Source organism: Phoenix dactylifera, chromosome 2 (genome assembly GCF_051530095.1).
Source record: "Phoenix dactylifera cultivar Ajwa chromosome 2, Ajwa_hap1_PhDact_Kaust_v1.1, whole genome shotgun sequence".
Classification (NCBI taxonomy): Eukaryota; Viridiplantae; Streptophyta; class Magnoliopsida; order Arecales; family Arecaceae; genus Phoenix; species Phoenix dactylifera.
The window spans coordinates 56083956-56154953 of NC_143191.1; the positions used below are offsets into that span (position 1 = coordinate 56083956).

At 38.2% G+C, this 70998-nt stretch overlaps 5 protein-coding genes and 1 long non-coding RNA gene across 9 annotated transcripts in view; 4 read left to right on the forward strand and 2 right to left on the reverse strand.

Moving 5' to 3' along the window:
• The first annotated feature begins 246 nt into the window (after positions 1-246).
• On the forward strand, positions 247-8003 carry LOC103722663 (YTH domain-containing protein ECT4-like). The gene is made up of 7 exons (XM_008813300.6): positions 247-490; positions 3493-3643; positions 3778-3851; positions 3940-4440; positions 4682-5242; positions 5336-5548; positions 6420-8003. Exons 2-7 carry the CDS (start codon positions 3556-3558, stop codon positions 7608-7610), a joined length of 2628 nt encoding a protein of 875 aa, XP_008811522.4. The 5' UTR covers positions 247-490; positions 3493-3555; the 3' UTR covers positions 7611-8003.
• A 3967-nt stretch (positions 8004-11970) lies between these two features.
• Positions 11971-15372, forward strand: LOC103722664 (GDSL esterase/lipase LIP-4-like). Its single transcript, XM_008813301.6, has 5 exons — positions 11971-12523; positions 13021-13209; positions 13383-13543; positions 14473-14743; positions 14839-15372. The coding sequence occupies exons 1-5, from the start codon at positions 12283-12285 to the stop codon at positions 15069-15071; spliced, it is 1095 nt and encodes a 364-aa protein (XP_008811523.4). The 5' UTR covers positions 11971-12282; the 3' UTR covers positions 15072-15372.
• A 3192-nt stretch (positions 15373-18564) lies between these two features.
• On the forward strand, positions 18565-21207 carry LOC103722665 (GDSL esterase/lipase LIP-4-like). Its single transcript, XM_039124045.3, has 5 exons — positions 18565-19046; positions 19456-19641; positions 19854-20014; positions 20322-20592; positions 20813-21207. The coding sequence occupies exons 1-5, from the start codon at positions 18779-18781 to the stop codon at positions 21043-21045; spliced, it is 1119 nt and encodes a 372-aa protein (XP_038979973.3). The 5' UTR covers positions 18565-18778; the 3' UTR covers positions 21046-21207.
• Positions 21208-31097: 9890 nt separating this feature from the next.
• On the reverse strand, positions 31098-37220 carry LOC120110102 (uncharacterized). 2 transcript variants are annotated; one of them, XR_016399618.1, is made up of 3 exons: positions 36285-37160; positions 35887-36117; positions 31098-35798 (listed from the first exon to the last, which is right to left on the reverse strand). It is a non-coding gene; the product is annotated as an uncharacterized LOC120110102 (long non-coding RNA). The 2 variants fall into 2 exon arrangements; XR_016399617.1 differs by having other exon boundaries at positions 31098-36117; positions 36285-37220.
• A 16432-nt stretch (positions 37221-53652) lies between these two features.
• On the forward strand, positions 53653-59173 carry LOC103722668 (putative boron transporter 2). 2 transcript variants are annotated; one of them, XM_008813304.5, is made up of 12 exons: positions 53653-54806; positions 54965-55047; positions 55257-55449; positions 55554-55692; positions 56131-56296; positions 56626-56792; positions 57051-57224; positions 57376-57471; positions 57565-57702; positions 57790-58109; positions 58205-58472; positions 58556-59173. In XM_008813304.5, the coding sequence occupies exons 1-12, from the start codon at positions 54703-54705 to the stop codon at positions 58865-58867; spliced, it is 2160 nt and encodes a 719-aa protein (XP_008811526.2). In that variant the 5' UTR covers positions 53653-54702; the 3' UTR covers positions 58868-59173. The 2 variants fall into 2 exon arrangements, with proteins under 2 accessions (XP_008811526.2, XP_008811525.2); XM_008813303.6 differs by having other exon boundaries at positions 53824-54806; positions 58553-59173.
• A 3935-nt stretch (positions 59174-63108) lies between these two features.
• Positions 63109-70998, reverse strand: part of EMB2786 (COMPLEX 1 LYR-like protein) — a 12005-nt gene continuing 4115 nt past the window's right edge. For both annotated transcript variants that reach the window (XM_039118088.3, XM_039118087.2), the window contains exons 4-5: positions 63490-63587; positions 63109-63410 (exon numbers count right to left, since the gene is read on the reverse strand). In XM_039118088.3, the coding sequence (XP_038974016.1) occupies positions 63332-63410; positions 63490-63587 (177 nt within the window). In that variant the 3' untranslated portion in view covers positions 63109-63331. The remainder of the gene's footprint in view (positions 63411-63489; positions 63588-70998) is intronic.

Consider the following 70998-nt stretch of genomic DNA (forward strand, 5'->3'; position numbering starts at 1 on the left):
TTGGTAATTAAGTTTATACCCGAAAGTCTTTCTATTTTTGAATTCATTGCCCTTTATTCCTAATTGACTAATTTACCCTTCGGTTAAACCTTTTTACTAATCCTAATCCCCGCAAGTCTGACTCTAGATGTACATATGGTAAACAATCGAAGTTTTATGAAGCTTGCGATTAGGTAATTTTAAATTTGGCGGTCTCCAACGGTTGCTTCGGTATTTCAGAGATAAAGGTAAGGGCAATTTTGGCATTTAATTATAAAATAAATTACAAAACGTCCCAAAACGCCCCATATTCCTCGTCTCTCTCCATTTTTTTTCCCCTTAAATTTGTTTGTGTTAGGGTTTTGGATGCGATTTAGCACGAAAATTAAGGGTGACCGAGGTGCCGGAAATCGCTGCCGGAGTTGAAGAATTCCATCTCTCTTTCTCTCTTCCCTTTGCGGAGGCTCTCCATTTTGTCTGTGATCGAAGTCAGGGCTTTTTCTCCTTTTTGGTATAATCTCTCTTCCGAATCGATTAACTTTTCCTTTTAGCGTGTTCGAAAAATCGTATTTCCCCCCTACAACGATGAATTTCAGCATGGATTGGGGTTTTTTTTTGGATGGTTTTATGAGATTCTAGGGTTTCCTCTTAACTTTCCCTTGCCGGTATTGATCGATGGCGCCAGGTCATGTTTTCTAAATATTTTGCGCAAATAACTTGATTATTGGTATTGGTTCTATCTGTAGATATTCGATTTCATTTTGGGGTTTAAAGTTTTTGTGGTCGGTGGACAGATTTGAATGTTATTATTCTTTCCCGTCTATTTTACTGTGATTCTTTGGGAAATTTTATTATTTTACTTGGATTTTCTTGCAGCTTCGCGGGGCTTTTTTCTATTATAAAAGTATTGATAGTTGCTTTTTGTTTGCGCATATATTTATTTGTTATGTTGTTATATGTCGTGGCTGCCCAGCTTGATGGCACTAAATTTGTACCTTGGAGAGGAAAATTTTCAGGAACATGATTATTTTTTTAATGCTTCAAGCATTGACATATCTCTTTTCATTTTGTTTGTTGTCAATTTTTTAATGTGTGACCAGTATTGTTGCCTATAATGTTATGAATGGGTCAGTAATGTGTTTCTTCAGCTAGTAGAAAGGTCATGCGCTGGTAGATATGTCCAATAATGTGAGGGAACATTCCTTGGTTTGATAATGTTTTAATAGTGAATCTATCAATAATTTGTGACATTAAAATTTATGGTCGTGAACCATTAGACCTAGGTTTCAAATTTCTTCTTAAATCTTAACAGGCATGCGTGCGTAAAAATGTAGATCACAAATGGAATAACATGGTGACAGGGTGCTCCCTTTACTGTTGCACATTTACGAAACATCTGTTTGGATGTTTATGTTAGGGAAGCTATGATCTGAAAAATGTCACAGACAAGTCTATGATGTGCTTGCTTACCTATCATTGCAGCATGTTTTTCTTGTAGAACTTACCTCCACATGCCCGTATTCAGAATGTGTGGGTTGCATGCTTTCTAGGGATACCTTTATATAGAAAAGTATGAAACATGATGGGGATTGGAGATCTCATTTCATTTTTTCTAGGTTAGAAAAGCGGATCGTGATAATTATTCTCTCGTACAATTGATGGAAATATATATAAAAAGGAATAAGGATTTATATAGTTTCTTCCTGACCTTGATAAAGCATATGATATGCTCCCATGAGAGTTGTATGCATCAAGGAAGAATTCTGTACATGTTTTTTTTATAAAAAAATTGTTAATAATTTGTTTTGAATTTTTTATTCAAAGAGCAAGATTTACTCATAGTTAGCCTGAATTAAGGTTTGGTTAAGGGCTACCAGGACTATGTCCATTCTGATGATGGAGTACGTTATTTACACATCATATAGTTTAATAATCACTAATATGAAAAGATGGTTACTTGCCAGATTGGGATCATGAAATAATGCTGGTGTTGATGAGGCTATCAACATAATTCTACTCAAATTAAGTATATGTAGTGCTGTGATTGTTAAGACACTTAAACAAATACAAAATGAGGCATTAGTCAAAACTGATGGTCGATAATTATTCGCGTGTAGTCATTTTTCCTTGATTCCCGAAACTAAGGAATAAAGAGGTAGTCTCATATATATATATTATATAATTAAAGCAAGCTTGATGATTTAGCGGTACTTCTTGTTTTTATAACATTATAATTAAGATAAAAATAACTAGATAACAAACTGGAACTGACAATGTTTTGTCGATTAGATTGTTTAGCAATGAGGAGGAGTCTACACGCATTAGATGACTTTGAAGAGATAAGCATCTCAAAGTGAAAATGCAATAACTCTATGAATACAATATAAGTTGAAGTTGCAGTAGGATTGAAGTGCTATAGAACTGATTGACAAGGCATATCTGTTGGTCATGAAGATCCGAGTAGGCTTGGGTAAGGAGAACAAGCTGGATCTGCATCAAAAGGGTTAAGAAAAAATGAGTGAAGATTTAAAACCTCGCTTGGAATTGTCAGGAATTCAGAAGGCTGTCACTGATAGAGAGTGTAGCCATTGATAAGAATGAACAGGATAAGGGCTCTTGCTATTTTATTGTTATATGAATCTTCATTTTGTATGCTTTGCAATGTGGATTATACCGTCATATTTCCATCATAAAACTGTTTTTTTTTTTTTTAAAGTTGTGCAATGTAATTTTATCTATATCACCAGTGGAATGATTGTGTTGCTTCAAGTCACAAAATTACAATCTATTGGGATTTCTTGTAACTATATACTTTATTTTGATGTTTGTTGATGTTCATCTACAAATTTATACAGTATTGTTCTTACAAGCCTTACTTGAGCAGTGGTAACTAATATCAAAACCCTCTGTGCCCAGCACTCGCCCCTCTTCCTCTCCCAACAACTTACACCGTTCGTTTTTCTACTTGAGCACATTCTTTTATCCTTCCCTTCTTTCTGTGCTCATGGTTGCTGGCTGAGCAACACTTTCCTTGTGTGATTTTCTGGATTTTTATTTGATCAATGTTTTCTTGAAACACATAGAGGTTTCTTATTAATAAATGCTTGCTTTCTCATGCCCTTCCTTATCCATTATGGTATTGGAAGTGATGTAGAGAGATGTACTTGTAATATTGGTAGAAAGGATGCAATTTTTAACTTTATACAAAGCAATTAGTTGGGACATAGCTTTACAATTGGGTGAACTTTAGAGTTATTGAAAATGATATATGCCTATATTAGCCATACTTGGATGTATGTTTTGAAATAAATTTTGAAGACTAATTGCATGCTTTCTAGGAAGTTTAATTGTGGTACATTTATTTGCATCATATCTAAGTTTAGTTGGTACTCCTATGCCATATGGCTGGTATTGTGGCTTGAATTAGTTTGCGTGTGTCATTCTGATGCCTTCTGGTAGTGACTTTTCTGTTCTTTTTTTTTTTTCCAAATAATTATTGTCCTTGTTTTGCAGTTATCTGCTTCTTTGTCATACCCCCATCCGACATCTGGACTATCTGCCAAGGAGATTGTTCTTATGGCTAGCAAAGCGACACCAGACTTCATATTTGACCAGGGCGTATACTATCCTCCTGCTGCCAACTACTATGGGTATTACTCTACAGGTAAGCTTATAAATTCTGAACAAATCTATATTAGTGTTTTTTGTTTGGAGTATTATCCTGTCCAGCGAAAAAGAAAGAGTATTGTTTTGGGGGAAATTGCCGTCTAATATTTTTTTTTCAATTTATATGATCAGGAATTGAATCACCTGGCGAATGGGGTGACCACAATAGGTTTTTTGTTTTAGATGGTCAAGATCACCATTACTCGGTAATTTTAAATGTTCTACCCTTGGGTTGGCTTATGCATTATATCTGCATCAACCAAACTATAAACTGCTTTTTGATTTTTTCTGCAGGGTGTGCAGGCTGAAAGTTTGCCATATGTATATTTTACACCTAGTTATGGATACGCACAATCTGATTACAACCCTTACAATCCTTTTATACCTGGTGCTGTCATAGGAGCTGACAGCCCATTTATAGGAACACAACAGTACTTCACCAGCCCCACTTATCAGCAACCTGTTTCTTCAAGTCCTTATGTTCCAATCATTCTTCAGTCTAGTTCTGATATTGTCCCAAAGGATACTTCAGAGCCTCTATTAGTCAGTCCTGTTGCAACAGTTGCTAGCAAGTGTTATATTGAAGGTGCAAAATGTGCACTTCCACAAGCACCTGCAGGAAAAGCTGTCACTTCTCAAAGGGTTGCTTTAGGGAATTCATTGTCGGAAACTTCATCCCAACAGTTTCATGCCCCAGGTAACTTATCAGAAGGGCAAGTAGATAACATGCCACCAAGTAAGCAGTCTGCATCACATGGAAGCATGTTGCCGAGTAATCTTCCTCACGTAACCCAGGTATCACTTTGAGTTTTCTAACATGGTATACTCCATGCCTTCTTTTTTATGAGAAAATTGTTGTTGGCAAATAGACTTTATAATTGCGTACAAATCCTCCTTTATAAAAGCCATAATGCTGTCACTATTCTGGGGCAGTTTAAAGCCTTTTAGTCATATCTTTTCTTCCTGTAGCAGTTGTACATGCCATTAAGCACTTCCTGCCTTTCATACTAAACTTTCTATGTTGACTGCATCTCAGTCTCAGGGTAGAAATTCTTCTGGTTCAGTTCAAGCAACAGATAACTTCTCATGTGAGAGAGTTTCTCCTGTTCAAAATTCATTAATAGGTGACATGTCAGCTAGCAATGCCCTCAACAAATTTGGGTCCAATGTTTGTAAGTGGGCCACTGTTGATAAGTTCAGGCCATATTTTCAGTCAAATGGGTTCTTATATAATGGCAGGGGAAGCTCATCTATGTTGAATGAGCAAGATCAGGGCCCCAGAACGGACAAGGGAAGAGGTCAATGGACTTCCATCACTGTCAAATCCTACACAACAAAAGTGGCTGTTAGTGATTCGCAGGGAAACATCGTCATTAATGTTGATCAATATAACAGGGATGACTTTCCAGTGGAATATCCAGATGCCAAATTCTTTGTCATTAAATCTTACAGCGAGGATGACGTGCATAAGAGCATTAAATATAATGTATGGTCAAGCACTCCCAATGGAAACAGGAGGCTGGATAGTGCATATGAAGATGCTCAGAAATTATCTGTGGGGAAGCCGAAACAGTGCCCTGTATTTCTGTTCTTCTCTGTAAGTAAATCATTTGCGGTTTGGATAATTATTCAGCCTCTTTTTTTGTTGTACTATTTGTCAAATTTATTCTGAAAAAAATTATCTCTATAGGTTAATGCAAGTGGGCAGTTTTGTGGTGTCGCTGAGATGACAGGCCCTGTTGATTTTCACAAGGACATGGATTTCTGGCAGCAAGATAAATGGACTGGTAGCTTCCCTGTCAGATGGCACATAATAAAGGATGTACCAAACTCTAGTTTCCGGCACATCATATTAGAGAACAATGAAAACAAACCTGTAACTCATAGCAGAGATACACAAGAGGTAAAATACATATTTTGTCATTGTTTTTAATGCTAAGTTGAAATTTCATTCATCAGTTTTGTACCAAAAATGCTTGCATATGAAATTGTTGCCTACTGTGAATACAAATTCCTATTAATGCACATCTTAAACCAACTTTAAACTTCTATATGTTATACTAGTGCTACTATAAAAATCTTCTTTTCAGAACAACATGTTTCAGATATCAGTAATAGGATTTTCTGATCCACATTGTGGTTCTATTCCATGTTTTAACTTTTATCTTTCAATTCAGGACCTACAGATTAAATGATGACATGCCTGCTCTCTTTTAGCTGTTTTTGAAAGAGCTTGTTGTATTTTTTATTGGCTAGTTGCTGTTGGCTTCTTTTTTGAGCTTTCACCAGCGAGTGCTTCCTTTGTTTTTCTGGTTTGGCTCATTGCGCACAAGTAATGATGTGCATTTTTGTATTTTAGTTTGAGTACCTTTCTTCTTTCTTTTTCCAAGCTCTTATTGCCTGCCTTCTTGTTCTGCATGGACCTTTAGAGGCACAAATTCAAGTGTGTATATTTGTAGGAGAAGTAGGTTATATATTGATGTCATCTTTTAGTTGCCCCTCTTAGTGTTCACCTATCCCACTGGGATCTCCCTTTTCTGTTTTCTCTTCTCATCGTGGACAATAGTATTTTGATTTACAGATGATACTTCTAGCTATTCTGTTTTAAGTTCCTAGCTACTGTCATTTTGTAGCTTTCTGCTTGTTTTGAAAGGATGTTTATTGTCAACAGAACGAATCTTACATCAATATGCTTAATTTGGTGAATATTGTTCATGAATATCATGTTACTAAGTAACTTATTCATCCTGGTAAGTTGGGTTGTTTGTGTGCAGATAACTTATATTCCAGGCATGAATATGCTCAAAATATTTAAAAGTGGTCCCCTGAAGGGATCGATACTCGATGACTTTATTCACTATGAAGAGCGGGAACAGGTTACACGGGAAGAAAAATCCAGACTTCTCAGAAGAAAATACAACTCTTCTCTCTTTGTACCTGCATTTGTCCCTAAAAACATATTTAATGGTTCTGTCAATCAGCCACCAGCAGCAGATGACATCCAACGAGATGAAATTGTCACCCAATTTGTGAAAGTGGACGAAAAACCAGTTGACAATGAGATTCCAAAGAATGATGAAATACAAATGAATCGTAAGGTCAGTCAGCCTCTCAATGTGGATAGTGAACAGCCAGTTGGTACAGTGAAGCAGCATATGACAGCAGATGGAAAAGAAGACAAACAACCAAGTAGTATAGTTGATCAGCCCAGAATATTGGAAGGAAAGCAACAAAATGTTACAGCCAATAAGCTTCCTAAACTCAATGCAAAACAATTACCTGATTTAGCCATTCAGCCCTTTAAAGCAGTTGACAAGCAACAGAGTAGTACAGTTGATTCTCCAAAAACAGATGCAAGACAAGTAAACTGTACAGTCAGTCAATCTTTAAAAGCTGATCGCAAACAACCAAATGTTACAAATGATCAGCATTCAAATTGGGATAGGAGACAACTAAGTTATTCTGTTCATCCTCCTAAGGCAGATGAAAAGAGATTGAATGGTACACATGTTAAGTTTCCACAAGCAGATGGAAAGCAATCATATAGTACAGTCAGTCAGCCTCTAAAAGCAGCTGGCAAGCGACTTAATGGTATAGTTCATCATTCTGGAACCACAGTAGGAAGTCCAAGCAAGCCTGATGATTTGAAGATAGCAGGCAATATGGCGCTCAATAATGAGCAGGTTTTCCCAAAACTTGGTGCTTCCAGACAATTGGATAAAAAGGATGCTAAGCCTAAACCAATAGTAAATCCTAGTGGTGCAAGTCCTATAATGAAGACTAGTTCTCTTTCTATTATTTCCAAGACAAATGAAGCTGACTGCTCAAATGCTGTAGCTGATGTTGTCACTATTGGTTCAGTGCACATCAAGGTTAAAGATTTAGGTGAATCTTCCTCTGGTTTTTTAACTTTTGGAACTGTTCCTGTTGATCAGCAAGGACCAAAGCTGAACAAGAAAGCTTAGAAGTGGAAAAGATACAGCCAACACCTTGGAATGAAGTTGAGGTGTTGCATGCACTAGAGTCTAGACAGGACTTTCTCTTAATAATTTTCCCGGCATGGTGTTACCATTACTCGTCATGTTCTCTTCATCAAATCAGGCTATTCCTTCTCTCTTATCCTGCACAAGATTATAGAAATTGTTTTCTGTTTACCTAGATGTTAGAATATGTTCTGTCCTGCAACAACATGGCATATCAAGTTGCTAGCCACATCCAAAATAGTTTTGTGGTTAGATTTTTGGGTAGTAGTTCTATGTTTTTGCTGATGCTGAAACTTATCCTGACGGTTTTCAATTTGTATACTTCATAACCTTTCATGAAATTAATCAAATACAGATGCCAACTTTCAACTGTCATTGAACTGGTGGTATACCTTGTTTGAGCTTGTTAATCCCTTTCAATGACTTGTACATTTTAAATGACTCTGCACCGGTATTAAATGATAGCCGGTGACAATCTGCTGGCAGAATGCTATTTCTCTGGCTGCTTGATGGCCACTGGGTTTGTTAGAAAAGGTAACCAAGCAGTGGAGATGGTAGAAATATTGTTTTTTCAGAAGTCATAACAACATCACCAAACCGCATATTTCTGCAGATGATGGTTTCATAATCAGTGGGTCTCTAGTGAGGAGGCAGCTCTCTCGAACCTTTGGCCATACATCCAATTATCATGAGGATGGCCATAGCTTGTGGCTTTAAACTCTTTTAGACACATCATAGTGGACAGAGGACTTGACGAGGTCTGATGTCTTGTGTTATTGTTGGAGTTCCAACTTTCATAAACTGGAATGAGGTTTAAGCAAATCAATGAGTCATGTATTTAGCACGCTCTTACTTTTTTATGTTTTATGCAACCCATATTTTCTGTATGAGTCTGTTAATTTATATGTTCAGATTGCGAGTATGCATGCAGCTTGGGCTTGTTATTTGTATTTGTTCAGGCTTGTCAAGAATTGTAAGCATTTCATGTTGGTTGCGGCACTGTAGGAGCTTAGGTTTTCTCTTGGGCTTCGACATAGTTTAAATACCTAGAACCTTTGATCTTCATTCTCGCGCCCCTCCCCCGACTCAATTTCTTGATAAGTCTCCTGGTTTATTGATTATTATGCAAGTGTTTGTGTGGGCAAAGGTATTCCATTAATGTATTGCCAAAATTCAAGGCATTGTGTAATTGAGAAGTAAAATCATATGGATACTATGGGGATCTCTGTTTTCACCCCAAACTTCCAACACTGAGAATTATTTTTTTTTCATGGGCACACAATAGTATTCTGTGTTCTTATTAGAGGTGGTGCATTCTTATATATGTGATCCATTATTTTACCTGTTTTCCATGCAGTGGTTCAAAATGCAAAGCAATGGTTGGTGGTTGAAGTAGGATCACTGGCCATTCATATACCTCAAAACTGTTCATCTGAAAAAAAAACAAAACTTAAATACCTAGATTGAATTTTTCAAAAAAACTTATCTTGTGAACGTTGACTTAAACATGATACATCACTATTTTACCATGATTAACCATTATTTCTCATTATAACAACTAATATATACTATCGTACAATAGGTTAGGAGGGAATCTATTATTCTTTTGAGCAATATCTAGAATTTAAACCAACTCTCATTGGAGAGATGCTGCTAGCAGCTGTTGGCAATGCTGTTATTAGTTTGACATTGAGTTTAGTATCACAAGTTCATTTGTTTATATAGCTGGTTTTTGTGGCTATGATTTATCATCTGGTTATTCAATACTATTGCTTTACTAATCACAAAATTAAATAACAAAATTCTGCCTTGCTATATATTTTCGTTAGATGGTTTACCATTTTTCGTTAGCCAGAAATTTTCATCAATTTTGAAGACTCCATGTCAAACCAAGACACCGTTTAGAAATTTTTTTTTTGGGCTTTGTTGATTATTGGAGCATATGGAGTTACCCATGCAGATGCATAGTTATTAATTTTGACAACCGGAGTGCTATTCCGATTGCTCACAACGATATCTATCACAAGCGTGCTAAATATAGAAATGATTGTTATTTTGTATGCCAGCATATTGTTCGAAATATCATTCATCTTCTTTCTATTATCTTAGTTGATTAGATAATTGGTATCTTTACCAAGGCGGATCCACTTGGATATTTTAGAGATCTGATTTTCAAACTCAAGTTGTCTTCTGTTCTACCACATTTAGTTTGAGGGGGAATATTAGCGTACATGGCTAGGTTTCAATTAACCTTAAATCTCTCTATAAAAGAGCTGTGTACAAGGAATACTAGAGAATTGAGGTTTGCCGAACCTACGCATATACACTAACAAGGAATATTACAAGAGAGAATTGAAGTTCTATACCCTAGAAGTGAAGATGGTTCATTCTGATACAGGTGATCCTCCATCCACTTATTTTTCTTGCCATCAGATAAATTGACTCAATTCAAAGGCAGGTGGCAGTGGCGACACGAGTACAAATCAAACAACTAGACGATAATACGCAACTTTTGGCTATTTAGATGCTAGTTTCCAACTATCAACAATCCTCCACCCTTAAGCAACTATTCGCTGTTCAACTACTAGACTCCAAGCAAATATTGGCAATCTTGATGTTAAACTTCCAAGCATCAACCAACATTTGGTTGAAAAATAGTTTGAGAAGGCGAACAATTTATTTATATACAAAATTCCTTTTCATCGCCCTATAAACCAAGATTACCAACATATGTTCGTGAGAGTTTTCATCATTAGAGTGAAAGCAAGATAGAACTTTTGGATTGCAATAGAGCTATTGCGCGGTGGATTCTATGATCATTTAACACCGCAATAGCCTCCCATCGCATTCTCACCACACATTTGAGACGCTTGAAATAGACATCCATACACTTAAATGCATCCAATAACACAATATGCTTCTCACGCCTTCAAAGTTGAGTGCAACATCTAGAAACTCGAAGTCTTCGCAACTTCATTTTGGTCCATCTCTTGTCAAGATCAAGAAGCACTTCATCCACAAAAGTTAGAACTCAATCTTTGCAACTGTAGTTGTTTCTTCCACTCAACCAAACCAGTCAAATTGACGTCTTCTTTCAAAATCTAAACACATGACTCTAAATTTGTGCCTAGAGTGAGACGCAATCCAAAATGCGATGCAATGCTCAAAAAGGAAAGAATAAGATCCGGCTAAACAGTGGTCCACTGGGCACACCCATTTAGGTGGCTTCTTGTTCTCTGGATCATAGTGGCGGACGCTGGAATCCATTGATGGAAACACCACGCCGAGCCGCGCTGTTCCCCACTCGCAAGTCACGGGTTCCCTTTGTCCATTCCTCGCCGTATTGCTAGTGTTGGAGTAAATGCTGCGTGGCTCATTATCACTATTAAAAAAAGGAAAAAAATATTGTACTACTTGCATGACTTTGTGGTATAAAAAAGATTGGTGTGATTCACTTGTCAGTGTATTACACAGTAAATTGGTGGACTCATGTGATGCGCCAATATTGGTGCAGAGTTTTTTTTTTTTTTTTTTTGTCCTGGTGGGCGAAGTGCAGAGGTTTCTTTGATTTCAAGATTGGCTGTTTGCGGCTATTATTTGTAACCATTGTCATTATAGGACACAAGCTGCTTGTATGCATGGTAGCTCTCTACTTACTTTCGACGCATTTAAGCGCCATAATATACTAATGCTACTCACTCGCATAGATAAAATTTGGCGTGGTGGCTAAATTAGCAACGCTTTTTAATAGCGTCGGCTGATTACTGTCAAAAAACTTTCTTTTTTTAAAGTAATTTGTTAATTTATTTTTCAAAAATTTATCTATATAACATAATATTTTTAATTTTTAATTTTAATATATTAAGCATGGCTTGTCCTAGTGATCGTATTTCTATGTTTAGCAATCGCGGCTTTAATTTTTAAGCCCTTCCAGACATTTTTTTTAACCATGGGAAAGCTTTGGAGAGCCACAAAGCTTTCTTGCCCTCTAAGGCAAGACACTTATTAAGAAGGGTTATTTGTGTGTGTGTGTGTGTGTGTGTGTTTCTTTTGGGCCCGGCCCTTGTACAGTCTCTCTTCCGCTTGTAAATATTTCTTTTTATTAATAAATTCTGGGGGAAGCACTCGGCGCTTCCTCCATTTACCTTCAAAAAAAACAATCATAGATTTTGTAAATACTTCTCATATTATTCTAAATTTTAATATTTATCATTTTATATATATATATATATATATATATATATATAATGTTTTTAAAAAAATTTTAGTCTAAGCTAATTTTAGGAGATGATGAGCATTATTTGTATTCTTCTGAAGCGGATATATATTGCTTTCTTCTTACTGTAAGGACTAGGGTAGCTGAATCGCATGCAGTTGTCAGAGATCACAACATTGAACCGCGCAAATAAATGGATATCCGCGTTACTTGAACTACGAAGCAATTACTCCACGACTCTCCAAAATTACCAGGGTTGATTGAGTTGGACCTCGAGAAAGAGAGTGGCGAGAAACCGCGCTTTGCTTTGGCGGCTCCCTCTGTCTTCATTTGGATTCCTCCGCACGTACATATAAAGAACAAGACCACCACAGCTAGCCCAAGGCAAGGAGGAAGAGGCAGGAGCAAAGGATAGAGGAGAGAGTGAGAGAGAGAGAGATGGGAAGCAATGGAGGTGTTGGACTTGTAGTAGTGGCTTTGTTATTGGTGTTTCTGACTGCATTGGTGGAGTCCAAGTGTGAGAGCAATCCAGTGTTGTTCAACTTCGGCGACTCCAACTCCGACACCGGAGGCTCGGCGGCCGGGTTTGGAAATGTATTCCCGTTGCCTCACGGCCGTGTTTTCTTCAACCGCTCCACCGGACGCCTCTGCGACGGCCGACTCATCGTCGACTTTCTCTGTAAGTAGTCTTCTTAGCGTCTTTTTCTTTGCTTTTGAGTCTGCACTGGAGGCTATAAGTTGGTAAGCAGTAAAAACTCACACTTGGAGACGAACGAAGTTCAAACCACTTGGAGAAACAGTGGAAGACATGCTTCCTTGATTTGTTTGGTAGGATGGAAACGGGAAACAAGTACTAGTGAAATCTCCAGGGCATGTTTTCTTATTGTTTTTTTAATTGAACACATTCATATCATCATGTGAACCGCGGTTCCCAGGAATTTTTTATTGGTTATCTTGATACTGTGGGTACTATTTCCTTGTGTTACAACAAGAAAAAGAATAAATGAGTTTTTTCTTTCTTTCTTCTGCTGAATTATTACAATGATATTACTCGAATAACAGTGTTATAGTTCACGTGTCTTTCGAGGGCGATATAATAATTGCTTTTTTGATTATTTTAATTAGTTGTATTCCTTATTCTTGCATTTTTGGTGATTAAAGTTTTACTATTGCTAGGTGAAAGCTTAAACATAAGTTATTTGAGACCATATTTGGAGTCGATTGGGTTAAATTTTAGTAATGGAGCAGACTTTGCCATTGCGGGTGCAGCGACACAACCATATTCGACCAATCCCTTCTCTTTAGGCACTCAAGTGCGCCAATTTCTTCACTTCAAATCACGTTCTTTAGAACTCATCTCTCAAGGTATACTTAGTTTGTGATGTTTGGTCTACATTTGTTTTTTTCAAGAATATCAAGTGCAATGTGGCCAATGTTCATCTTTATACTCCTGCTGATAATTGCTTTTATGGAGTATTAGTTCATTGGATTGCATTAGTCTATATACATTTAACAATGCCAATTTATTTGTGTCATAGGTTTCGAAGGTTTGATAAATGAGGGAGGGTTCCAGAAGGCACTCTATGCTATTGATATTGGGCAGAATGATCTTACTGGCGCCCTTGGTGGAAATTCAACCTATGATCAAGCGACTGCAAAAATCCCAATCTTTATTTCTGAGATTAAAAATGCAATCAAAGCAAGTCTACCATTCAATTTAACTCACTGATAGCTTATGATCTTGTGTTTACTAATTCACAAATTTATTGGGTACATCGGTAACCTTATGCTTGAGAATTGGCAAGCCATGGGTCATAATTTGACAAAAGAGCTAAAGTTCATTCCTAGTGTCTTGCCTCTTGACTCTGCTTAACATCCTCTAGAGCCGTTTTCATCTACTTGCAGACTAGGGTGATGTCTCAAATAATGTAATCTGTGTAAATATCTGCTCGTGAAAAAACTATATTTTTCTCCAAAGTATTGTTTTTTTTTTTTAATTGATCTCTTTTTATGATGACCTTTTTCTTATTTTTGAGAAAATTTGATGGGCAAGCTATTCCTTGATTATTGAAATAATCAGGAGTCATTCTATTGCTTGAAAAATTTATGATGTATTCATATACTATATATAATGACTTATAAAAAAAAGGAATATTTCCAATTTAATAATAATATCTGTTGTTCGTGATGATGATATTCTATCATTATTTCCCTTCAATAAAGTACTTTACTATCATTAGTTGTTCTTGCTAATCCTATACTTATTCTTTTAAGCAAACTCCCTACATTTTTTTTGAATGATAAGATATCAATAAGCTTATGCTATTCTCTTGAAATTTGTAGTTACTGTCCAAATTCTTGTAGATTCTTTAGATATTTTTTTCCAAATTTTAAATGTTAACTCCTAGCATGGGGATCCCGAAGAACAGATCTGTTGCTAACTTGCAATGTTTATGGCAATCTCTTCCTTTTTTTTTTTTGCTGCAACGGATAGCTCATACACTTCTAGTATAGATGACAATCTCTTCTAATACATAGTTTATATATATATTTCATGCGAGATTGTAAATTGTGTGCATAAATATATCTGACTGGTGTGTAATCTTTCTCTTGCCTTGTCTTTGTTAGACATTGTATGCTAATGGTGGCAAAAATTTTTGGATACACAACACTGGACCCTTGGGATGCCTGCCTGAAAAGCTCTCTCTCCCACAGAAGGATAATAGCAGTCTGGATCCATATGGATGTCTTGTGCCCTTCAACAATGCTGCCAAGGAATTCAATGCCCAGCTGAGCACCCTCTGCGATGAATTGAGTTCAGAGTTGAAGGATGCCACCATCACTTACATTGATATCTTTGCTATTAAGTATGATATCATTGCTAATTATACCAAATATGGTGAGTCACTAACAACAACTTATCATAATATGTCAAGCTCCTCAGCTTTGATTCTCCAGTACTTGTTAACATACTTCTGTCGATCTCTTCTCAAGGTTTCGAGAGCCCGGTAATTGTATGCTGCGGCTACGGTGGACCTCCATACAACTTCAATCCAAGCATAAGGTGTGGTAATCCAAGTTGTAATGTTTGTGCTGATGGCTCCAAGTACATAAGCTGGGATGGAGTTCATTACACAGAGGCTGCCAATGCCATAGTGGCTTCCAAAATACTTACCACTGACTACTCAAAGCCCAGAGCCAAATTTGACTACTTCTGCACTACCTGATCATCACCAACCCACTGTATTAGGTTTTCTTTATGAACTGCTTCTGAGTTACAGATATTTGTTACTCTGCTGGAGCTTCAGTAGCCTAGTTGAGTGGTGGAATTGCTAGAAAATATATACTGAGGGATCATAATATCATTCTGCAGGCATGAAGAAAGATAAGGACCGTCTTATTCGGTAATAATGGGACGAGAAACATTAGTTTATATCATCTAAGTTCTTAGGGTGTTATATTTTGATATCATTTTCCTTCTTTTCTCTTTTAAGACTGGATTCAACTTATGTCCAAACTTTTTCTTTGATTGCTCATTGCAGCGTCATTTGCATGTTGTGTTCTTGAGATACATGGTATGCATAGCAGACAAGGAATAGCTGTGTTACAGGCATGGTGCAACCAGCACCAATTAAAGACCTCATCTCCAAAAAAATTAAATAAAAAACAAAAATAAAAAGAAAAGAAAAGAATAAGAAAGGTTGAATCCTGCCACATATAAATACTTCCCTGCTATAATAAAGGACCGAAATTAGGGTTGCAGCTAAGTTGAATTAAGTCTAATTCAGGGCGGTCCCATACCCAACCTAATTACTTACTTTAAAACTCTAATCACAGCTACCTAAGCAAGAACTTAACCAATCCTACAAACCCATTTCAACTATTCTGTTTCTAACCCAAACTTAAATTGAATTTGGCTTAGGGTCAGAAGGAAGAAGAGGATGCCATTTATTTTCCTAATTTTTTTGGTAGATCATACTATAACCTAAAAATGGACCACTGATCACACAACTAACAAGCTTACAACTCTTGTGTCTTCACAAACCTTGATTGAAAGAAGCAAAATTCAAACTATCAGTCAGTAAAAAAACCAGTTACCATATATATAGGATTGTAGTAGGCCTATTCAAACTTATTTAAATTAAAGATGCATCTAGTTCGAGATTGGAATCAAAATTGGAATGGATCGAATGAAAATCAGCAGGGTTATATTCTCCAACATGTTTCATTCGTAACTAAAATCAAAATCAGAATTGGAATGAAATTTAAATACTAGAAAAAAAATGAAATTGAATTTTGGCGGATTAGAGCATTTAAATTTCTTTCTGAAATTAGAATTAACTAAACTGCTAGAATAAGAGTCACTTATTTCCAATTCCATCTCAGAGCATTGAATTGAACCGATTGGTATAGCAAAATTAGGTCTAACTTGAACTCAATTTTCGAGTTGAGTTGAGATTATTTTTTTTTTAAAATGTTTTGGGTTCCTCCGTTCTTTAATTTACCGTAGCGTTTTTCTACTCCCTAAGCTGAACAAACTCAAGATTCCTCCGACCATGATCTAGAGGGGTTCAGACAGTACGCATGCCCCTCGTTTGGCTCGGTCCTCCAAATGACAACACAGCACGTGGCCAATGTCCTCCAAACTCCGTCGCCATTTCTTTCATTCAAGCTTGTGGGTCCCACCTTGGCCGCCCACGAGCGCCCCAAAAGAGAGAGACATGAGGAGAGAATCCATGGCGGTGGAAAGCGGCTCGTTCCGCGACACCATCCTACAGCACTATCTTCGTGCTGCTTTGGGTGACGCCTCGTGTCCCCCACCACTTCACGTGTATGGCGTGTCGTTATTATCCCTCCCCACTCCCACCCCCACCCTTCCATCACGGCTCCATCTCATACCAAAAATAATAATTCCATCATGTCGGTGCTGAAGAGATTATCTATGGTTTCATGGAATCATGGCACCGTAGATTCGAAATAAGATGGGCATAGATTTGAAATAAGTACTATGGACCCAAAAAATGATTCAAAATAAGTATGGATGAGACATAATGGTAAGATACCTACACTAGTTAAATTCATTGATATCGAATATAGTTATTCTAAGAATTTATTTGGTTTGCGTTAAGAAGTAATTTTTGCATGTTTAGTTGATCATAAATAAGTATCAGAATAACTTTTATTTGGTTGAAAATCTATTTTTCTGAAAAAATTATGTAAAATATATGTTATGCTCTTAATATAAAAAAAGATATTATTCTATTCTATGTAAAAGCTTAAAAGTATTTTTGAAAAAAAAAATTATCTTAATTCTCAGCGGGTAGAAATTGAACTTTATCATGTTCAATATGAATTTTTTTAATAAAATATAGGAATCTTATTTCTATAAAAAAGTCACTTTTCTATTTTGCTCCTTTGACAACTCCAACAAAAAATAAAGTATTTCTTTATTTTTCTGGAACAATATTTTCTTCTCTCCTCTTCTTGCAAATCAAACCGATTCTAAGAGAAACAAATGCTATCATTTATGCACTTCTTTTTTTCTTTAATTGACAAAAGCATTCTCAACTAAAAATTATTTTCAAACTGTTTCGACTGACAAAAAACTATTCTTATTTCAATTATTTTTTAAAACTTTGTTCTTGAAAACAAATACAATGTAGCCTCTCCTCCGATACCATCCAGAGATAAGAAAATCAAATAGAATAGGTGACTGATTAAATATGAAAAAAAAATTGAGCGAGAGAATTTTGTTTCAAAATGGCAAAAATTTTGTCATGTATATCAAAGAATATCATCCCCTGGTGTGTGCTTTTTTTAGTTGATAAATAAAATCAATTTCAAAATTTATCCAGTCCAAAATATCTCATTATGCTATATCATCTTTGGCTTCGGTTATAAACTATGACCTAAGGATAAATAGAATATATGCAGATTTTTTAAAATCATAACGAAAGAAATGATATCATAAAATATTATTTCAATGTCAAAAAGTTGAATTAATAGAAATAGGATCATATGTTATTCAAGTTTTTAAAATATATTGATAAAACAATTAATAAAAATGAAGTTGCAAGCTGATCAAGTTGGTAAAGTTGCTGGAGTTGAACAAGTGAGTTGGGATTGATTCCTCCCTTTACCAATATTTTTGAGGTGGAAGTTTTTTTTTTGTTTGGTACGATAGTGACACCTAGAAAGATGATAGAGAAGAAAATAACAGAGAAGAGAAGAGGAGAAGCAGACTCAGTATTCTTCAAGAGAAAAGTACTTGAATGGTGCGCAGTATAAAAGACTACTCAGCCAGCAGCATTACTTAGCTTCCCAAAAAAATATAAGGAGCCCGAAAGGAGGCCAGTCCTCTCATGAGCCTGTAAATGTTTTGAATATTGGTCGACTTGGCTGGGCACCGTGGCTGAATCAACTCTTAAGATGAACACAATCCGCACTTGGACCCAGCGGCATCATTGTCCAGCTCACTGCTTCCGAGCCTCATCTATAAAAAAAAAATGATAATAATAAAATAAAAATTAAGATTTATTGTCAAGAAAATCTTATAAGAAAATCTTGAACCAAACCTCAAACTGAATCGTGCAATTGAATTTGGATTCACTTGCTACATGACTCTGACAATCCAACACTTTAACTCGCCTGTAAATATAGTGGGGCCCACGGGAATCACTCCCTCTCTCGATTTAATGGACACAGCTGGATGGAAAGAAAAGGACACAGAGAGCAGAAGTCTCAGACAGAATGGCAGATATAAGGGGGGGAGAGAGAGAGGGTGTGTGTGTGACCATGAGACCAGCTTCTCTGTCCTCATCCTAGTACACGGACAAGAAGAGGAGATTGAGTCTTGGACGACTAAAGCTACGCTACGAGTAGTAGTGGGGGCGGAGATACTTAGGAACCATCTAGAGAGAGAAGAGAAGTTTATATGGGTGGTGGAGGAGGCCTTGGGCTGTGGCTCACCATTTCTCCGGCTTTCTTATTCTTGGTGGTGGTTGCTACTCTTACTCTGCCGGCGTTGGTGGAGTCGGCATGTGGGAGCAATGCGGTGGTGTTCAACTTCGGCGATTCAAACTCCGACACCGGCGGCCTCATGGCCGGTCTCGGCTACCAAATCTTTCCGCCGGAGGGCCGCCTCTTCTTCCACCGCTCCACCGGCCGCCTCTGCGACGGCCGCCTCATCCTCGACTTCCTCTGTGAGCACCACCACTCATCCTCCTTTCCCTCTTTCTTTTCTGATTTACTTTTCTGGGTGGGAAACGGCAATATTCAGTGGGCAACGAATAGAAACGGATTTGGAAACGAGTTGGAAACGATGGTAAAAGGAAATCCCCGTAGGGAAAAAATGAAGAACTGGCAATTTCCCAATGTCTCCGGGTCACTGCATTGATGTTATAATTTAAATATTTAGGCTGGTTTGGTCCTCGTTTTATGTTGGAGTTTATGAACATGTTGCCTTCTTTGTGATTCCAGTGTGGTGTCATGTGTCATCCATTTGTTATTACTTACTGATAGTCTTAGACTTGCATTTTAGTTCTTGCTAGTGTTAATTAGATTATGATTGATGAATCTAATTATTGGGGTTCTTGACAATGTCATTGATAGGTGAAAGCTTGCACATGAGTTATCTGAGCCCATATTTGGAATCAGTGGGATCAGATTTTAGAAATGGAGCAAATTTCGCCATTGCTGGTTCGACGGCACTGCCACCAGATATTCCTTTCTCTTTGCACATTCAAGTGAATCAGTTCCTTCGATTCAAAGCTCGATCTTTGGAGCTCATTGCTCAAGGTATATATATACTGAAGTCTTGCTCTATGGCCATGTTCATCAAAATTTTGTCTTGTTTGCGAGTTTTCTATGCGGTGTGACTATAGAGTTCAATCTGTCCATGGTTTCCCTCTAGCCCCTAGCTAATATTTATTGAAATTCTCCAAAGCAAATTGCATTATTGTGAGTATATTTCAAATTTAGTACACCAATGCAATTGATCGATGTCGTAGGTTCAAAAGGTCTTATCAATGAGAAGGGGTTTCACAAGGCACTCTATGCCATTGACATTGGGCAGAATGATCTATCCGCTGCCTTCGGTGCGAATTTTCCCTATGATCAAGTCATCCAAAGGATCCCATCTGTCATTTCTGAAATTAAAACTGCTGTTAAGGCAAGTATACCTCTATATATCAAATTCATTGGTGGTTCATAACCTCATGTTTGCAATTCTTTGCATTAGAAGTTTTATGCTTTAAGCATAGCAATAGCATGTTGTAGTTTCATACTTGTTAGCTTCTTTCTGACTATGCTCAAACTTCACTTCTAGAGCCCCTTCATTAACTGAGCTAAGTAGTTAAGGATTCCTCAAATAATTCACAGCGTGCGAGAACTCTTTATCAGTCTCTTCTCATCCATGGTTGTTTTATAATGACTTATCTATTGGAATGGTGTTAAGGTCTTTCCTCTCCTGAATGCAGACTTTGTACAGTAGTGGTGGCAAAAGCTTTTGGATCCACAACACTGGCCCTCTGGGGTGCTTGCCCCAAAAGCTTTCATTGCCACGGAAAGATAGCAGCAGTCTTGATCGATATGGTTGTCTCGTGCCCTTCAACAATGCTGCCAAGGAATTCAATGCCCAATTGAACATTCTCTGCGATGAGTTGAGGTCTGAGTTGAATGATGCCACCATTGTCTACACTGATATCTTCACCATTAAGTATGATATTATTGCAAATCATGCTACATATGGTAAGCTACAAAGCTTAGATAGCAATCTATATGATTTAAACTTTGTTCTGGAAATTATTAGTTTTAGAATCATATTCTTTCTCTGTTTTAGAATTTGCAGAACTTCAACATTAACAAAACATCAAATGAAGAAAAATAAGTAATGAAATTCCAAATTTCTACCTAAGTATTGGTTTGCTTTTGGAAATGATTGTTACAATTCTCTTATTCACTTATGTAGGTTTTGAGAACCCATTGATGGCATGTTGCGGCTACGGCGGACCTCCATATAACTTCAATCAGAATATAACCTGTGGTAATGCAGCCTGCCCGGTCTGCCCTGAAGGCTCAAAGTATGTGAACTGGGATGGAGTTCATTATGCAGAGGCTGCTAATGCCATAGTGGCTTCTAAAATACTTTCTACTGAGTACTCTAAACCCAAGGTTAAATTTGATTTCTTCTGCACTGCTTGATCCCTGGCAATTATCTACAATGATATAGATTTTGTCTTGAATTGTATCTAGACCAAACCTACTGCAAGTTCAATATTGCGCAAGGCTAAGAAATACGAACTGTATCAATGCATACAAGAAGGAATGTCAATAAAAAGCACATCGATATATTTATCTGGTTAAGCTTATCTTCTTCTTGCTCTCCTTGGGAACACTTCATTTTGATTACTCTCCTTAGACGCATAGGAAATCTGTATCATAAATTTAGGGTTACTACATTGAGAATTATGTAGTGACACCTAATCTACTCCAACTACCAGAAATTATGATGTGCACCATTCTCCCTATGGAAGATTTGATGCCAGCAGTCCAAGTGCTATGAGGGTGTCCTGGCGTTGGACATGGGCTTCCTAATCATACAACCTTAAGGCAAGTATGCTTTATGATCATGTCCAAAGTAAGGTTATTGCAGAGTTAGAAAATATTAAGGGGAGAGGGAAAGAGAGTGTTTCCATTGGAATATAATCAGCCTCATAAATAGCCTCGAGGTAATAGAAGTAGCCTGCCAAAAATTTCTGCCTAAAGATGGCTACAACTTAGTGGTGTACGCACGTTTGGTTCGCAGAAGCAGAAAGAGAAAAGGAGAAAGTATGGTTAACGAAAAAATAAAAAAATATTTCATATTTGGTTGGAGTTTTTAAAGAAAAAAGATGAAAAAATAATTTTTTCATAAAAATAAGATTCCTATATTTTACATAAAAAATGTATATGGGATATGTGAAAATCCCCAATTCTCACTGGCTGGGAATTAGCTTAATTTTTTTTATAGTCATCTGAACATGCAAAAACCATTATGTCAGGTATCATGTATTCAGACATCAACTTCTAAAAAAAATATTTCAGTAAAAAAAAATTTCAATAAAAATTTTTCAGTAAAAAAAATATTTCAATAAAAATTTTTTTTCTTGCGAACCAAACGAGTCCATAGTCATCATGTGAGTTAGGCTAGGCCATAAATGATCTCAGGGGTTTAGCCTTCATAACCAAACTCCCACTCTTGTGATCAGACCTAACCGAGGGCTCATGTGGGACATTGAGTGCTCTCTTTATTCAAAAATTGTCATCCCTTATATCAAAATTGGATGATGCCAAAAAAATACTAAGTTGATTCACATTATATACTGGATTTGCTTAAACTAGAGCTAACACTACTCAGGTGTTTGTGGTTGGATAACCAAGACCTCAGATGATAATGAGATCGGCCCCCGTCTAGCACATTGCATCCTTAGTCTGCAAGATTTTCCAAACCTATCAATGAACTGAATTTGAGCCCTGTTCTTATCTTAATTTCTCAAGTATGTTGTACATTGAAAAAAAATTAAAGTTGAGTCGCAAATGATGCATTCTGATTTTTGTTTTTAAGAAAAACATGGTTTCATTCTCAAGTTTTCAACACGGATAATTTACACCGGTTGATACTCATATCTTTTTTTAAAAAAAATTGAAAAAAAGAAAGATAAGGATACAATAGGATGTGTCTTTCAATTTTATAATATTTTATGTTTTAATTTTGTTGGATATAATCATGCTAAAAATATATAAACATTCTGTTTAATTAAATAAGGAAGATAAATATAAAAAGGCATACAAATCGCCACCTTTTTCTCCCGTGCCTCGCTCGTGTGCAATTCTGGTTACCGTATAGATACGGACGGGGGCATGCGGAGTCATTGTAACGGCGGTTATTCTTCCACGGTAAAAATTTTGGAAGATAAAAGATAAAATAGGATAATTTATTACTTCAAAAGTGAAGACTTTGGAGAAGGTTCTCTTTCAAAAAGAGATGACAATGGCATCTGATCATGATATAACGCTGGCTGAACGGGAGATGAACTCGAGGATTCCGACACATACTTCTGATCCCTCCTTGATCATCAAAATGAAGTCCTCTGTTGATTGCAATGCAAAGATTATTCCACCATTGCCCCGTAAGGATGTTATTCGACCATAACCATCAATATATTTTTACAAAAAACAAAAAATAATAATTTACCCACGTCCAGAGCACTTGACACCAATCACTTTTTTTTTTCTTCTTATGGGATTCAGACTGGCCTACCCCAAAATTATTTCTGGATATTTATGAATATAGACCTAGCTCAACAAATAATTTTATAATTTTGCTAGTTGTACTAATCCAGCCTAATTACCCAAATAGATCTTTAGATGCACAAAATGATGGAAGAGGAGGTAGCCCGTGAGATGGTCCCCAGAGATGAAAGGCATGGAGCCAGGTCATCTGCGTCAAGGGCCCGTACCGGTGGCTCATAGGTACGAGGAGTAGAGCTCGACAATGCTTTTGTCATAAATGTGTATTAAAAATAGCATCTACATGTAGGTGTCAACCGATCATGTTGGACATACATATGCTACAATGAATTGTTAACCTTTGACATCTCTTATAGGAGCTAATGGCCATGACCTATTGCACAAATGTATTACCGTAATCCTTTTTGAACCAACAAGCTAATGCCAAAAATTTGTACAATTGTGTATTGAACCAGTGTGATGCAATTTGAGTTGCATGGACCAATATATATGTTTCGTGAATAATGAAATCAAAACATGAAGAATAGGACAATCGTAAAGCCGAAAAGGAAAATAATTACGAAGAATGTTATACATAACAACTTTGATCTGTTGAAGGGTGCAAATGGACACAAAATAGATTTGCAGATTATATGTTACATCGGACTCCTCTGTTTTTGTTTCATGTAGGTACCCTTTCTGTAGTTTTGATCATACCTAGCAACTACCAAAATCCTCGCAAGGTCTGTTTTCGTTTTTCTAAAAAGTTGACCATGGAAATAGTGTTGTCTTTCATCTTGTATTGGATTTTGGTTTTGAATTCAGAGTTGCGAGATTAGGTGTTACAGACTTTAGATGGAACTCATCTGACCTCTTTTATATCTCTCATTCGCACCTCTAATTTTTTCTTTTTTATTTCTTTGTACTCCACCGGTTCTTTTAATGAGTGGGATGCCTTTTTCCTGATTTTTTCCCTGATGTATGTGTTCCACTCTAAATGAAATCTGATGGATTGTTCTTTTTTAATCAAATAACAGCTATTACTGTGTACTCATCAAATAAAACTATAATATTTGCAAGGCAGTTCACAAAGCTGTTGGGTAAGGTGCTTATTTTATTAAAGGTCTGTTCTTTATTTATTTTGTGCAGGGCCAACTGAATGATAAAAATATTTTCAGTTCGCAATCAAAATGAATCAGATCATCCAGGGAATACAGAAAAACATCAAAAAGTCTATTATCATGCAGCAGAAAAGAAGGAACCAAATGCATTAAGTTCGAATGCCGGTCCTTAGGATTGATTCACAAGGACTGATAAATAAAGAACAAGGACTTCAGAAAATTTTGCTGGATTCACAAGGACAGCAAAATAAAGAACAACAGATGGATATGTATCACCAATGCAAAAGAATGAACCTTATAAGGATAGTGTTGGGAAAAAAACAATCAAGAAATAATGATACCACAAACTTTTTGTGTAATTAAATAGGATATCACTCACTAAGAAACAATCTACTCAGGCAATTAACAGACAAAATTATCAAGCAAGCCAAAAATAAGAGACAACACAATTTTTAACGTAGAAAATCCTTCTATACGAAGAAAAAAAACTACGGGACCTAGTTCAGCCAAAAACTTTCACTATTTAGAATAATAGGATTACAATAGATCCTCTCTAGATCAACTAGAGCCAATACAAACATCAAAAAAATTTAAACTTAGCTTCCATAACAAAAATATTCATCACCAATAAGGTGGATTTCAACAATAAACAATAAAATAGAGAATAGATCTTACCAAGTGTTAATGCTTGAAATAATCAATAAAGAAGGCTTTCAAAGATCCAAACCGTTCAATCTGTAGCTCTCAATGCCGGAATAACATATCGAAATTTCAGCCAAAACTAGATACAATCAACCATCCAATCATCTGACAAAGCAACACTTTTTTTATCCCTTCTTCTTCTTCTCTGTATTCCTTTTTTTTCTCTTCCATTTTTTAGTAGAGCCCTAAGACTCCCGGTTTCTTTTTCGATTCCCTCACCCAAACCGGTGGTTCATCCTTATCCTCTTTTTTTTAATAAAAAAAATCAAATGAGATGGGTTTCACGTGAGGAGGGACCACACTAACAAATCTTCCCCTCTCGACTAATGTGGGGGGTTCCACTAAGCCCACTTTCTCTCTACAAGCAATAATTTTTTCTATGGCCAAGATCTTAGTCACCATATCTGACACATTATCATCAGTATGAATTATTTCAAGACGCATTAATTTCATCTCCAAAGCATCCCAAACCTAATGATATCTCACATCAATGTGCTTAGATTTTGAATAAAATGTTGGATTTTTGAGAGATGGATGACACTTTGACTGTCGCAATAAAATATATATTTTTCTTATTTTTCGCCCAACTCTTATAGAGAATTTTTCATCCATAAAAGTTCTTTATAAACTTCTATAACTGCAATATACTCAGCCTTTATAGTGGACAAAGCAACACATTTTTGTAACTTAGATTATCATAATACTGCTCCACTGAAAAAGTCATCAAATACCCTGATGTGGACTTTCTAAAATCTATATCACCAGCCATATCTGTATCTATATACCCATCCAATATATTTTTACTATTACCAAAACATAAACATACTCTAGAAGTACCTCTGAGATACCTGAGAATCCATTTGACAGATGTTCAATGTTTCTTACCAGGGTTAGAAAGAAAACAACTTACAACACCAAGTGCATGAGCAATATACGAGCTTGTGCAAACCATGACGTACATCAAACTGCTAACCACGGAAATATAAGGAATCTTCTTAATTTCTTCTTTATTTTTCTGACTTATAGGACATTGCTTAAAACTTAACTTGAAGTAACCTGCAAGTGGAGAGCAAATTGGTTTGGACTTGCTCATGTTGAACCTTTCTAATACTTTTTCAATTTATCTCTCCTGAGATAACCAAAGCTTTCCATTCTTCCTGTCACAAGTAATTCTCATGCTAAGGATTTGTTTAGCCGGCCCCAAGTCCTTCATAGTAAAGAACTTGCTTAACTCTCTTTTTAAGATTTCAATCTTCTTAGCATCATGGCTATCAATCAACATATCATCCATATAAAGCAAGAGAACAATAAAATTTTCATCAGCGAATATATTAATAAACATACAGTGATCAGAAGCAGTTTTACTATACCTATGTTCTATCATAAATGAATCAAATTTTTTATACTACTGTCGAGGTGCCTGCTTGAGCCCATACAGACTTTTTTTTTTAATCTGTACACGAGATGCACTTTGCCTTTAACTATTAACTCTTATGGCTGCTCCATATAAATTTTCTCTTCTAAGTCACCATGGAGGAAGACAATTTTTACATTAAGTTGTTCAATCTCTAAATTCATGCTTACAGATAAACCAAGAATAACTCGGATTGAGTAGAATATATCTTATGTTAACCCTATCGAGCCAGATCGAGTAGAACATATCTTATGTTAACCGATGCAGCAGCATACTCTTATTCGAGGGATTCAGCCAGCTGACAGATTTCTGGCACTCAAATATAGCTTCCAAACAGAAACACTGGGGTATCACTTTTCAGTGCTTAATAGTATCTATCCAGATGGATTAAGGGTGTTGTCTGTGTACAGTGGAATTGGAGGAGCAGAAGTTGCTATCCAGAAGCTAACAATCAAAAAGCTTGAAAGTATTATAAAACAATTTGGTGGCTTTGACATTGTTGTCCGTGCAAATCCATGTCCTTGCACGTATAACAATCCTAAAGATGACTGCTTGCAGGGAGTAAATATAGAGAACCTTCTAACACAGGCATGGCTCATGCATTATCAATTTTTGGTGTTACAACAGTGACTTGAATTTCTTGCAGCTTCTTCATTTTGAAACTCCATCTTGTAAGTTTATGTGCGAGCTTTGACCGTTCGAGGGCAGTTAATTCTGAAGGTCATTAATTTTTAGTTCTGAATGTGTGCAATCTTGTTTACTATGTACCAATCCTTTGATATAATCAGCTGATCCTGCAGGAAACAGAAGTCTGTGAGCTAATTGAAGAAAAATTAATGTCTTTTTGGCCACTGATGATCACCATAATCTTAGAAACTGCATTTACATTGTATGGATGCGTTTGCTAGTTCCATCTCATCATCTTCTGTGCAAAATGCCATGAGGCTTGTCCAAGGTTTCCTTTTGCATGCTTGCAATGTTTGTTCTTTTTATTGTATGCATGGTGCCTTCTACTTTAAGATAGGTGGCACAGCATGATGTGGGGTGTGGATTGGTACATTACATCTGCATGGTGATGATGTTACCCTAGAACTATATTGATGATTCAGTTTGATGTAAGACCTTGCAGGTCTTCTGATTATACTAGGACTTAAAAAAATTGGACAGTAAATTAGATATTTAAATGTTATGATGAGGAAATCTTCACTGGCCATCATGCCCCAAATCCAGGACATAACATGGCCATGTTGCCGAAGTAGTAACATGAAGCCAGTAATAGTAATCCTATATGAAAATCCAACTCATACAGAATATAAAAAGATCCCATTATCTCATCAACTAAATAATGAAACAAGTTGCTAGTAGAGAGCTTCCAAACCCACCATTTAAATGTTCAAAATCCCACAATTTCAAAAATCCATAAATCATCAATTAATTAACTAAAATTTTGCTACAAAAGCTTCTTAGCACGAATTCTGAGCCTAAATCATTCCCCACTCCTTGCTTCCTTAGTCGTATGAAAAAGTTAAAAAGAGTTGGGGGGGGGTTGCATAGCTTAGTAAGCAAACCTTACACTACTTTGCTAGATCAAGCATAAGTTTTCATATGAATCAATACATCATTTACCAAAAATAACTATCATTGTAAAATAGAATATTTAATAATAATAGTATATTAAAAAAGTCATAAATCAATCATGCTCTTGCATATGCATAAAGCATACTCATTTTATAAATATGGTTCCAAGTGCATGGCATAAACAAAGCCATAAATCATGCTAACTTCATATATAAAACCATAGATCATTTGTTATTTTGCCACATCATAATTCATAATAATCCTCCTCGACTAAATGCTAAGGCCACTATTATATCCATGACAAGGTCGTAATCGACAAATTACCAACTATTATTACTCACTGGCGGAATTATATGGCAACTACTATTATCCGCCGGCTGTACGTCAAATACTATTATCCATTGGGAGGATCGTATGCCAACTACTATTACTCATTGGCAGGATCGTATAGAACTAGCTCCGGATATCGATCTATCCAACTTTTAGTGGTCATACATAGTTATTTGAGAGCCTTTTGCCATATCTTCTTAAAACAATTTGTTTAAAATTATTTTTTCTTAAATCATTTAAATGTAATTTCTTAAAACATATGTTCTTAAATCATACATAAATAAATAGGTTGAAAAACACTAAATAGTATTATAGATTTTCTAGTTCTAAACAAATCATTAATATTAAAACACTCATAGAACCATTCTTTCATGACACATCATGAGTTTCATAATATTATATGCTTGATCCTTAATTTTTTAAAAAATATGAAACATTAATGTTGAACATCATCTTCATCTTTTATAAAGTTTTAAGTATTGAAAACAACCAGTAATTTGAAAACTAGTAAGGAGTGTCCGGATTACTTATCTTTTTCGCATTAAACTCTCAAAATTTAACTATGAATCACCTAAACCTATTCAAAGCTATGCAAAGCCTAATTAATTCATATTTAATATGTTCAATGGTATTAAAATTTGAAGAGAGAGAAAAAGGGGAGATTAGTCAGTTGACAGCGTTTGGCGGCTCCAAATGGGTCAGATCTAAACAATTCGATTGATAAGTCATGATGCAGGGACTTAATTAATGAAGCAGGGACTTATTCAAGAAGGATCTTCAATAGTGAGTTTTAGGGATACTCAACAAGGACCAGGATGATCGGTCTGACATGCTGCCCGAGTACCAGGACGTTTCGGGTCTCTTTACTAGGATCAACTTAGGTCTACACATAAAAAGGAGATGGGACTTTCTATTGTGACCATGAATCAAGTAGAGGGAGAGAAACAAGTAGGGTTGGAACTGGGCTCGGACTAGGCTGGCTTTAGGTTAGGCTACGAGCAAAGCCCGAAAAAGTTCAAATAGGACTTGGGCTAAAATATAGAGCTCATTTATTTTTGAGCCAGGCTTGGATATATAATTAGCCCATGCCAGAGCCTGAGCCCGAACAAGGCCCGAAACCGAACCCAAATTCTGGCCCAAACCCAGCCCAGTTCAACACTGCATATTGCATTTTTCTTCTGGATGTGGGCAAGTAAATCTGATTTACTGTGTGTATTTCTACTGATTCATCCTACAATGCAGGAAGCACATATGGACTCAAACTCCAGTATCCTGGAAAGCGTGTATTACTGTGTCTTCGCTCCCTGGGCCCCTTGGATCTGACGACATTCGTAGAATTCCAATTAATTCCTACACAAAATAGATAAAGCAGTTCACTTGTACTAATTTTGAGATGGATTAATTTATCAGAGTAATCATTCATGATCTCTGAAGCTACAGCACTTTTCCTTCGGGTGCTTTCGTCGCACAGGCTAGTCATACATCTATTTTCTTTCGAGCAATGCAAGTCTCCCCCCCCCCCGGTGGAACTTCGAGTTGGCTCCCATGGATTGAATTCATTGAACTCAGATGGATGGACATGTTTGAACAAGCGATCTTATCCAAACATTTGCCATTAATGCTGCATGGTTGGGTCGAGGGTGTTAAAAAGCACAGGAAGGGCTGGCTCTGGTTTTTCTTCACTTCTGGGCTTTTTCAGTCACAAGAATAAGAAGCGCAGCCCTTCTGGTAGCGATATTCCAATGCAGAGGATGGCCTCTGAAATTCCTTAGGGCTCGTTTGGTTCGCGGGAAGCATTTTTCCTTCTAGGAATATGAAGTAGATTCCTAGGAAGAGGATGCCTAGGAAAGTACTTTTGGCATGTTTGGAAGACCATTGGGAAAGTGACAGATTTTCAAAATGCTTATGTTTGGTTGACCATCCACTTTTTTGGAAAAGTTATTTATAATTCCTATTATACCCTTAATAAAAATTAGGTCTTTAATGCCTCTTTAATGCTTCTTTAATTCTAAAGGGTTTTTTTGGAAAAAAATAAAAATGGAGTGATTCCTGCCTCATGGGAAAGTAACTTTCCCATATTTCTCATGGGAAAGACTTTCCCATGAAATGTGGGAATCATATTCCCATGGAAATACAACTTTTCCATCTCTCTCCTTTGAAAACTTCAACCAAACAAGAGGCATCTCATTACTTTCCCGTTGACCACACTTTCCCCCCTTCTTTTCCTGCGAACCAAACGAGCCCTAAGAGTTCTCACAGCGTCCAGCAACCAACTGCTTTGAAAGGAATATAATGTCCTCGTCAATGCCGTTTGTGACTCAATGGACTATGGTCCACTCCACAAATTCGGACGGGCCCAATCGGGTTTGGGTCGGGCCCGGGCAGGAGTGTGGGCCGGCCCAGATCAGCCCATATCCAGCTCTAGAAATGGGGATGGTTTTTTTTTTTTTCGTTGCAATGTGGAGAAGGAGAAAGGCCTCCTCTTGCAATGTGGTTGTAAATTCTATTCAATCCTTCCATGGAGCCTTCTCAACTCCATGTTTGATTGGAGTTGTTCGGATGACAGCAATGATGATGGAGATAATCGAATCTTGCAATATGATCATGATGCTTGATTGATAAGTGGGGAAATGCAGTGGATTGCCACCATTCCAGACTGAACCTGGAATCTAATCTCTATGTTGAGACAGGGGGTTGCTAGCTGGTTTATTCTTAAGGTAAGGAATTGATTCCATTTAAATTGCCGTGGTTGAGGACAAAGATTGGAGCACTGGAAATATAAAAATGTGTGAAGAAATTTGCGAGCTCATTAGATGCATCTGTGGTCGACCTATTAATTAGAAAAGTGGGCTGCTGATTGAACTCATTCCTCAATAAGTTCTACTACAAGAATCCTGCCCATTGTTCATCTAAGCAAAGGCAGTAGGGAGACAGTTTCTGATCCTATAATTCATCAGCATAGTCTTTTCCTGTCTTTTATGAAGCTAAGGCAAATTCTTGTACGTGAAAGACACTTAAAGAGATGTGTAAAGCCTTAAGCAAATTGTTGGAAGCAATACTGAGAGTTTGTATTCTTGAGGAGAAACAGCTTCAGAGAGAGTCTTTCTGGAGGATAAAAGAATAAATTCTGTATCCCTCATGATCAAGTTCTAACAGGGAGGTTGGAGTATTTTCATGTGAGCTGCATGTGGGTATGAATGTTCCACTGTGACCATGACAAGGACTTCCACATAATACTGGGGCCTCAGCCTATCTCTGTGGGCCCATCGTATCCGGCGTGCATCGTCGTGTTGCCATGTGGCGCAATCTGCATCAACAAGATGCATCATGGAGGGCCAAAAAGAAGGCACCTGGAAAACTGCCTTTCCAACTTTGAGGGGAATGCAATCCATCAGTAGACCCTGATCATCATGTTCTTTGCTCGCCACCGCCGACCTAGCCGATGGCTGAGGTTGTCCTAATGGTGGAACACCATTAGTGAGGTTTGTGGGGCTTCTGAAATTGTTTTAAAACTTACCATGGAGAGAAGCATTGTGCTAGACAACATCATTGTGATTACATTGAAGATGCTCAAAATGTTAGATGGGCATCCCTCACCAACCCAACCTCCCTCCCCTTCTTAAAATTACAAAAAAAAAAAGAAAGAAAAAATAAAAAGAGAGTGCCCCTGATGTGCTTGAGATCAGCTTGGTAAGTGGAGTAAGATGAGCCTTCCCAAGCTGAACCTAGGCTAGTAATATGCAATGGAACAGAGAGACATAGCTTTCCTTTATTTTGTTTTCTTATGCGTCTAGAAACTACTAGATCATGAATTTATTTAACTATCATAATCATCAAAGCCGAGCATTCTTTATGCACAGTCTTTTGATGGTATACAATGATATTTTGGAACATCAAATCCAAGAATCCTTTTTATAAACATCACTTAAGGGTGTAAAGAGAAGCTAATGATTTGATCAGCCTTTAAATTACTAAACTCTAGAGGATCGCCCATCAAGAGTTTAATCAAATGATGCATTTGTCATCACATTAAGAATGCTAATGGATTTTATAGATGTTTAGTGAGCAGCAAGAGTTCAGATGATTGAAAACAGTAAAAATATTTTGCATGATTAGGAGATTGGCCTTCCATGAGCAAAGGAAAATGGGGTGTTAAATAAATAGGACCCTTTCTATTAGTGCGGTTGGCAATCACCTTTAGATACTTGATTGTGTCTTGCATTTGTGCTTTGGTTTCCTTCTGTCCTTTCGATTATTAGATAACCTATGCATCCAATGATCGAAGGTAGTCTCAAAATGTGGTGTTTTTAAATATTAACTTTCTCATCATAGTTCACTAGGCCAACATTCAGAGTTCAACAAACATCACTGAAAATGAATAAGAGTAGCTAATATTTTAATTGTTGTAATTATATGAGAAAATTAATGTTAAAAATAGTTTGCAATGAGTTCGGCTTTTTACGAGAATCGTAGTTACTAAGCTCTCCATTGAGCACTTTGTGGAAGTGGAATGGTCTTGATGATAGTGATGATGATATCTTATGAGGCTGCCTAGTGGAAAAGGAGAGAGATGTCTTCCTCAAGCATAGTAAATAAGAATACTTTTGATTTTTAAATATGTTTTGATGGATCTTTGTAGGGCCTAGATTGCCTAGAGTCTAGCATCAATTCTTCAAAGAGTGACATGACAATTATCCAATTTGGAATGCTACCTATGTCTCCTCAAACTAATTGAATTGTTAACCTGTGACATCTCTTGTAGGAGCTAATAATGGCCATGACCTTTTGCACAAATGTATTACTGTAATCTATTTTGAACCATCAAGCTAATGCCAAAAATTTGTACAATTGTCTATTGAACCAGTGTGCTTTCTTTTCTATTGATCAGTTTGGGAACAATTTTGTACCCTTTAGAGCCATATCTTCCATCAGCATTTCGTTTTCCCTTGCCTCACAAGCATTCTGCACCCTACATGCCCCATTCTTTCACATGTTGCTTTCCACACTTGTTCTTCTGTTAATGAGGAATGCAGTCATATATTCCTATGGCTGTGTTATTCCAGTGTTCGTGTCAGATATATTTGATGCAATTTGAGTTGCATGCACCAATATATATGTTTCTTGAATAATGAAATCAAAACATGAAGAAGTCATAAAGTTACAAAGAATTACGAATAATGAAATCAAAATAATTACAAAGAATGTTATACATGACAACTTTGATCTGTTGAAGGGTGCAAATGGCCAAAGTTAGAGCATCAGATGGATTCAACTGATACATAAAATAGATTTGCAGATTATATGTTACATCGGACTCCTCTGTTTTTGTTTGATGTAGATACCCTTTCTGTAGTTTTAATCATACCTAGCAACTACTGAAATATTGAAAATACATAATATTCCATCCTCGCAAGGTCTGCTTTCGTTTTTCTAAAAATTTGAGCATGGAAATTTTCACTCAAGAGTGAAAGTGAGATCCATTCGCGGTAGTGTTGTCTTTCATCTTGCATTGGATTTTGGTTTTGAATTCAGAGTTGCGAGATGAAGTGTTACAGACTCTAGATGGAACTCATCTGACCTCTTTTATCTCTCTCATTCACATCTCTAATTTTTCCTTTTTATTTCTTTGTACCCCACCAGCTCTTTTAATGAGTGGGATGCCTTTTTCCTGATTTTTTCCCTGATGTATGTGTTCCACTCTAAATGAAATCTGATGGACTGTCCATTTTTAATCAAATAACAGCTATTACTGTGTAATCATCAAATTAAACTATAATATTTGCAAGGCATTTTGATCTTCACAAAGCTGTTGGGTTAGGTGCTTATTTTTTGAAAGGTCTGTTTTTTAATTTATTTTGTGCAGGACCAACTGAATGATAAAAATATTTGCAGTTCACAATCAAAATGAATCAGGTCATCTAGGGAATACAGAAAAACATCAAAAAGTCTATTATCATGCAGCAGAAAAGAAGGAAACAAATGCATTAATTTCGAGTGCCAGTCCTTATGATTCATTCACAAGGACTGCTAAATAAAGAACAAGGACTTCAGAAATTTTTTCTGGATTCACAAGGACAGCTAAATAAAGAACAACAGATGGATATATATCACCAATGCAAGAGAGTGAACCTTATAAGGATAGGAACTCACAGGTCGAGCCAGATCGAGCAGAACATATCTCAGGTTAGCTGATGCATCAGCCAGCTGACAGATTTCTGGCACTCAATATAGCTTCCAAACAGAAACTGGGGCACCAACTACTATTACCCATTGGCAAAATTATATGGCAACTAGTATTATCTGCCTAGGTCGTACGTCAACTATTATTATCTATCGGGAGGATTGTATACCAACTACTATTACTGACTAGCAGAATTGTATAGAACTAGCTCCAGATGTCGATCTAACTTTTAGGAGCCATACATAATTATTTGAGAGCTTTTTACTGTATCTTTTTGAAACATTTTTTTTAAATTATTTTTTCTTGAATCATATTTCCTTAAATTGTAAGTTCTTGAAACATATGTTCTTAAATCATATATAGATAAATAGGTTGAAAAGCACTAAATAATATTATAGATTTCGTAGTTCTAAATAAATCATTAATATCAAAGCATTCATGGAACCATTCTTTTATGACACATTATGAGTTTCATAATAATCCTTAATTTTTAAAAAATACGAAACATTAATGTCGAACATCATCTTCATCTTCTATAAAGTTTTAAGTATTAAAAACGACCAGTAATTTGAAAACTAGTAAGGAGTGTACGGGTTACTTATCTTTTTCACATTAAACTCTCAAAATTTAACTATGCGAATCACCTTAACATATTCAAAGCTACGCAGAGCCCAATTAATTCATATTTAATAAGTTCACTGGTATTAAATTTTGAAGAGAGAGAAAAAAAGGGTAAGATTGGTCGATTGACGGCGTTTGGCAGCTCTGAGTGGGCCAGATCTAAACAATTTGATTGATAAGTCATGAAGCAGAGACTTCATTAAGGCTAAAAGCATTCAACAAGGATCTTCAATAGTGAGTTTCAGGGATACTCAACAAAGACCGAGATGATATGCTACCCGAGTACCAAGACGTTTCAAGGCCACTTTCTTGGAATCAACTTAGGTCCACACAGAAAAGGTAGACGAGACACTATACTGGACCCATGAATCAAGTAGAGGGAGAGAAACAAGTAGGGCTAGAATTGGGCTAGGGCTGGGCCGGCTTTGGGTCGGGCTACGGGCAAGGCTCGAAAAAGTTCATATAAGACTTAGTGCTTAAAAATAGAGCTTATTTATTTTCGAGCCGGCCTTCGGAATTAATTAGCCCGTGCCCAAGCTTGAGGCCAGATAAGGCCCGAAACCCAGCCCAGTTCAACACTCTACGTATTGTATTTTTCTTCTGGATCTGGGTAAGTAAATCTGATTTATTGTGTGTATTTCTACTGATTCATCCTACAATGTAGGAAGCACATATGGATTCAACTCCCGTATCATGGAAAGAGTGTATTACTGTGTCTTCGCTCCCTGGCCCTTTGGATCTGATGACATTCGTAGAATATCAATTAATTCCTACACAAAATAGATAAAGCAGCTCACTTGTACTAATTTTGAGATGGATTAATTTACCAGAGTAATTATTGATGTCCTCTGCAGCTACAGCACTTTTCCTTTGTGCGGCAAAGCCGGAGGTCCGGCAGAAGGCGGTGAGCCATGGCCGGCGATGGCGACCGGCGGGAAGAGGCGCGGAAATTAACCAAAAATAGGGCCAAACAGGGGGCCCTTTGCTAGGTCGTTTTTGAGTCCCAGCCCGCTCGCTGGTGGGTGGGCTTCGGCGCGGCCAGGGGAGAAGCTGAGGCCCTAGGGGACGAATGCCGACGACGGAGATGGCCCGAAAAAGAGGAAAACAAGCTCGGTAATAGGGTCAGAACAGGGTCTTTTTTCGCCATTGTTCCCGGCGAAATCCAACCCGGCGACAAGATCTATCAAGGGGAAAAATAAATAGAAGGGAGATGGGAGCTTCATACCTCGTCTCCAACGAGATTCATGGCCGCAATTCTGGTGGGCACGATGACGGGACACAATGAATTGAAGGGGGAAAAACAGAGAAGGCGAGAGGTGGTGCCTGGTGGCGGAGGGTCACGGAGGGAGGGGATAGAAGACTTCCTAGGGTTCCGCCCGAGTCCGGCGGCCCTATGAGTCCATTTTCATCGCCGTTTCTCTTGCACGTGCACCGCGCGTGCCGCACAATGGGGCTGGCTTCTGCGGTTCAGGCCGGTCCAATGCAAGGCTGGGCCTCACACTGCCTCCATAAGCACACCGTGGTATTAGACACCAACTTCTAAAGGGTTGATATAGGCTGATATCTGGTTGTAAATTCTATTCAATCCTTCCATGGAGCCTTCTCAACTTGAAATTCCTCTCTTTAGTTGACACGATTTTCACCATATTTGATTGAAGTTGTTTAGATGACAGTGATGATGATCGAGATAATCGAACCTTGCAATATGATCATGATACTTGATTGACAAGTGGGGAAATGCAGTGGATTGTCACCTTTCCAGACTGAACCTGGAATCCAATCTCTATGTTGAGACAGGGGGTTGCTTGCTGGTTTAATCTTAAGGCAAGGAATTGATTCCATTTAAATAGCTGTGTTTGAGGACAAAGATTGGAGCATTGGAAATATAAAAATGTGCGAAGAAATTTGCGAGCTCATTAGATGCATCTGTGGTGGACCTATTAATTTCAAAAGTGACCTGCTGATTGAACTCATTCCTCAATAAGTTGTACTACAAGAATCCTGCCCATTGTTGATCTAAGCAAGGAGACAGTTTCTGATCCTAGAATTCACCAGCAAAGTCTTTTCCTGTCGTTTATAAAGCCAAGGCAAATTCTTGTACGTGAAAGACGCTTAAAGAGATGTGTAAAAGCTTAAGCAAATTGTTGGAAGCAATACTGAGAGTTTGTGATCTTGAGGAGAAACAGCTTCAGAGAGAGTCTTTCTGGAGGATAAAAGAATAAATTCTGTATCCCTCATGTTCAAGTTCTAACAGGGAGGTTGGAGTATTTTCATGTGAGTTGCATATGGGTATGAATGTTCCACGTGACCATTACAAGGACTTTCACATAATACTGGGGCCTCAGCCTATCTCTGTGGGCCCATCGTATCCGGCGTGCATCGTCGTGTTGCCATGTGGCGCAATGTGGATCCACAAGATGCTTCATGGGGGGTCAAAAAGAAGGCAGCTGGAAAACAGCCTTTCCAAATTTGAGGGGAATGCAATCCATTAGTAGGCCCTGATCATCATGTTCTTTGGTCGCCACCGCCGACTTAGTCGATGGCTGAGATTGTCCCAATGGTGGAACACCATTAGTGAGGTTTGTGGGGCTTGTCAAATTGTTTTAAAACTTACCAGAGTGAGAAGCATTGTGCTAGACGACATCATTTTGATTACATTGAAGATGCTCAAAATGTTAGATGGGCATCCCTCACCAACCCGACCTCCCTCCCCTTCTTAAAATTACAGAAAGAAAAGAAAAGAAAAGAGAGTGCTCCTGATGTGCTTGAGATCAGCTTGGTGAGTGGAGTAAGATGAGCCTTCCCAAGCTGAACCTAGGCTAATAGTTTGTAATGGAAAAGAGGGACATAGCTTTGCTTTATTTTGTTTTCTTGTGTTTCTAGAAACTACTAAACCATGAATATATTTAACTATTATAATCATCAAAGCTGAGCATTCTTTATGCACAGTTTTTTGGTGGTATACAATGATATTTTGGAACATCAAATCCAAGAATCTTTTTTATAAACATCACTTAAGGGTGTAGAGAGCAGCTAATGATTTGATCAACCTTTAAATTACTCAACTCTAGAAGATCCATCATCAAGAGTTTAATCAATTGGTGCATTTGTCATCACATTAAGAATGCTAATGGATTTTATAGATGTTTAGTGAGCAGCAAGAGTTCAGATGATTGAAAACAGTAAAAATGTTTTGCTTGATTAGGAGATGGGCCTTCCATGAGCAGAGTAAAATGGGGTGCTAAATAAATACGACCCTTTCGATTAGTGCGGTTGCCAATCACCTTTAGATACTTGATTGTGTCTTGCATTTGTGCTTTGGTTTCCTTCTGTCCTTTCGATTATTAGAAAACCTATGCATCCAATGATCGAAGGTAGTCTCAAAATGTTGTGTTTTTTAATATTAACTTTGTCATCATAGTTCACTAGGCCAACTCTCAGAGTTCAACAAACATCACTGAAAATGAATAAGAGTAGCTAATATTTTAATCGTTGTAATTATATGAGAAAATTAATGTTAAAAATAGTTTACAATGAATACTGCTTTTTACGAGAACCGTAGTTACTAAGCTCTCCATTGGGCACTTTGTAGAAGCGGAACTGGTCTTGATGATAGTGATGATGATATATTATGAGGTTGTCTAGTGGAAAAAGAGAGAGATGTCCTCCTCAAGCATAGTAAATAAGAATACTTTTGATTTTTAAATATGTTTTGATGAATCTTTTAGTATCGCAAGTGTCATTTAGTCGCATGATTTGAACATTGTGGCTCAAGGAGCATGACATGTTATATGTGATCATTGATATGCAAGCATGAGGGTGCAGTCTTTGGAACCCGGGCAAACATAGGAAAAGGCTAGTGTGAAATTCTACTTCCTTTCCACATACTTGAAGTCGCTTCATGGCAGTCCTGCACAGCAGTTGCTTGAAGTATGTTGGATCACAAATGCTGAGTGACACAATCCTATGGAGATGAAAGACAAGTACAAGATTAAGGATCATTGAAATTGGACCATGTTCATTTCTTTGTAGGGCCTAGATTGCCTAGAGACTAGCATCAATTATTCAAAGAGTGACATGACAAGTATCTAATTTGGAATGCTACCTATGTCTCATTAAACTAATTGAATTGTTTGGAGAATGCAATATCATCCATCAGTCTATCACCTCTGTTTCTTAGGCTTCAAACAAATTGACCACTCATGAATGAAGCACACTTACTATTTAGCATTAGCAATGGAAGCACCAAAAATTGAGCATGAGAGAATCTAGCATTCAGGCTCAAATTCTTGATGCTTAAATACCAATGTGAATATATTTATCACATTCACACAGTTCTCATTAGTATCAATTAAAAGTGAACGACCACAAGATGGATAAGAACAAGAAAGAAGGCATCCAACATTAGATCCACTTTCTTTCATGTCACAGATCAAAAAGATTGCAATGCTCCCCACCAGTCAAAGTGTTCTGAAATTTAGGCTTTGGACTGCCGAAAAGAATCCAAAAGCATTCAGCAGTTACTAAAGCAATCCCACATTAATCACTGGATGGGGAGTACTTTGGAGTTTTGTGACCTAAAGATATTGATGGGATCGATGTACCATAGATGAACCATGATAGGAGAACCTCCCCTTGAAGTGATCTAGTCTCGAAACAATGGTATGTCAAAAAGACCACAATTTAATGTGGTGTTGGATAGTGGACTGCAATATTGCTGACACCATTGAAATGGTTTGTAAAGTTCTCATTTCCCTTTCTTCCTTTTGGTCATATTGTCCTACCTCCACATGGCAATCTTAATGGGTATTATGTCCAAAACTATTGCATGTTTGCTCTATCGCATAGATGTGCAAGTCCTCCAATGCAGGATAATTAGTTGACAAGTCATCATGATTTCTACATTTGAAATATTAAATGTACTTGTGAATTGGGGCTTGCTCAATCGTCGCACCCTTTTGCTTGGTGTCGAGAGATTCTAGGTTTAATTTTTTGATTGTTCATACTCGCAAATATAAACCTACATAATTATAGTTAAGGTAGGTCTCCTCCTCCTTTCTCTCCTATAAATATAAGTGGCACTTGCTAGTATTATTATAACAATTACTGCAAAGGAATTTTAAACTCTAATTGGTGTGGGCACTAGTACCAGACCACCCATCACTTAGGTCTATCGGCGCCGAAGGAGGATGGTCCAGCCAGTTTTATTGTGGTTAGAGTGATTTTGTCTCATTTTGATGGCCTTTAGGCTTACTTATGTATTTTTATCTTTGAGGGCCTTTTGCGAGATTGGTTTCTTTGTAGGGGCATTTTTGTATTTTGGGTATTGTATACACGTGGGACCATATGCTTGTATGGGGGATGCTATGAATGAAGAATTGGTTTTCTTTCTTTTAATCTTTGGTGTGAAGCCGCCTAAGCGAGGTGTGAAGCCTAGTTCCCTTCTTTCCCTTCCTTCCCTTCCTTCCCTTCTCCTTCATTCTTTATCTCCTTCTCCCTCTTCCTTGCTATCCGGCATCAGTTTGGTATCAGAGCCAAGAGCTTTGCCTCCATCGCCAAAGCTCCGAGATCTTTGCTCACACCCATGCAAGGAGCCATTGCCAAAAGCAAAGCACCTCTCCGGAACTGTCGCAGAAGAAAAGAAACCCCCACTCCCCCTCTCGTTCTCCTTCTCCATCGAGCCCTCATGCCCCCCCCCAGCCACCAACAACATGGATTGATCCGGAGAGGCTCGCAAAAGGGTTACGACCAAGATCACCGCCCCTGGATGGGAGGAGCAGCATAGGGACGAGTAGGAGGAGGTGGCGGCCGCGGCAAGCAAAGGGATCGGCCCCGAGGAGGAATGCAAGGCCCAGGCCAGGAGGAGACAATTATGTTTGCCCTAGTCTGCGGGAAGAGATCTTCTTCCTATTCGAGGAGCTTCTCCACGCAACCTCCTAAAGCCAGTCCTCTAGCTCCTTTTGCGCGGACATCCTTCCCCCAAACTCGAGGTCGCTGGCACTCTGAGCTTCCCCGAAGTGTCATGGCATCGAAACACCAAAAACCCACTTTTTCATTTTCATTCGTCGAGCGCACGATCATGATAGTCCCATCGCCCTGCATCCAACCATCGCCACCTGCCTCTCCTCATCTGGGCGTCGCCGCGCTCCACAAGACATGTCGCCGCAGAAATAGGAGTAACCGCCTGCACCCGCCCACACATGACCCTTAAGTCATGCACGTGATCTCCCCTGCACCGCCGGCACCACCAAATGCGGCTCGAACACGCGATACTCACCGCCTTTGTCGTCGCCCCGTTCTTCTTCTTCCCCGCATCTTCTGCAGCTTTCGGATCTCAAGCGAGGCCATAGTCTCCGACCGAAACCTCCGGCTAGCGGGCCTGGGTCGTAGGAGTTCCTCCCTCTCCTGGAGTCGCTTCTGCTTCGCTGCCTCTCGCATTCGACTTCCCTCGAAGTGTAGAGCAAGACGACGTCCCCAAGGTACTTGCTTCACCATTTTGTTGTTGCGAAGACTGGTTCCATTGAAGCCTTTTCTCGAGGGGGAGCGGGGCTTGTTAGAGAAGTGCTTCGTCCTCACATGTCTCTGTTCCTTTTTACCGACGAATAGTCGCAACCGCCCTCACTCCGTGCGGTCCTCTGATGCTACCACTAGATGCCTACTTCTATTGCTATGACCTTACTTCTGATTGTCGTCCCCAGCCCAGGAAGCGCCTTTTGTTTGGTATGCTAAATGATCTGCCTATGGTATATAAAGTTGTGAGTGGAAAGAAGAAAGTGAGGACTTCTAGTTCTAACCACAGCAGTAACCAATTCAAATCAAACTCTAAAGTGCAGCGGACACCAGAAAGCCTAGGTCAGATCCCTTCCCTTCCTAGAAAATCTATCTGTATGTTTACAATTCAGCATCTATGAATTCTTTTGTGGTTGGTTGGCTTATCCTACTATGAATTCAACACATACATCCAAATAACGTGATATACCCTTTCATCATCTTACTACTGCCACAGCACTGAGAATCCCTTGTAGTGGGCCCATCTTTGCTATTAATCATTGGGCTGCCTAATCTTTGGGAGTCCTTCGAGGCCCCATGTTACCCTATAACACACGGAATGTTGGAACTATCTGATTGCAGTTACTTGCTTGTATCTTTTACATGATCCCCTGCTTGAATTCATTTCTTAGGGATTAGCTTTCAGTTTATGTTGAGCATATAAATTGATCTCTAGGCATCATTTTCATGCATTACGTCTGCTTAGGAACCACCACTATCTTGGTATTGTAGGGTCACGTACAACTTTGCACACCTATTACATGCACCTTTATAGTAGTCGTGTTGTCTCCTATTCAGAATCTCAACTTGCCATGGATCCCAACATGGAAGCCTTGCTGAAGGCCGTCTAAAACTTGACCATAGTGTCTACCCAAGTCAATGCCCGATTAGACTTAGTTGAGGTTTCCCTTCAGAGGATCATTGGATCCAAAGAAGGCAGTGTGATGGCGGACCACTGTAGGGAGGAGAGGAAAGGAGAAGAAGAAGGGAAAGAGAGGAGGAGGAAGAAGAAGAGAAGAAAAGAAAGAGAGGAGGAAGAAGAAGAAGAAAGGAGGCTAGGGTTTATTCAATCATTCAACTCCTAATTCATGAGCGGGATGGCCCTTATATAGGCCTTACATCATAAATTGACCAAGTCAAATAATTAACAACTAACCAAACTTTGATCATTCAATTAATTGACTAAGTCAATTAATTGATTACATACTAAATTAAACCTTACTAACATTAGACCATTAAATCAATTGATCACACCCAAAATTGGACCTTTATAATTAGGTTAATTTAGACCATTACTAACATTAGACCATTGATCAATTGATCCAATCACTTGACTCAACAGCTAACCCAATTGACTTGACTAAAATAAAAACTAACCAAATTGACTCGACCAATAACAAAAGCAACTAATTGACTCCATCATCTGAATGAGGGGCTCTGATGTCCCTATCACAGTGTCTCCCACTTGAAAGGCCCAGAGGTCGAGGATGAAACCTTAGAATATCAAGGATCTATTAGATAGGGCAACTTCAACACTAATTCTTTTCCAGACCGTCCTCAAGCCTACCCTCATCACAGAAATTCGGATCCATTTCCTAATATCGATAGAGGTTATCGACACAATGTAGAACCCAGAGAGCCTCATGACCATGATAAAGATGTGATGAGAGGCATTTGGGTTGAAGCCCCTACCTTTGATGGTTGCCTGGATCCAAAGGTATTTTCAGACTGGTTGCACGAGATGGACCACTTCTTTGAGTGGTATAATTTGTTTGAGGAAAAGAAAGTTCGTTTTGCCAGAATGAAGCTCATTGGTCGAGCTAAACTTTTCTGGTAAAGCACCGAACAACTTCTGGCTAGGAGACATCAATCTAGTCCCTCTGAATTTAAGCGGGCAATGTCCAATGAATCTTTGGTGTTCGTTCTACTTGCCAAAGAAGTTTACCTTACCAGTCAAAGTGAACTACCAAGCGAAGCCCTCTCTTTCCTTAAGGAGTTCAAGATGTTTTTCCTGAAGACCTCTCGGATCATTTGCCACCTCTGTGTGACATCTAGCACGCCATCGACTTGGTTCCGGGAGCGCTCTTCCTAACTTGCCCCACTACTGAACAAATCCTTCTGAGCATGCTGAGCTACAATGGCAAGTCAGTGAGCTTGTACGCAAAGAGTTTGTTTGCAAGAGTTTAAGTTCTTGTGTCATACCCGCACTCCTCATCCCAAAGAAAGATGGCTCGTGGAGAATGTGCGTTGATAGTCAGGCCATCAACATAATTACGGTCAAGTACCATTTTTCCATTCCTCGACTCAATGACTTGTTGGATATGATAGCCAGCACCACGATCTTCTCCAAGATTGATTTGAAAAGTGGCTACCATCAAATCCAAATTCGCCTAGAGGATGAATGGAAAACTGCGTTCAAGATAAAAGATGGCATGTACGAATGGTTGGTGATGCCTTTTGGCCTCTCAAATGCCCCCAGTACTTTTATGCGGGTGATGACTCAAGTGCTGCGACCTTTCATGGGTAAATTTTTGGTCGTGTACTTTGATGATATCCTTATTTACAGTCAAACAAAGAAGCAACACTTGGCCTATTTGAGACAGGTTTGCACAACTCCGAGGAATGAGAATATGTATGTCAATCTCAAAAAGTGTTCATTCTTCACTACTCATGTCAACTTCTTGGATTATATTGTTTTCTCAACGGGCTTGTTTGTTGACCCCGAGAAAGTCATAGCGATAGTAGAGTGGCCCGAGCCTAAAATCATCGATGAGATTCGCAGTTTTTATGGGCTTGCTACTTTCTACCATCGTTTCATTAAGGGGTTTAGCACGATTATGTCACCAATCACTAATTGCCTTAAGAAAGGCGACTTCCATTGGACTGGCGCTGCTACCAAAACGTTTGGCGACATCAAGAAGAGGGTGACTAAGGCGCTAGTTATGTGACTCCCTGACTTCAGCAAGGCCTTTAAAGTGGAGTGTGACGCATCTGGCCTTGGTATAGGTGGAGTACTCAGCCAAGAATGCCATCCCATAGCCTATTTTAGTGAGAAACTAAATGAGGCTAAGCAGAAGTATTCCACCTATGACAAGAAATTCTACGTCGTAGTCCAGGCTCTACGGTATTGGCACCATTATCTGCTTTCCAATGAATTCGTCCTCTACTCTGATCATGAAACTCTTCGCTACCTCAATTTCCAGAAGAAGTTAAATTCTCGACATGCCAAATGAGTTGAGTTCTTCCAAGACTACACTTTTGTCCTGAAGCACACATCAGGCGCCACAAACAAGCTGCTGATGCGTTGAGTTGTCGAGTAGCTCTACTCTCGACTATGTCGTCAACATCATGGGTTTTGACAAACTCAAAGAGGACTACTTGTCTTACCCTGATTTTGGAGAACTCTACAAGGCCCTCGCTAATGGACAAGGACCCTTGATAGATGGTTTTCAACTTCAAGATAGTTATTTGTGTTGGCGGAGGCCGGTGTAGGCCAAGTCAGTAAGGCTCGCCCGCGACGGAGGCCGATGTGGGCCAAGTCGCAATCGAACGCCGGGGGGGCGCTTGGGATGGTCGGTTTAAAGACCATGGTTAAGCCTTCACTATCACTTGCGGATTTTAGTGAGATGGCAACACCTATGGTCCTAACAGTGGTATTAGAGCCAGCGGCATGGGTTCGATTCCCAAGATAAATGATTAAAAAAAAACTCTCTTGCTGGGGGGGATTGTTGGTGGAGGCCGGTGTGGGCCAAGTCGCAATCGAACGCTGGGAGGGCGCTTGGGATGGTCGGTTTAAAGACCATGGTTAAGCCTTCACTATCACCTGCGGGTTTTAGTGAGATGACAGCGCCTACGGTCCTAACAATTTGTTCAAGGCAACTAAGCTCTGCATTCTCCGAATTTCAGTAAGAGATTTCTTAGTGTGGGAAGTGCATGCAGGTGGCCTTTTAGGGCATTTTGGATGAGACAAATCCATTGAAGAGGTGGAGCATCAATTCTTCTGGCCAAGTCTAAAAAGGGACATTGCCAAAATCATTGGCCAATGTCGAACTTTCCAATTAGCCAAACACAGAAAACATAACACTGACCTTTACACCCCTTTGCCTATGCCAGATCGTTCTTGGCACGACATCGTTTGGACTTCGTGCTTGGTCTTCCTTGTACCTTCAGAAAATATGATTTCATTCTTGTGGTTGTGGATTGTTTTTCTAAAATGGCCAACTTTATCCCTTGTTCCAAATCTTCTGATGCCTCCAAAGTAGCTAAAATCTTTTTTGATGAGATTATCAAACTGTATGGACTTCCAGAACCCATCGTGTCTGACAGAGATGTCTGCTTCATGTGTTACTTCTGAAAAACATTGTGGCACATGATTGGCACCAAACTCAAATTTTTTACTACTTATCATTTACAAACGGATGGCCAAACAAAAGTCGTGAACCAAAGTCTAGGTAACCTCTTAAGGTGTCTTGTGGGCAAACACAACCACAATTGGGATTCAATCCTTTCTATAGCTCAATTTGCATACAATAACTCAGTCAACAGATCCATAGGCATGAGTCCATTTGAGGTAGTGCATGGTTACAAGGCTAGAAAATCTCTGAATCTTTTGCCCCATGTCACCTCATATTAGAATTTCTGAATCTGCACAAGTATTTGCATACCACATTCATGAGTTGCATCAGGAGATCCACAAGTACATTCATGCGAGTAATGCTTACTATAAACTGCAAGCTGATTCCCACAGGCGTGAAAAGGAATTTCACACTGGGGATTATGTTATAATATGTATTCGGCCTGAACGGTTTTCACCTGAAACCGTTAAGAAATTGCAGGCTCATAGTGTTGTGCCATTTCGAGTGTTGCACAAGGTTGACACTAATGCCTATGTCATTGATCACCCAGCTAATTTTGGCATTAGCCCAACTTTTAACGTTGAAGATTTAGTTGCTTACAAGGGCCCACCGACAATCCCTGATGACCCTTTTGCCGAGCCCTCTCCTAAGCCCGATGATCTCCCTACTCCTGATCCCATACTAGTTTTGCTCCCTTTGCCCCTCCCACCAGCACAAAAAGAGCAAATTGATGCCATTTTAGACGATCAAACAGTTTTTACTAGTGATGGAGGTATCCAACCCTTCTTGGTTCGTTGGAGAGGACGATCAGAGTCTGATTCCACTTGGATCACGCGAGATGAGCTCCAGTGGATTGACCCAGACCTGTTGTGGTTAGAGTGATTTTGTCTCATTTTGATGGCCTTTGGGCTTACTTATGTATTTTTATCTTTGAGGGCCTTTTGTGAGATTGGTTTCTTTGTGGGGGGGGGGGGGGAGGGCGTTTGTATTTTTGGTCTTGTATATATGTTGGACCATACGCTTGTATGGGGGATGCTATGAATGAAGAATTGGTTCTCTTTTTTTTAATCCCTGGGGTGAAACCAGGAGCTAAGCTAGGTGTGAATCGAAGCCAGTTTCCTTCATTCCCTTCCTCCCCTTCTCCTTCATTCTTTATCTCCTTCTCCCTCTTCCTTGCTGTCCGGCATCACTAATGCATGTGCTTGCTGCTCCATCAAGGAAAATATTGCTGCAAGCTAATCAGAAAAGTGTTGCATAAGAATATCATGTAAGAAGATCAAGTGGAGTCTGATCATTCCACTAGGGTTATAAAGATTGATATGAAAAGAATAGAGGTATTTATAGGCACTGCATGTTCTCATGATTTCATCAAAAGTCTAATCCTCCTAAAAAAAGTCTGACAAATCTGTGTTTTGAGAAAAATGGATTTCCCATTGCTGATAAAGCTTTTTAGCCAATTATCTCCATCTGACTCATTTTTAGACTTCTTATTCCCTTCTAATTTGGATTGCTAACCAGTAATACCAGTAATTATAGCTTTGTCTTCTTTCCAATTTCACGAAATAATAATGTTTAATGATTTTTTTTCCTATAATTTGGGAGGCAAGTATTCCCTTCAAGCTATAAGATCAAGTTCGCTAAAATTATAAAGAATTAAACATGAGGGGTGCTTCCTTGACTTTTTGACCGAGGTGAATATATGTTTCTTTTTTCTTTTTATGATGCAGATCGAGGTGAATGATATTTGCAACCAAATCTTCTTTTTATAAGAGTAATAGCTTTAAAGAAGATTAGAAAGAAACGGCTGGAATATATGGATGGATGCGACCTATTATTTTGGAAGCAAGGGGGAAGAAATATGGAAAGCTTGAAAAGAGGATGACGAAAAGTCACCAACCAACCAACCACCGCAACAGTTGACTGGTTTTGTTTTAAAATAAACCTTTATTTCTTTTTAGTAATTCAGCGAATACATCCTTAATTTTATTAGTGCACTCTTCTTGTTTCTCTTATCAAAGACCAACAGAAACCAAGAGTAAATCTGGCCAAATTAAAATATACATAAAATTGTAGAAGGTAGAGAAGAGGGTTCCACATGGATGCATCTTGAGAAAGATAAAGAGATGGTTCTAATTTTATTTGAATTTAATTTATAAAGATAAATAAAAATGATGAAAAATAAGATGAATGGAGATTATGGTGCCCATCTAGTCATCCCAAAAAAAGTGAGAGGCTCCATATCTGATTTCGCATGTTGGACTCCAAGCCTTCCTCATTACACATAGTAGTAGAATTCAGATATTCATGTAAGATAATGAATGCCATGTTCTAAGGATTCCATACTTTCCAATGAAGAATTCATCCATACTTTGAATTTAATCCCACATGGTTGTGTCTTGGTTTCCTCTAGGGAAGTCATATCCTAGCTAACACTTTTATTTATTTATTTTTTTGGCTCAAGGTGTTTGTGAACACCTTGATGGTCTGCATATGGTGACATGGTCTGAAAATTTCAATATAAAAATCATGCATGCACCAAGAGCTTATTCAAATGTTCTACTTGACCTTGATTGGCCAACCTTTCAAGCATGTCTAGTGCTGATGAAGAATTATGACTGGTATTTTGCACCTACCAATCATAGCATACTACCTTTAAGATAGGAATCAAATTCATTTGGGGGAGGCAGACTCCAACCTAATTGCTTTTGAGCAAGGACTAGATCCATTTTCCCAGCCATATCATGCAAGGCTACAATTCATGCTTAGTTGGAGAATTTTTCTTGTGCTCAATATATACACACTTCAAAAGTTCTATTGGCTGGCATGGGTTACAATTAGCTCATCAATGAAAAAAATAAAATTATCTTAACAGCATTTGGATTGAGTATGTTATCTTCTTCATCTCTTCTTTAAGAAAATGCTAGCTTCTTTAAGATGAGATGAAAGGCTAAGGTGACATGAGCTCATCAGCAAAAAAAGCTTACGAATGCTCTGGAGATAAGATTGGTTAGTATATTGGGGGGGTCAAGGGTTTTGAACAGTGAGAAAGATGCCCATATGTGATGACATCTATTTGTCTTTTGTGCTAGGTTTGGGTGACTTTAAAGGGATTGGAGCTCATGGCGCATGAACAACTTTAGGTCAAATTAATAATGACCCTTTTAAAAAATAGATCTTCCAAGATGACACTCAACCTTGAATAATCTTTCATATCTTAAATTTCTTTTTTTATTTGCTCTAAATCTACGAATCATAAGGTTGATATACCGAGTAGATCAATCATTATGTACAAGGTTTTCCCTCTAATTAAGTATGCAATCGATCTTCTCGGGAAAAGAATTATACGATCAACACCTATAGTTTCATAATGTGCATGCTGTAAATTATCGTTTCAAAACAAAGAAACAGATCAAGTTACCAATCTAGACCTAGTGTATAACTCGTCAAGCCTAGTCCCAACTATTTGGAGACCTCGCCTTTCATCGTGCTTTATAAATGACACTAGAAAGATTTGTTGGACTAGACTAAGTGAAGCATGAACGGATGTTGATTGAAATCATAAATATGGGGCAGATGATTGATAAATTCTAACCATAAGGAAAATAGAAGCTTGGCATGTTCCAACAACGTCCTTGTTTTCCTCCTCGGAGAAAGGCGAAGAATATGGAACTTGGTTTTAGGTATAAATAAAAGGCTTGCTAAGGATTTACTAGGACTAGCTGCCTCCTTCAAGTATATAACTGATAAAGACCTTTGTGTCAAATATATTTGCGACAAAGGACCCATCTAACTGGTAAATATGGTATGGTAATGATGAAGATTATTTCTTCGGCCTTGGGTCTACTATCTGAACTGGAACTCACTAGCTTACAAGATCAGCAAGTGGTTAGTTTAGTTCTTTGTAAGGGCACTAGCCTTTGTTGCCAACCCCAACAAATGATGCTTTGGTCTCTTCTTGGCCTAATGCATTTAATATCTTAGAAGCGTGGGTAAGGGAGGCCAAAAGAGTGCCTATTTCCAGCCTTCCTCCAGAACATACTAGAGCTTAAGTTAACCAAAGAACTAAAAAGGGTTTGGGAACATTGCATGCATTTATATAGAAAAAGAGCCTTGGACTCAGATTTTTTTTTTTTTTTTGAATATTGGTGGAGCCCATATCGCAATTTCGCTCCAAGGTCATCATTCATTTGCAAATATAAATTTGTGTATGTATGCAACTGATTTACCATCCATGTCGCCGAAGAAGCTATCCTTGTTGCCCGAATATGGTGTTGCATGCATGTAGAGCGACACTCACCTGCATAAAGATTTCAACTTGCCTACCTTAGTTGTTTTCCCCTCTATTCTAGATAGGGTTAGGGGTGTATCCTTCGCACGAAAGAAGGATTCACCTTCCTTTGCGCAAATCCAAGGTTGAATCATCCGCCGATCGCTCTGAGATATATGCAGACAAATAAATGATGGGGTTCGAAGTGCTTTGAGATTTGTGCGATGGGTGATCTAGAGGTAGATTCACATGAAGGAAGGTGAATTCTTTTTCCGTGCGAAAGATACAACCCTGATCCTTCTAGACAAAGTATCCAGGGTTGTGAAACTTGGTTTTAGCTAGAGTTGTGACACTCGAGTGTAGGCTAAGCCATTTGGCTGGGCTTGTCAGAGTCCTGATCTTTTGAACTGTATCAGATGGCCGAGAATGTGACACATCTCCAAAATCAGTTTAACTTCATTGTCAATGTTTCCCAAATACGAAGTGAACACTCTGAACAACTGCGGAGTTGGAATCTCACCAAGCCTGGGGGTAGTAGACTTTAGCTTTTTGGACAACGCCCACCAATTAAAAGGGGAGGCAATCAGTGAGGTCTGGCTTGGAATGGTGATGGGATTTCACTAGAAAAAGTCTGAGCAATCCTATATCCATCACACTGACAAGAACACCAAATGGAATCCTTTTTTTGATGGAGGAATCCTACTCATGGAGGAATAGCAGCAGCCGGACCACGTTAGAGAGCTCCAAGCATTGCAATATAGTTCGCCTATAGTTCAAAAACATCATACGGTGAAGACATTTTGTGAATAAATGTGAGTACAATTTGACCTTTTCTTAGGGCATTTATAAGACCAACCGTTAAAATGCTCGCTTGGGTTTCATCTTCTTTATGAAAGGTAGCCATGTGGTGTTACTCTTTCCAACAAGAATGATTCCAGACAAACCATATCTCGAAACCGCAGTGGGCACGATCAAATGGTATCGACCCTTTCCACTTGGTCAAGAGGGTAAGTGTGAAAATTACCATTTGATAGGATGAGGTAGATTTATTTATTTATTTTCTTACAGTCTCGCTCACATGTGGGCTCTAACATGTGAAATTTTTAATAATGGGGTTAAAGAGTGTGAAGACAGAGAGTTCGAACTCAGGACCTCTGCTCTGATACTATGTTAGAATTACTACTTATTCTAAAAACTTATATGTTAAAATCACTTGTCCCAAAAGCTTAAATTGATGGAATAAAGTAGAAGTATTAATATATTTTATATTTTCTTACTCTCCTCTCTCACATGTGGGCCGGACTTTTTTTTAATGGGTGAGCCCAATATGTGAAATTTTTTTAATAATAAGGTTAAAGAGTGTGGAGACAGGATTCGAACTCAGGATTTCTACTCTGATACTATGTTAGAATCACCGATTGTCCCAAAAGCTTTATGGGACAAGTGGTGATTTTAACAGTGAGGGTATGATTCAGTCGTCATCGACCCTCGAGGGGTGAGATGGGTATAGAATAGAAGATGAGAATTAGCTCCTCCAATTATATTTACAAGAATCGAAAGGCCAAGGGCATGGTAGAATGTCCGCAATAGCCAAATGTTTTATACGGCGATAGAGATTAGATTTTGACGCATGCGATGCTTTTTTTAATATATCAATTGGGAGTAGTACAGACCTTTATGAAAGCAACCGTTCTGTAGATTATCAATTAGGTTTATGAATTGAGGCTCTAAAGTAAGAAATTATCTAGTGTTTGGCACACTTGGAATGGCACTACATTTTGTCTATGATTGTCTTGTGGGGAAAGCATGGAGCATCCAAAGAGGATACCGTGGATAGAGTTTCTTTTATATATGATATGATCAGCAGCAAGAGTTTATCTATTGAGTGAGATTTTTGTGTGGTTTTTTCCTCCTGATTGGAAGGGAGATATTATTGCCATACTTGATACAAGACAAGCCCTCAAGGAGAGGGCAATTAGATCTTACATAATGTCTCACTAATTTTAGAGAACATATGCCCAATTTACTAATTTTAGAGAACCAGTAAGATATATTAGCTTACATAATAAAATAGACTAGTCATAAAAATAGAGAAATGGCAGGGCAGGATCCTCCAACTGCATGCTGAGTTCTTTCAACAAAGCACATATGCAAGTGGTCCTGTATCATTTATTTACATTTATTTTTGTTCTTTCTTCAATCTCTACGAGGCCTCCACTAATCACTACACATGATCATATTTCTCGTTTGTTTACGTCATTTTATTATTACCTAGTTTCAAATTTTGTAGTTCAACGGCATGGTTTGATCATGATTAGGGGTGCAAATAGGTCGGTTCGAGTCGGGTCATGAGTGATTCCGACCTAATTCAATTTTTTGTTCGGATCTTAATTTTGGATCCAGAGCCAACCTAATAAAAAATTGGATTGGGTCGGGTCGGGTCCACCGCTACAATTTTTGACCCAACAGGTCATTCGGGTCGAGTTGGGTCCACGTATAGCCTAAACCCAATCTAAAAAATTCGGGTTCAGTTCGGATCAACCCATCCATTTCAGAACTTGTTTGCACATCCGGTCGGATCTATGTATAACCCGGATCCAACCTCAAAAATTTGGGTCCGGTTCGGATCGACCCATCCATTTCAGAACTTGTTTGCACACCCGTGGGCTGCGACTCGCAGACTCAAATAACTTTACAGATTCGAGTTGGTCGGATTAGATCGGGTTAGATCGGATCGTAGGATTGAAAACTCATAATTATCTAAATTTCAAATTGGCCGGATCGGGTCGTGTTGGGCCTAAATTCAATAACCTAAACCTGATCCGAAAAATAGGAGTCCAATTTTGGGATCTGACCCGGCCTTATGGGTCATCCAAAACGGGTCGAGTCGGGGCTAAGCAAGTTAGGTCACGGGTCAACTCGACCCATTTGCAGTCATAATCATGACCACATGACCTTCTTTTTAACACTTTCCCACTTCAGTATTTCTTCCTTCTTGTTCTCTTTTCTTTTTTAATTGCGGTGCATGCACCAAACCGCAATCTTTTAAAACTATTTAAGGTCTTAATTTTTACGTACAGGCAAAAAGTTATGGACTATAAATAATTCACACTTAAGTAGTCAATCTTGGTTTGAACTACCAAATATCTACACTTTAATAATACAATAATCCTTCTAGCGTCCCTGCATTAGGGTTGGTGCTTCTTTACAAGTGATTATATTATAGTCATATAGCTAGGACAAAAGGCGTAAATTTTAACTCATAGGACAACACATACTCTTAACCCTACTCTTGTTGAGTCCCAAAATACCCTCAAATCAATGAAGGGACCCTTAGGGTTCCTGAGGCCAATTTTGTCATTTTATACTCGCTAGTTATTTCCAGAAAGTCTTATACGCTTCATACGCAAGATTCTATACATAGTAGTGCCTGTGTGTAGTTCAGAAACACAGCACTGCCCATATTACAGCTAAAATAAGCATAAAGATATGGATTAGAAGCTCCTTGGCACTTTCCAACCAGCCAGCTTGGTATGGACTGGCAGTGCAATGGAAATGACCCCCAAAAAAAGGGATCCCCTTTGTGCCCACACTTTTTCCTCTCTCTCTCTCTCTCTCTCTCTCTTCAAAAGCCATACCCAGTAGGGATCCACCTCCTCTTCCATTTGCCAGGCATATACTCTTAGCTATGCTACATGAAATCCATGTTATGGTTTCTTTGTATGCAGACCTTCTCCTTGGATTTGTACTCTTTTTTAAGTACTATATATTATTTGAAGCTTTTAGGCACTGACAGTGATGTTCTAATATTGCCCCCATTTTGACCTCATTGCTGTGCATCATTTGTACATTTCCCTTCTCAACCCCCTGCAAGTCTTATATATTTGGGCCCTTCCCCCCTCAAGCCTTCTCAGCTTCCCTCAACTCCTTTCATGGTAGAATTTCCAATGCAAGCAAAAGGGGTGGCTTCTCTTGTCTTGGATGATGTGATGGTCTTGGTCCTCTTTAGTTTTCCTTAGTATTCCTATTGTGGATATTGAATCTTGCAGCTGAGCTCACTGTTCTTGGGTTTGAAAGATGTAATTTTACCTTTAACTGTGAGTTCTATCTAGTGTTTGGTTTGTTTCTTGATATGAAAAAAGCCATCTCCACCTGGGCATTTTCCTTGTTTTGTTGCTCCATGTGTTATTTAACCTTGTGAAAGGATTAATACCAGTTTCTTCATGGATCTCCGTTAGCCAGGCAGAACCTAAGGCTCTTTTCCAGACCAGAGTGTTGGACCCTTGTATATTTGTAGTTGACACAGTTCCCAAATCATGTAGTCGTAGTTTCTTGATTCTATCATTCTATATCTGCCTCATTTTTGGGGGCAGAATATTCATTGTGAGTGCCTTTAGCACCTCTTCTTTGTGCGTTCTTTCTTTTGATGTAATTGAGATAGAGACCATTCATTTTCACTGATCAACATAAGTATGGAGGAAACATTTGTACCTTTGCGTGGAATCAAGAATGACCTCCAAGGGAGGTTGATGTTCTACAAGCAAGATTGGACTAGTGGCTTCTGCGCAGGAATCAGGTAACATTTTGATGATTATACAAGCACATATTATCCTTTTTTTTTTCAAGGTTCCATGCCAGAAGGTTCGACCCAATTCTTTACTTAATTATTTTTTGGCATTAGATTTGATATATCATGATGCGAACATCGTCATCGTTCGATTTCCATTTGTTCAGGATTTTAGCTCCAACTACATATATATTCTTTGCATCGGCAATTCCAGTCATATCATTTGGAGAGCAATTGGAGAGAAATACTGGTAATAAAAGCTAAATTATGGTATTAGTTTGCTTTTTTACTGCTGCGAGTTACTCCTTTTGCCTTTGGGATGTTGTTTGGAAAGGCATTCTTGAGAATTGTTACTATGTGCTATATCTGAATTTTATTTCCTCGTTGCAAGAAGTTTCATGCACCATAAAGTAATCAACAATCACTGATCATATGGAAAAAAAATGTGTATATTGGCAGATGGACTTATAACAGCAGTACAAACATTGGCATCTACTGGACTTTGTGGGATCATACATTCAATAATAGGAGGTCAGCCTCTGCTGATTCTTGGAGTTGCAGAGCCCACAGTGCTTATGTACACATTCATGTTTAACTTTGCCAAGGATAGAGATGATTTGGGTCGAAAGCTGTTTTTAGCATGGACCGGATGGTAGGTCATCCGATACGTTGTTTAAGCAAAATAATAACAAGTTTTGTCGACAATTGTAGATCAGGCTTTCTATCATATGTGTGTCTTGTTGTTTGCTTTTGCAGGGTATGCGTTTGGACTGCCTTCTTGCTGTTCTTGCTGTCTATTTTAGGCGCATGTTCTATTATCAATAGATTCACTCGCGTAGCGGGCGAGCTATTTGGTCTTCTTATTGCTATGCTGTTTATGCAGCAGGCTATTAAGGTGAGCACTTGAAGGATTGGCTCTTTTTTGCCTCTATGGTTGTAGTTTCACAAAAGAAAAGGAAAGGGTGGCTTGGTGCATTGAATATACTAATGTGCATAATTCTGCACAACCGATTTCTTTTAATGCATATTACTTAACAAGTTATGAGAAAAGGAGGTCTATAATAAAAGTAAACCTTTTTTTTGTGAGAAAACTGGTAGAAGCTTCATTAAATTAATGAAATGAGCAAGTTATGTTCTGTCAAAACTAGGGAAAAGTTTGAATAAAGTAATTCTCTATTGTTTTTTTACGTGAAAAAAAAAGTGGACAAAGTCAGGATAATCATATTTTTCATGCCTCGATTAGGAAATTTCTGATAGATTATTTTGTGTGCATAATGAACTTTTCAGCACAAAAATCATATAGCATGATTTCATGATGTGTTTTGTGATATAGGGGCTTGTTGATGAGTTCCGCATACCTGAAAGAGAAGACCCAAAGTCTTTGGAGTTTATTCCATCTTGGAGGTTCGCCAATGGGATGTTTGCTCTTGTCCTATCATTTGGTCTGCTGCTCACTGCACTAAGAAGTAGGAAGGCAAGATCCTGGCGCTATGGAAGTGGTACACAAAATTAAAAGTTGAAATGTTATGTAGCTTGCAGTTTCTCATGATAGCATAGACAGGGGGAAAAAAATTCATTATTCATCTATCTTAATTCACTAGCAATAATTGTTATTTTGCATCTGTGAAAATATAATTTTTTTCGAAGAAAATAAACTGCAATTTTTTTACAGGTTTTGTTGCAGATGATGTTTTTCCGAATTTTCTATAGAAAATCTCATTATATGTGGATGTTTTATTGATTAAGTGCTTTTTCCTTTTCAACTGCAGATTAATTTTTATTTCAATGGTTATTCAACATTGAGCTTAAAATTATCAAATTTTTGCAGGCTGGTTACGAGGTTTGATTGCAGACTATGGGGTACCACTAATGGTCCTTGTGTGGACTGGAATTTCTTATATGCCTTCTGGTAGCATTCCTAAAGGGATTCCAAGGCGCCTTTTTAGCCCCAATCCATGGTCACCTGGAGCATATGAAAACTGGACAGTCATTAAGGCATGTCTTCCCATGTTTTATTTTTCTGAACATTTTGGTATTGTTTTAACAAACTGATACGTGATCATCAAACATATTTTTCCTAAATAATGTTATCATTATCCTTCTACCCTCAATTAATAAAAGTTTTTCACTTTAAAACAAAGATAAACTGTACTTCCAAGTTGTACAGAAGTTGGCTTTTCTTTATTGGACCTCCAGTCTTAAGTAGTGCAAGCATGACTAACAAGCTATCTTGATTCGTCCATATACCAACAGGACATGCTGAATGTACCCTTCATGTACATACTCGGAGCTTTTATACCTGCTACAATGATAGCAGTGCTTTATTATTTTGATCACAGTGTAGCCTCTCAACTTGCTCAGCAGAAGGAGTTCAATTTGAGAAAGCCACAATCATTTCATTATGATTTACTTCTCTTGGGCTTTTTGGTATGTTTCCTCTCAACCACGTACAACACATCAAGATCGTTTCTTAAACTATGTTTCATATAGAGGGAAGACAGTGATGCTCCATAAGTGATATTAATCTTTATTGATAACTCATGTCCTCTGATTCTATGTCCTTGTTTTTGCATGGAAGACCCTACTATGTGGGCTTATTGGGGTCCCCCCATCAAATGGTGTCATACCACAATCTCCAATGCACACAAAGAGTTTGGCTACTCTCAAACATCAGGTAAGCTACCAAAGTCCTATTGTCCAATTAAATGGAAATACTAAAATTTTCATGCTGTAAGTTTGGTACCATGTCCTGACAGTATCTTTGCAGCTCCTTCGTAATCGGCTAGTAGCCACCGCACGCCAAAGTATGCGGCAAAATTCAAGCTTGAGCCAACTTTATGAAAATATGCAAGATGCTTATCGGCAAATGCAGACTCCACTGATTTATCAAGAGCAGTCTGCTCGAGTATGATACATTTTTCTTAGCATTTATTACTAGCTGCTCTCAGTGTTATTGTTCCTCTAAATATATGGTGATTTTTTCCTAATGCAGGGATTGAAGGAATTAAAGGATTCCACAATCCAATTAGCTTCAAGCATGGGAAATATTGATGCACCGGTTGATGAGTCTGTGTTTGATATTGAAAAAGAAATTGATGACCTTTTACCAGTTGAAGTCAAAGAACAGCGTCTAAGCAACCTGCTTCAGTCTATGATGGTAGCAGGGTGTGTTGCAGCGATGCCATTTCTTAAGAAAATTCCAACCTCTGTTCTTTGGGGTTACTTTGCCTTCATGGCCATAGAAAGCTTACCTGGAAACCAGTTCTGGGAGAGGATTCTCTTGCTCTTCACTGCACCGAGCAGAAGATACAAGTACATTCCACTTAAATATTATTCTCTGCTCTCACTTAACAACTCTAATTAATCAATAGCGGACACCATTATCACAACAAACTTCATTCTTGCAGAGTGCTTGAAGAGTACCATGCCACCTTCGTCGAGACTGTACCTTTCAAGACAATTGCTGCTTTTACGCTTTTCCAGACCGCTTACTTGCTATTGTGTTTCGGAATAACGTGGATTCCTATAGCAGGGGTCCTTTTTCCATTGATGATCATGCTTTTGGTTCCTGTGAGACAGTATGTTCTTCCCAAGCTCTTCAAAGGAGCTCATCTTACAGATTTAGATGCAGCGGAATACGAAGAATTACCAGCTATACAATTTAACTTGGAAACGGTTAGTTCAACTATTCATATTATCTCAACAATGACCATATGTGATTTTATGTTATGCTGGTTATGTAATTGTTCTTCTAGCAGGAGATCGAGTCGGGCATAAGACACTCCTTGGCAGAGAACAGGGAGATTTTAGATGAGTTAGTCACAAGAAGCCGTGGTGAAATAAAGCATATCTATAGTCCTAAAGTGACAAGTTCAAGTGGAACACCAGCCACTGAAATCAAGAGCATTCATAGCCCCCGGTTATCAGAGAAGGCATCTAGCCCCCGTGTGAGTGAACTCAGACAGGAGCATAGTCCTCGTCTCGGTGGAAGAGGGCCATTTAGTCCAAGAACAGGTGAAATCAGACCATCTAAATTGGGAGAGGGTGCTCGGGGCTCCATTTCAAAGTAGTTAAGAGGGAATGGATTTACAGTGTCTTTCTCTCTGGTTGTTTTCAATGTTGCTGATATGTTCATATAACTATGCTTGTGCCTCTGCTGGATAAAATATTACCACTTTCTATTTCACCATGTTGGCTGCTGTAGACTGCAATGCATTGTGTAAAATCTCTAGCCTCCATTTTTCCTGCTATCCTCCGAGTAGGGGAGCTTCTTGTAATATTGGAATTGCCCTAATAGTACAAGAATCGTTTTCGATTCAGCATATAGTTTTCTTTGTCTATATATATAAAAAAAATTACTTGACAAGTTTCCTCCATCCGTGCTTCGCCTGTTCTGTGTTTGTCTTTAATTATGAAGATGTTGTGTTGACATTTTATTGAACATAGACGAGCAAGTCTTATTCCATCTGGGTAAGGTGTTGAATTTCTAGTAGGTCATACAATGATGAAACAACAAGAGCCTAAGAATGAATTATGATGGCCATTTAAATTCAAGCATAAAAACATTAATCCGTGAAATCTCCCTTCCTTTTTCCATGATGTAAATTTTTCTAGAAGATGTAATTTTATCGTATCAAAATAAAAATGCAGGTATTGCATGTACAAGCTTCAAAATTTTACCATCACGGTATCAAAACCAAGTGCACTTCTAGAAACCCTCAATTTATCAAGTTTATCCAATGAACAAACGAGCTTGAATGTTACGAGCAAAATCCTTTTGCAGTTGTCACTTTAATTCTCACATCAGTAACCAAGTAGCACATTCTTGTCACTAAGCTAATAGATTGGCATGATTTCCAATATCAAACCTAAGTTCCATCATCCAAGTAAGGCCTCTGGTTGTCATTGTGGTTCTCAAATTATCTGGTGTCACCCAGGATAGTTATGCAGGTTGTGGATGAATGGTATTAGTAGAAATGAGTACTGTAATGAGGGTTATGAAGGAATGATGATTATCCCCTCTTGGTGCTTTAAGTGATTATGTTGGTCACAAGGACTCATTGAAGCAAGGAATTTCATGTTTTAAACATACAAATCCATTAAATTATCTTTATTTTTAACTTACAAGGATTCCTATTGGACCTGAGATACAGGTTACAAGGTTAATTTCGTTGGTGCAAAAAATTACATTCCCTAAAAAGATCTAAAAAATGTTCAACAGCAAGAAAATAGACATACATTCATGCTTCCAAATGATCCAGGTCAGTTTTATTTCATCTGGGTCCAAGTTATTCTTTTCATGCACATCCAGTTGCAGCACATTCACTCCCAAATAACTGAAGTCAAACTTTTGCCGATCGATAAGATCTGGTTATAAAATATAAAAGGCTAACTTTGCATCAAAGGAAATAAGTGTTCTTGCAATCATCTAAAAGAACTAGATAAAACCTTGTTTACTACATTAATTATATCACTTTCCTTTTTCTGATTTAAAGGAAACATAGGGAGAATTCGAGGTAGGTAAAAGAACAGATACTGATAGAACAAAAGGCTTGACAAGTTACTGATGCTAATCTTATTTTCGATATCCAATCCCCATCATCCCGGTGAGTCTTCGCCATCTCATCCATGTTCCCAATATGAATTGCTGAAAAAGTTGCATGAAATCAAACATAAGGTTAAGTTCGCTTAGAAATACACCAAGAACTTGAACAGTTCAGGAAGATGGCCAAAACATACCCAGCAGCCCTCCTTAAGCATCTCACAATTTCAGAGCTACAGCATCTGGAAGGATTTAGTTTGATAATTTTGGAATAGTATTCATAGCCAGAATTCCAGATGCCTCAGTATCTCTGCTTGAGATGCTTACGATCATGTCATCTACCCTTTTCACAAGGCATTCTATGATAGAATTATGCTTCTGTCATATCACTATTATTTATTCCACCAACCATCTTATACATCATAAGTTCCTTTTTGACGACATACTGATGAGAGTTGAGAAGGCATTGCTTTATAGACACTCTGTCATCCTACCAGACATTGAGCTCAAGAGAATCCCCATGTTTGAAGACGACAAAGAAGAAGAGCTGGCACCATACAAAAATAAGTGCGTGATGCTTTCTTCAACAGAAACTATGGCTTTTGAGAGCACAGTGCATTGAAAAAATAGGGGACAGTGTAGGAGAAAGCAGTGGTTGTGGTTTCTTTGGGACATGAGAGAAGGAAAGAAGCCTCTCTTGATGGGGAATACTTCATGTGTGTCCAATGGATCAGTGATCTGGGTGTCCAAGGCTTCTGAATGTAGGAGTTGTAGTTTTCCTGTCATTGACTTGAATGCAGTGGGAACCTTCTGAAAACCCGAGGGGTCTCTTCTAGCTTTTTACATTTTTCTTGATTCTCCAAGGTCATCATTGGAGTAGAGTTGACCATCTCTCTCTCTCTCTCTCTCTCTCTCTGCGCGCACGCGCGCGCGCGCGTGCACATGCATGTGTGAGAGAGTGATTATTCAAGTTTGTAGCATTGAAACTGGAAATCTGATTTTATCCACAAAAATATGGAGATCTGATCGAGAAAATAGCCCTCTATTACATCAAAACATTCAGCATAACACTCCTTCAAAAGAACATTAGCATCTTAATTTTAATCCTAATCTCAACACTATAAAAGCAGCTTAATTTTCCAACTTTTCAGTGTTCATAATAATTATCCAGTATTTAAAATCTTTATTAGGAGCCATGTACATGTGCATGCCCATTGTAAATAATATATAAAAACTCTGGAAACAAACAATTTTTTTTTAGAGAAAAACCACTAACATTGGAGAAAATAAGTCTCCCAGTTTAAGATTAAAGTTTCGACTGGGAAAACTCTAGGCAATCCAGCAATGAGTGCAGAGTACTGTTCCTGACTCTTTAGCATTCTTCTTTGTTTGGTTGCCTCTCTGTTAAATTATGATCTTTCAGGTGTGTCATAATTTTTCTAGTTTTGGGTATTTCAAGTTGAAAAAAAAAAAAATCTTTTCATCAAGAGATACTAGTGTTGAATACTTGAGTGCCTTCATTAAATGCATACTGCGTGCTACTTTGGGTTGACTTTATTCAAAAAGAGCACCAAAAGAAAGCTAATACTGAGAACATTAAGAAACTCATAAAATGAAGAGAAACAACAAAGCCATTATGACGCATGAAGGGGTCTTGGAGAAATACGATGCCAATATTGATACAGAATAACGAAGTAAAAGTCCACTTCCAGTAGATACCAACTCCAAAACATTAAAAAAAAGATACTAAAATCTAATACCAAAAATTAAATGTGGTGCAGGTCTCGCAAAGCAGATTTAGGGCTTACAGATATGGATTAGGTGGAAATTTGAATATCCGACAGGTTCTATTGAATGGCGATCTCTGAAAAACAAATCCTGTTTAGTTATTATGTACCTTACACAGAGTCATTAAGGTAATTAGTGTTCACCAATTTCAGAGAGGTTGCAGAGAAAAATATGGCAATGAGCTTCAGTGGGATTTAAGCCCTTGGAGTGCTTTGTGGTAATTGTTTTTAGAATTTATTTAGTGGAAATCAGTTTACACCATTAGGCAGACCAAGGCCACTGACGATTTTCAGCAGACATAACTCTTGCAGCTTGTGGTTGCGCTGGGAGGAAGGTCAATGGACTTGGGTACAATCAAGGCCTAGAATTGGGAGATTTTGGATTGACATGGAGTTGCATAGAATCGAAGGGAAAGAGGTCTGCCCAGAATCCTCGAGGCTTTGGTTTATATGTCAGCAGTGAGATCACAATGTTTTGGTAACCACACTTGCAGTAAGGATCTGATTAACAAAAAAAAAGAGAAAGAAATCAACACTCTGGTATCCATTGGTCGAAGAGAATGCATACATTTTGACTCTCAATGAATTGTTCAAATCCTTCCCATAAATGAAAGGAGTTCAGGATTTTGGAGGACCAAGCCTACAGGATCATAACAGGGCTAACTCTTGCAGTTTCAAAGGCAGTATGAGAGAACAGACACTGGATGAACCTACTATTTCATGGCTTTATTTTAATCTCCCACTTACAAGTTGATCTAATGTCTGTTACACAGAGTACCAGTTTCATAAATAGTTATACCATATTTCCATTTGTACCTTATCTTGGAAGTAGGCCAGAGACTAAAAGATACGCAGCAATAGAGCAAAGGACCGAGAAGTAAATCTTTTTGCTCTACAGGCCTGATCATAAAATGATGTGGAAACAGAGCAAGGAAAATAAATTTCCCTTAAGAAATTGCAGATTTAGTAAAGTACCTTGAACTGACAGGCACAAAGAATAAAGTTGTACTTTCATACCTGAACTGACCAAAATTCAAGTCAAATTGAGTTATCATAGTTGTTAACTCTTGCAAGTTTATCACTTTAAAATTACATTATTCAGACTGGAATATGAACTTAACATTTAAGATACATTAAATTTATGACCAAGCACCTCTATTCCCACCCAGAGATTAATAAAGAAACATGCCAAATTTTTTAGCCAATCATTTAGATCCAGAAAACTTGCGGCCTGTCATCTTCTCGGACTCGTAAAGGATGTGATTGATAAGGCCTCTAGCAGCGCTACAAAGAATGTATCACAAATTTCAGTGGCAAAGAATAAAATTAGGAAAAGGAATAGTGATGTTCTGCAGCAACTTACTCATCCTTTAATTTCTGTATCTTCTCAGGGTCAGTTTCATGCATGTGTTTCTTGAATTGCTGCCTCACCATGCCAACGACAAGCTCAGTGTTGTGTTGCTGCAAAAAAAAAAAAAAAACATTATTATATGATGACCATCTGCAACACTTAGAATAGTAGGACATTAAGAAAACGGGTGCTAAATATTTAAATCCAAACAAGCTTAAGTCTGGTGAGTAAACCCATCTCATCCTACCTAAAATCAGGGATCAGTTTGAACTGCAGAACAACCACAAAGGAGTGGAGAACAAACAACGTGGAGAAGAGTGTAGAAAAGGGCAACTGAATCTCAATTGCTTCTGTGGTGGAGGCAAGGGAGCTCATTCATATGTCCAACAGTCCAAGGACATCGCTTTCCTATAAAACTTTCTGCACTGGCATCAACCAATACAACCTCTTTAATTCCTTATTTGATTCTGTCTCAATTTTTACTATGAAAAAGTTTGGAGAGGCGTGGAGGAAAAACTAGAGGAGATCAGACTACGAGGATTTAATGTTGTGAAGTTAGGTAGACCCCAAGAGCATTTGAGCCAATATTGATAATGCAACAAATCTAGCACTGCTTAAGTCGCATTCTAAATTCCGACATAAAGAGACAAATGCATGCCAGATAAAGATCCTGCATGGGTATGACTAAATATGGATCTACAACCCTGGACAGGAGAAACAGGCAAGGCCACATGGTGGCACATCCCATTCTATGGGAAAACTGGGACAAGCCCATTCTAAGTGATTTAAAAACCTTGCAGTATTGGGTCGAACATGCAGGTCAGTTCAGTAAGAAGCCCAATTGGCATGAATCAAGCAGAACCGAGCAAAAAGATATGCCAAACTGACCTGAATTAGTGCAGTATTGGGTCGAAAAGGAAAGTCGGGTCAGTAAGGGGCCCGAACTAGCATGAACCGAGCAAAATGGTTTGGAGCGGTTCGGGCAATTTGTCCCCTTACCGACCCTAATAATAGAGGAGAATGCATCTTGTGGCCTTCTCCTTTTTTGTCCTTCAAAAAGAAAGTGGATTTTGTGGAGAAAATTCAGGAAAAAGGAAGAACTGCAGATTTTCAGCCTCAAGCCAAGACAAATCAGGTATTTTCTTTTCATTCTTCTCTTTTTTTCCCATTTTTATGCCTAATATAGGCCAAAAAGTGGTAAAATCAACAGATATTATGCCAAAATTTTGTAGTAATCCTAGAAGGGTTTTACATTAAAATTCGAATTGAAATTAATTTTTTAGATATTTTGTAACTTGGAGTGCATATATAAAATATGACCCCTAACTCGTGCACTAAACACAATATAAAAGCAAATTAGAAAAAGACCAATGCTTTTCTAGTAGATACTGATTGTAAATCAGGCAGCAACAATTAGATAGAGATATAGAGAGGTGCATCCATAAGCCTATGAACAAGACCATAACGAGAATTTTAGGTGTCATGTCTACCTATATATCAGGATAATATAGCCTATGTAAATCTATAAACTGAAGGCAAAACCAATAGAGTTAAAAGTAAGAGAAGAATAATAAAAATCAAAAGCAAGAGTTCAAAAAGAAGGTAACGATTGAAAGAAAGATGTAGATGATGAAAACTAGAGCATAAAATAATATATATCTACCTACCGAGCTAAAATAGTTGTTTGATGATTACAATTGCATCTATTGAGCAATCATACGCTCTCTTGAGATCAATATGAAATCAAACAACATTAAAACATCCTTAAATCATAACTCAAGATCAGCAAACCTCAAAATAATCTTCAAAATAAAAAAAATGAAAAAAAAATAAAGTAGTAGCGAACTGGTACACATATGCTCACCGAGTGCTAGTACGGCTGGCTCGGTTCGGTACCATACCGCACCCATATCTAATCAGCACGGTACTCAGTACCGAATTTGGGGCAGTTGAAAAAACTATTCCAAGTGATCAAATATATCTTTTCACATAGGCAGCTTACTGCAAGTCTCATGCATCCAACTGCTACAAAACATGTGCCCAGGTCTTAAAGTAGTTGTTGGACTCTGGAAGTTGGATATCACCTTCCACCTATGAATAGCAATCTCCTTGTTATGGGTGATGCACCAATCTTTTGTGATGACAGGTAGCTTTTCTAATTGACACTGTCAACACAAATGCCACACTAGGAAAACTAGGACATTTTGTCTCTTTGAGCCTCTAATCTTCTTCGCCATGTTTAGTTTCTTGGCAATACCCACCACCTGGTGTTGTTATCAAAGTGAATTTTGATGGTCTGAAAAACAATCACTCTGCTGGAGCTGGGTACAATCTTTGCGATAATGAGGATCAACTAATTTATGCAGGAGCTGTTCATTTATCCTCATGCAATGTGCCCAAAGCTCAATTGAGAGCTGCAAGGGAAGGACTTTGTCAAGCTGTCTTCTCCTGCAATGATTGTGATGTTTGGTTTGATGGAGATTCGTCCATTGTGATTGCTTGGATTAAGAATGCCACTTCTTCCTCTCATGATAATCCTCTCCTTCAAGATATAATGAGGCTATAGAGATCTATGCATTCCCTCCATGCAATGTCGGCCGAACTGAGCCAAACCACCTGGTTCGGGCACTGCCAAGCCGACCCGGTGCAAAACCGGGTCGGGTCGACTAATATTTTCGGTTCTGGCCTCGTACCAGCCAGAAGTCCTACCGAACCGGCCGGTAAGTGGTTGGTTCGGTGTAGACTCGGTGCAAACAGGCTGGTTCACACCGAGTCAACCCAGTTTCAAATTGGGTTGACATTGTTCCTCCTTGAATGATTGCCATCAGGTGGCCGTTGGATATGTGTGGACTTCCTAACCGCATTTGAAAGCGTTTCTGCTGCTTTCCCTTTCTAAATACTCCAAAAATAACACCGATTCAGGCTAATCAGAAGGATTTAGATATCGGTATGTATGTTGGACTTTAAATGTATGTAATTGATTGTATTATTTTTTAAATTTTTACGTCACTACTTGATTTGAGAATATTTTATGTTGTTCATTTTATGATTTGTATAATTTTAAAGCAATAAGATATATCATTTAGGTTAAACCGGAATCATAGAAACATCAAAAAACAAAAAAAACAAATCAAGAAAACATCAAATTAGACTTAAAATCATTGAAAAAGTTTAAAAAGAGTGATTACCAATTAAATATTCTTGAAAATTTAAAAAAATGGGCGTGCCGGTCCAAACTATACCGATCAACGAACTGTATCGGGCATTGACCGATACAGGTTCCGGTACCGGTTTTGCGGACCTTGTCTCCACGTATCCTATGTGTTCAGAGAAGAGACTCAACTAGCTGACTACTCGGCCCATGCTGCCTACATTGGTTATCAGAATTTTGCTGCTTCTTCCAACTATCCATCACATTTCCTCTATTTACTTATGGCTAACTAGCTTGGTGGTAAATTCCCTAGATTCAGATTTTGCTGAGGTTTGGGTTCCCTTTTATCAAAAAAAGTCTAGCTGAACTGTCCAATACTTGAAATCAAATGCATGTCTAACTTTTAAGTCTAAACATAGTAAACAATAGAACTTTAATATGCAATACAGTAATATAAACATAAACCTTGATTTTGGCAATGGTTTTTATGGTACAATTACCTCCTTGCCTATCTTAAATTAATTTTCTTTTAATCAAGAGTTTTTCCTTTGATTCCTTCATAGTAAAAAGAAATGAAAGGTAGTTGACAAGTTGGTAGAATGATCTTCTCTCTTAATGATTGGCTCACTTAGACAGATGGACCAAATTCCTTTTATCCAACTTAACCATCTAATAATTTTTTTGCTTCGAGTCACTATCAGTCATCTTGAAAATGGTCAGGCTTAAAGAAACTTCATAATATGGCAGGTAACCTCCATTTTAAGAATTTCATACCAGTCAACTAGCTATTATAGTATAGAACAATCCACTCAAACAATTGGACTTCAACAGTTATCCTTTTGAAGAGCTGCACTTTATGAATCTTTAAGCATAAAAGTTTATTTTATTTCTTGCTTGTCATACATTGGCCACCATAAACGCAGGAGAATAAAATCACTAGTTTAGGCATTACTCCAAGCATGAGATTACATTACTATCACAGCAAACTAAAAAAGTGGACACTTTTAGAGAAAACACAGTCTAGAACTTCCATATCTTATTGCATAAGGGACAACAATAGGTTAAATCATTTATCTTTTCTGCATCTCAATCCGACTCCTGGACCTCGTACTCAAGCCTTTCCAAGCATGATATGCTCACCCAAGCATTCTATGTTTGTGCTGATTATGGCTTACAAACACTTTGTCAAGCAATATTCCACAAAGACCACAAAGGAGGGCTACTTGACAGATTAGGCTTCAGATTTTGATTGCACTTTAGACATAAGCTAAATGGAAAGTAAAAAGATATGGCAGGGCCTTGTCAAAGTCCAACCCAAAAGCTTAAGCTAGGAGGTCGATACGCCCATGAATATATAAGCACCACTAGTAGGGGTGGCAATCGGGTCGGGTCGGGTCATAAACGGGTCGGGTCGGGTCATAAACGGGTCGGGTCACATGCAGGTCGGGTCAGAAAATCATAAACCTAAACCCGACCTGTTTATTAAACAGGTCAGAAATTACAACCTGAACCTGACCTGTTTATTAAACAGGTAACCCGACCCGTTTAACCTGTTTAATAAACAGGTAACCTGTTTACCCAACCCGACCCGACCTGTTTAACCTGTTTGCCCAACCTGACCCGTTTAACCTGTTTAGACCTGTTTAACCTGCCCAACCCAACCTGTTTAACCTGCCCAACCCGACTTGTTTAGACCTGTTTAGACCCGTTTAACCTGTTTAGACCCGTTTAACCTGTTTAGACCTGTTTAACCCGTTTAACCTGTTTAGACCTGTTTAACCTGCCCAATAGTTAAACGGATTAAACGGTTTAAACGGGTCAGACATCTAAAACCTGTATCCGACCCAATTAATAAACAGGTTAAACGGGTCGACCTGTTTACGACCCAAACCTGTTTAGGCCAAACCCAAACCTGTTTATGGCGGGTCGAACACGGATCGAGTTGGCGGGTCGGGTCATATTTTGCCACCCCTAACCACTAGAGTCCTTAACCTATCTGATGTGGGACCAGTTCTCAACACCCCCTCTCACATGTTGAGCCCTGGGGATGGAGCTCGAAGAGGGGCAAAATTAGTAAGTGGGAATGCGGAGGCATCAGTAGGCAAGCGGGGTCGTGGGCTCTGGTAGCATGTTAAAATCCAACCAGAAAGCTTAAGCTAGTATATAAGCACTACTAGAGTCCTTAACCTATCCGATGTAAGACTATCACATAATAGTTCTAATCACTTCTCCCTCAGTTTGTCTTCACCGAATTATTGCCAGCACTATCCCAAGAAAAGTCCACTACTCTCACATTAACAAGCCATAATTATACCTGAACATTTAGTCTGGAATTATTTTTGGCATACAATATGAAAAATACATGAGCAGGCTGCCTAAAACATTATTAGAGAATGCATGGGGAAAAAATTATAAGTGGATAAATGATGAATTCAGAAGCATGTCTCATATGCAACACCTAGTCTGAGGAGTGAGGAGGGAACCTTACTCATAACTTAAATAGTTGAAAAAAGAGAGGCAAGAAGCAAGATATCAGAAGGAGGTAATGGCAAGCACTAGGAAATTATTAAAAAATCCTAATTGTTTCAGAGGATGCAACCTCAGATAGGAATAAAGCAGAATTTACAAGAACTGAAGAATAGGAAAAATAACTTCTGAGATGGCTGAATGTGCCTTTTTGATTTCCATTTGTAGATTTATATGTAACTATTTTTCCAAACCCAAGCCAACTCATTTGTAGCAGCCTATAGATAGGATAAAGGTTGCTAATTACACCGTATACAACTAAAGCAACAATTTGTTTCAATACTCAATCAATTGACAATCCATCAGATAATGAGTTACTTAAGTCTACTGCTCTCCTGTATTGTCCTATAAGAATAAGATTTTCCTATGAAGATTAAACTACAATTATCCAGTTTGGATGTATAGGCAATTACTGTAGTATTACAAAAAATTGTGGGAATTGAAAAATGCTGCAGGGAATCCTGGTGAGACTTTCTCTTAGGTTCTCTCTGGTATTTGTTGTTTGGCTGGTTGCAGGAAATGGTATTAGGAAAAAAAGTTCACTGCAGTCAGAACACAGAATTAGCTATTATAAACTACATGTATTTAGTTGTTAAATGAACCCACTAGCAATTATGTGTTACAAACTGACTGATATTAACAAAAGTTGGAAACTAAGAGCTTTAATAGCTATCTATACCCTTCATCCACCCATGTTGTAACAACCTAGGACCTCACCCAAAAAGGCTAGCCGAAAGATATTTTTTTTGGATTCCTTATTTCTGTATAAGTATCCAAAATTTTCTTGGCGAATAATCGATGTGGGACTAAACACACGCCTGCACGGGTCCTCATACATTTCGCCCGTTCAAGTCCTGACGTTCTTGTCAGGCTAAGAATTTAAATGCATTTAAATCTAATCACAAGCACCACGATCGGCTCGTGATCAGCCTTCACGAACTTGTATTGCAGTGTCTCTTAGTCCACATAGGCTATGGGCCGAGTTTGCTCTGATACCATTTGTAACAACTTAGGACCTCACCCAAAAAGGCTATCCGGAAGGTATTTTTTGGGTTCTTTATTTCTGTATAAGTACCCAAGATCTCCTCGGCGAATAACCGATGTAGGACTAAACACATACATTTAACCCAAAAAAAAGAAAAAAAAACTATTTCAATATCCAACATGTATGCAATGGCAACTGATAACCATGCAATACTATTCAAGAATGATGCTTCAAAACAAACTGTTCTGACACAGCTATAGCAGTAGCTACAAATGGGCTTCTGATGTGGCATTTCAAAAGCATAAAAATCCAGCTTCAAAAAATGTGTCCATTGATCCATAAAACTATATCTCCTCGAGAACATACCTATGCCAAAAGTTCCCTCCAATCCTCTTTGACAGAAAGATGAACTTCATAAACAGTTCTTGTTTCGAATGAATTCAGTAGTCTTTACCAAGTTTTCATGTGCTAGTCCATGCAATTAATTGCAGGCAGTGGTGTATCTGTTGACACATGTCTGAACACAAGGTATACTCATTAGCAAGTTACCTCATCCTTTTGAATCCTTCAATGTCATGGTCAATTTCTGAATCTTTAATAGTTATGTATTTTTTGGTAAATTCTAACTTTGTTAGGTCTATATTTCTTGAACCACAATCAAAATTCATGTAAATCCCATTCATCTCTAATTACCTGATAATGTAATTTGGCAGGTAATGATGCTATTCTGACTGCATAGGGATTTCATGATAGAAGTATGAAATATCTCATATCATTAATATCACTCAACCGAATGAATTTCTCTCTAATGGGAATAGATAGAACAAGCGAAGCTAACTACGATGGTGCAGGTAGCTCT

What these genes read in the sequence shown, in the direction of transcription:
- LOC103722668 (XM_008813303.6), top strand. Translation starts at nt 54,703, where the DNA reads ATGGAGGAAACATTTGTACCTTTGCGTGGAATCAAGAATGACCTCCAA. An exon ending in GGCTTCTGCGCAGGAATCAG is followed by an intron (nt 54,807 to 54,964) that starts GTAACATTTTGA and finishes CCATTTGTTCAG; the next exon opens with GATTTTAGCTCCAACTACAT. An exon ending in GCACCGAGCAGAAGATACAA is followed by an intron (nt 58,110 to 58,204) that starts GTACATTCCACT and finishes TCATTCTTGCAG; the next exon opens with AGTGCTTGAAGAGTACCATG.
- LOC103722664 (XM_008813301.6), top strand. Translation starts at nt 12,283, where the DNA reads ATGGGAAGCAATGGAGGTGTTGGACTTGTAGTAGTGGCTTTGTTATTG. An exon ending in ACTCATCGTCGACTTTCTCT is followed by an intron (nt 12,524 to 13,020) that starts GTAAGTAGTCTT and finishes TACTATTGCTAG; the next exon opens with GTGAAAGCTTAAACATAAGT. An exon ending in TGCTAATTATACCAAATATG is followed by an intron (nt 14,744 to 14,838) that starts GTGAGTCACTAA and finishes TCTCTTCTCAAG; the next exon opens with GTTTCGAGAGCCCGGTAATT.
- LOC103722663 (XM_008813300.6), top strand. Translation starts at nt 3,556, where the DNA reads ATGGCTAGCAAAGCGACACCAGACTTCATATTTGACCAGGGCGTATAC. An exon ending in CTATGGGTATTACTCTACAG is followed by an intron (nt 3,644 to 3,777) that starts GTAAGCTTATAA and finishes TTATATGATCAG; the next exon opens with GAATTGAATCACCTGGCGAA. An exon ending in ATAGCAGAGATACACAAGAG is followed by an intron (nt 5,549 to 6,419) that starts GTAAAATACATA and finishes GTTTGTGTGCAG; the next exon opens with ATAACTTATATTCCAGGCAT.
- LOC103722665 (XM_039124045.3), top strand. Translation starts at nt 18,779, where the DNA reads ATGGGTGGTGGAGGAGGCCTTGGGCTGTGGCTCACCATTTCTCCGGCT. An exon ending in CCTCATCCTCGACTTCCTCT is followed by an intron (nt 19,047 to 19,455) that starts GTGAGCACCACC and finishes TGTCATTGATAG; the next exon opens with GTGAAAGCTTGCACATGAGT. An exon ending in TGCAAATCATGCTACATATG is followed by an intron (nt 20,593 to 20,812) that starts GTAAGCTACAAA and finishes TCACTTATGTAG; the next exon opens with GTTTTGAGAACCCATTGATG.